Consider the following 72089-nt stretch of genomic DNA (forward strand, 5'->3'; position numbering starts at 1 on the left):
AATTCTTCTTTTTATTGATGCTATTAGTAACTCCAGCTGTGCAGTCTGCAGATAAAATGGTGAACTCTAAGGGAATTTTTCATGGAAAGAGGACTGGAAGATTGGACCTGAAACATGGTTTGTAGGAAGGGAAATACAGAAAGCACTTCCCATTTGTCACCTGGCATTGTTCTGCCTTCAAGACACATAGACCACAAAATTAATCATGCTGATGTTCCAGTCTTGTAACATGTGACCCCAGAGGTACCTTCCTGAGTTTGCAGCCTATTGTAAAATTCATGTGTGCCAAGCTTAATCATGAGACAAAATAAGAAAATACTTAATCTGAATGTTTGGTCTAAGAACTACTGGCTGCTTCTACGCTGACATTAAGCCCCATTCTTACATACAATTTTTTATTTAAAGAGAAAAGCCATGAGTTTAAATCCTGGAATATAAATGCTGTTAAATAAATAATTATTTTTAATACTTAGATTTCCCCTCCAAATTCTATGATATTTTTAGTCAGAGCAATGAATTTAAATTAATACAATTTTGCACAATACTTTGGCAAATTTTTTTTCAGTCAGGAGAATTCATGCAATTCTTCAGTGTCATCCTTATAATGCCTACTTTTCTTCAAAATTTGTTTCAGATATTTGTTTAGTTTGTATTAACTTAAGCCCTTATTCTTTCTTGATTCTCTTATGATGCAGTTATAATGAGCTCATTGACTGAAACCTGCCAGTGGTAATGTTTTTAACTGCCTTGACTGCACTTATGCCATTTCACAGGATCACAGAATAGGTCAAGTTGGAAGGGACTCACAAGCGTCATCTAGTCCAGCCCTTAGCCCTGCACCCATCCCCACGGGTCACACCATGTGGCCCAGAGTATCACCCAAACACTTCTTGAACTCTCTCAGGCTTGGGACTGTGACCACTTCCCTGGGGAGCCTGTTCCAGTGCTCAACCACCCTCTGGGTGAAGAACCTCTTTCTAAAATCCAACCTAAACCTCCCTTGACACAACTTGAGGCCATTCCCTCAGGTTCTGTCACTGGTCACCATAGAAGAGATCAGTGTTCCCTCACAAGGAAGTTGTAACTGCAATGAGGTCTCCCCTCAATCTCTCCTTCTCCAGGCTGAACAGACCAAGTGACCTCAGCCACTCCTCACATGGCATCCCCTCGAGGCCCTTCACGATCTTTGTTGTCCTCCTTTGGATACTCTCTAAGAGCTGAGTATCTTTCTTACATTGCAGTGACGAAAACTGCACACAATATTCAAGGTGAGGGTGTCCCAGTGCAGAGAGATAATAATTTGCAAGTGCCTATTTATCTTATAATTAGATACATAAAATGGCATTTAATTACCTTTTCTTTAGAAATTCTGCTGCATCCCATAGAATCTCAAGGTACACTTAAAGATGTTTAAGGTCACAAGGCATGGACTAAGCAGCTTAGCAGCTTCACTGAGTTGTTCAAACATGAGGATTTTAGTCCTTCACTCTGAAGGACTTGTACAGAAATAACTGTGCTGAACACACCAAGGTAGGTTGTTCACTTTGGAACTGTAACCACAGAGAAAATGATTTTCTTAGGGCATTACCATGATTTTCCTTCAAACATACACGAATTTTTTCATGGAAAGTTCCATCTGTTAACTCAGTTTGCAAATTGTTAAGCCCTACAACTTGTTCTTTTTCTTTCCCTTTTTTTTTTCTTTCTTCCAAGTAGTGGTTACATATTGGAGTGTAAAAGTGCTCAGTACTGTATTCCCCATCAAGCAAACTTCTTAATGTTAATCATGCACTGAAAAATGCTGCCAGATTGGGGTTAAATCTCTGCACATCTCCTGTATTTTTTTTAGCTTTTTAATTCTTCTGAAAGGGTGGATGTGCTGCTGTGACACTGAGCATGGGCTGGAGCAATATGAAGACCAGTTTTGTTATGCTACAGCCTCATTTAATCGTGGCGTAATTTTAAGAATGGAGATGATAAATATTTTGTCTTTTTGATTCTGAACTCTCAGGATGGCATTTATTTCTTGGCTACATAAGACCATTAAGACCTTACTTCCAGATCTTACGGTGGGTTGTAAATAACAGCTATCACTTATGGGGCAGACATTGAACCCCTGGGATGACTCTGATTAGGGCATCTATTACCCAGCTTTGGAGTAGAAATGCCCTCTTGAGAGGGCTTCTGCTTACCAGTTCCATGCAGCACTGTGAAATTGCATAGCAAAAAGTATTGATATTTTGGATAAGACTTTATTCAAAGCTTTGTACTTCCAGATATGCAAAAGAATGGATTGTCTTTATATACCTTCATTTCAAGAAATGCAATGTTTTAGATATTTTGAAAGATGAACTCAAATAATGAATGTTCATTGTGTCTACATTTTAGAGTGCCAGTTTCCAGCATCTGTTTCAGTGAAAGTATATCTTACTTTTTCTCTATTTTTGTTAGTAATTGTTGTAATTGCAGGGTACCATTTCATTTTTTTGCAATTTCATATATTAGCTCTGTACAACTCTACTCAAGTGAGCTCCATATTGCCCCTTTCTCTTTCATTTCATTAAACACTAAATCAATGAACTTTAAGCACACCAAGTTTAGTAATGTGGTATTAAGTATTAATCCATTAAACACCCAGACACTAAATCTACTACCTAGCTCTTCTGAAAAGGTTATAGTATGCCATACAATTAATTATCTGGAACTTGAATAAACTTAGTTTCTGTGAACTGCAAAATGGAACCATTAGTAGAAAACATTATACTTCCGTTATAAGAATAAATGCATCAGATTTTTAAGGTCTAAAACCTTTTAGCAGTCTGTTATGTAGCTTGCCTACACAGCACCTTCTGTGAAATATTTGTGCTCACATCAACTGTTCTGGTAACAGTCATTTACACTGGCTGTGTGGCCTGTCTCTTAGTGTATCTACATCTGAGTTAGTCTGTTCTATTAGGTTTTTCACAAAGTCTTCTTCGTCTTTCAATACATGAGGCAGAAATACCCTAAGCATCATATGAAGTAGCATACTGCTAAACTGATGATGGATGAATGAAGGGTAGAAGGCATAACTGAATTACCTTTCTGTTGGTTGCCATTTCTGGAGGCTTTTCTTCCACAGCAGCAGAAGTCAGTGGTAAGAGGTCAAAAGACACCTCTGTGGTGTGCTAATACACCTGGTAGCATGCACATTAGTGCAAAAAAACTCAACATGTATCTGTGTAAAGAACTCTGCTAATTTAAAGAGATCTGTTTAAATCACATCCTATTCTGCAGCTGCATGTGGTACTGTTGGTCATGCTTAAGCTCTTGTCCTCTCCGTGCTACACACAGTTGCCCTTAGTATGATTGAATAAAAAGGGAAAAAACAGATCCCAGAAGTAGGCATTCATCTTGACTAGCTGACAAAGCTAGTCACAAAGTTCTGCAGTATCTCCAAGAGGGAAGGGTGTAACATTTTGTGGGTAATATGTAAAAATATAAATAACCATTAGAAGAGGTAGGACAAAGCTTATGGGTGATATTCTTGTTTTAAAAGAGCTCCACTTGTTCTTCTTGGCTGTTTTTCTGTTCTTAGTTCATTCACAGAAATTATTAGATGTATATGTAATATACATAATGTAGATATCCATGAATATATGATAGAGCAAGGTCATTAAAATTATAAAATAATTTACTTTAAAACACATAAATTAATACTATTGAGGATGAAAACTGAAAAGACTCTTCATTCTCACTTTTCCTGCCATATACTGTAGTTCCTGTAAATGTTCCATTGGAAAAAAAATGCCTTCTTTTGTGTTGAAGATGCTAGTATAGACTTTTTGAGAGGGTTTTGCAAAACTGAAGAAATAATACTGATGTATTGTTAACCTGTTTTCATGTATATCTGAGATTTGCTATTATTTAAGTTTTCGGTAAACCTCTCCTCATTTTTTGTCAAGGAGGTGTCTATAAATCATTTGAAAATCACATAATGAAGGGCAATGTTGCCCGTGACATCTCTCACATGTACCCAGCTGTTCTGTTGTCTTTGCTTGCTATCAACCATCACCAGGTGATAACAGAATAATTCTGAGGATACCAAATGTTTAATTCATTGGAGTGGGAGCAGGGACTGTTGCTTTTCTAAGGTCTTGGTTTATGGTAGCAATTACAAGAAGGGCTAGTAAAATATATTTTTATGGTCTTGATGATGCGGGCTTTTCTTTGCCACACACAATTAAAATTCATGAGGTAGTGGGTTAGTGGATATTAGAAGAAGGTCCCTGTGCAGAAATGTTACATAGTGCAATAGAATTAATAGAACAGCAAGTCTTTAAAGTTAACTCCTGTATTTGATTTGGCCATTTAATGATAACTTTCAAATAGAAGTGCAGAGAGCTGAGAGCAGTCTTATGTTAAAACAAAAGCATCCCTTTAAAGAAACTAATCTTAAATAGTTATATTTATTGATAACAATAATTAACTTTGGTAAAGCATCATAAATCTATAAGTGTCTTGTGCTGAACCTGCTGTGATAATACTTTAAAGAAACAAAGTTACATGAATTGTGTGAACTCTTGATTTTCCCAAACCTTGTTTTTCCCCTAAACAATGAAGATTTTAATAACATGGAATATAGCGAATATTGAAAAATTCGCTGGATCTTGCCCACGTTCTAAAAAGATGTATTTACTAAAATGGGGTTGGACACTTATTAGTGTAAGTTCAACACTAAGATTGAAGTCAGATCCCTTCAACCTTCTCTTTCAGTGTACTTGAATAAGTTTCCACTATGACTATTTGCCAGTACCAAAAGCCAGTCAAATGTGAGGCATGGTGCTACTAAAGACAGTTTGCTGTGATGGAATAACAAGATTAAAAGAACATAATGTTTTAAAAGAAATGATAGTGCATCTCCCCTGTAGGGAAAAATCAAAATAAACCCAAACTACATCTGTCAACAGATGAGATTTGTGCCTGGAAATACGTTTTATCCTCCCACAGAGATCTCTCTGAATTATTTCTGAAGAGTAATAGATTTAAGTTGATCAACACAACTTTACTAATGATATAATCAAACTTGCATCTGTAAGCTGCATTTTACAGCTGAACTAATCGGAATGCAAAATAGGAATCAAACAAGTGACCACTGTGCATTGGAGGTGTTTTGAGCTATAGATTTAAGTGATCAACAATCTATATTTGGCTCAGGGCACAATGACGTATTATATGAGATGTGTCATGAGTCAGATTTTTCTGCTGTAATTTCTAACCTCAGCTTTAAACAGTCAGCATCATCTAGAATTTAGAAAAAAAGAGCAACTCATCACCATGCCATTTGAACAAAAACTGCTGTATGATTTAAATACCTATAGCTTCATCATTTACCCAGTTGTATGCTTTCAATTTGCTAAGTATGAGGCTGGTGATTAAACTGATGCATAATTATTAGCAACAGAGAGACTGTTGTCAGATCTTGCAGATCTGACCAGGTGCAGGCTTCTCAGATTCAGTCAGAGCCTGCCTGTCAGTTTTATGAACAATCCAGCAAAATAAGTGACTGATTTTCTGCTATCATCACAGAGGCAGTTTTCAGCAGATTGTCACAGTAAAACTCCATTTCTGAATAGTGTAATGAACATTCTGATGTTTGCAAAAGCCATTTTTTATATATAGACAAGAGTGACTGTAAAAGCATTAACAATCTGTTCCCAGTAGCTGTCTCTTTGGCTCCTCATCTGTATCCTTTAATTAATATCTATCTATTTCACTCTAATGTCAAAGTCAGTGTAACACTTTGTGGTAATGCAAACAGAATGGAAGTGTGTCCTGCTAAATTAATCTGATGTGATGACAACTTCAGAAGATTATATTTCCTTGCTCTGTTTCTTCTGCACACTTTCATGTTCAAAACCTAGATGGATGCTTTGTGAAGTGTTTGTCCAAATCTCAGATTCAGGCAGGATAATGTAGGCTGTGCATTGAAAGAGCAAGGAGTCTTTGCATCAGCTCCCTGTGAGGACAAACCCATAATGGATTCCAAGAGTCTTTGTGAGGCTTGGATCTCATGTCTCCTCTGGTGCTCGCTGAGATGGTGGCTCACTTGCTGAGCTGGTAGATGCCGGAGCTTACCCTGTAGAGCAGTGAGAGACCTGGCCAATGCTTTGTCATTCCAAGAGGCATACTTATCCTCGTCTCTTCTAAGTACACCCACTCTTTAGTTTTTCATGCTTGCTGCTGCTTCAATAATTTACCATAGGTGTAGGAACACAAATCAAGGGCAGGAGCCCTGCAGCCAGACGGGCAGAGTGGTGGCTGGGCACATAGATGGGCTCAAGGTCTCTGAGCAGTGCCCATGCTCCACCTCAGCTTGGGGCTGGAGAAGCCAAACTCTCTGGGTGCAGCACTGTGCCCAAGTAATATGCAGCGTCATGACTGAAACAAAGCAGGTACGCATAGTTATCCATATAGTCTGGAGCTGCTTCATGTCCTGCCAGGTCAGAGCCAACTGTCCTTGCTCTGGACAGTGGCAGCCAACATGGAGAACAGCACAGAGCTGAGTAACCAGACAGCTAAGAGAGGACTCAAGCTGATAACCTTGTTTTGGAAATAGTGTATTTGGAAGATGAGACTACATGTTCTACAGTGTGCCCTCATTTTTTCACCCTTTCTCACTGTAATTTGTGGTGTAGTTTTGCTAGATCAATCTAAATACATGTATATAATAAGCATCCAATATAAAAATACAGACTGTTCAGTGAGAAGAGAAACATTTTGTCAATGTGCTTTTAAAATGTTATTCTGCAGGATAAACAGTACCACGTTGAAGAAAGCAATCCATAAACACTGTTTTTCTGTTTCACCATATTGTAGTGTAAATTTGTTCCTGGACTTGACATTTCTACCCCTCCCTTGAAAGTATTCATCTGCTGTACCAGTACTGGAGCTGAATAGATGTTGGAGCTTTCAAGTGCTTCCTATTTGCTTGTGAAATAGAAACAGCCAACCAGAAACTCATGCACAATAATTATACACTAATAAACCTATTTATTCCTCATCTTCTTTCAAAAGACGTGCCCTGTTACTCACAATTTTATAAACACAACAGTAAATAATTTTGAATGCTTTAAAAATAGGTCATAAAAGCAGTCTAATTTCACTTAATGGATATATACAACAGTATGAAGAAGTAGGCTGCATTCTCCCTTAGTGGAGGGAAGAACAGACCTGGCAAAGATGAGTAAGACCCTACACTAGAGCCGTGCCCTACAGTTGTTGGGGGAGAACATGTCTGGACTGAAAAAAAATGGAGTGAGCTGTAAAGACAACTTCAAGTATCGATGAAAAGGGAGGAAAAAGTTTTAAAAAAAATTATTTATGAAATACATTAATCTTTAATTAACAGTGACATAGATTCTGATGCAACTAATTTTGAAAGTCAAATCAGACTAACTTTTTGCTTGGAAAACAATGTCACATTATTAGTTTTGTAGTACTGTGTTAAGATCACAGTGTTTTAACTGCCAGTACTATTGAAAATGAATATTTGCATTGAAATAAGGCTTCCTTCCCTGGTAGAAACAGGAAATCTTTCCACTAAAAGTAGTTTTGCAGAGCCATGACTCTTTGAAAGTCCTGAGTGTCTTCGTAAACACAAAAGAAATTCAGTCACAAAAATAGGCCTTGCACATGGAGCTGAAGCTGGGAGCTTGGAAATGCTTTTTGTGAAGGAATCATTATTCTGAAAGAAATGGCTTTAGCACCTCGTTAAGGGAAATATATGTCAGCTACAATTTCTACTTCAACTCATCAGCAACAAAAAGATGAAGGAGCAGGCTAGTCTGGGAGCATGTAGAGATTTATAACTTCCGATGTTCTCCTAAATACTCATGTTTGCAGTGCTTCACAATTTTTCATGTAATATCCTTGCAACATCCCTCTGAAGTGGAGAAGAGCCATGACTATGATTTTACCAATGGGAATCTGAAAACAGGGAAGCTAAACTCCTTTAATTTTGATCAAGCAGTTTGTTTGTAGTCACAGGGGAGATTTGTGGTGAAATGGAGAGGGAAGATGTTCTTAACCCCAGGCTAAAGCCCAGGTAACAGGGCCATATTGTCTCCCTGAGAAACTGTTGGATCTGCTCTTTGGCTCTAACTCATCCATATTACAGCCAATAATATCCATTTCCAATGCAGCAACTTCTCCTGGCCCACACTGAGAAAACAGGCTTTGAAGAAACCAAAACATTTGAAAAGCACTGGAAGAGGGTGCCGTGGCAGAAAAGGTCTTGTGTCCTGTTCATAGGTGGATAATCCTCAACATATCCCAAGGAGGAGTGTGAAGGAGGAAGTATTGGTTTATTAGAACAATTAACTCTGTGGTCCAGTTTTCCTAAATTCTGCCTGAAGCTGGAAGATCACAACCTCAAGGCTAACTTCTCCATAGAGTCAGTGGAGAAACGTGAACTTTTAGTTTAGACAACCCTGACTCCTGCAGAGGTGTGACTTTCTTTTTCTGTGGGGCCTTTCTTGATCACTGCATGGTTGGGACAAGGCTTCTGGGAACACAGACACTGCACTGTGCCACAAATGCCTGAATTAGTGATCCTGAAGTGGGAGAAAGTGAAGGGAATACCTTGCATGTGCCTGAGCTGGGAGAGCAAAACCTTGACTTGGGTGTTCCCAGACTTCTGATTGCTCACTAACATAATTTTCCACATACTATGGCATTTTATTTCCAAGGATTACTTGATAATGCTTTAAAAAAATCTGTAAATAATTTAAATCGAGTATTGAAAAAAAACCCCATATCAGGTGCTTGAGGAAAAATAGCTGATTCTTAATACATGTTTACTTCTTTTATTTCAATGTTAGCATTATAAAGAGAAGGTTTTGGTCATTTCTTGCCTAACAAATATCTGCCTTATCATAATTTCTTCTCCAGTTATTCACTGAGAGAGGAAATGAGGGGAAAGTGGAAAAAGGGAGGGAAGGAGTGTATTTGCAGTTGACTTGACAAACATTTTATCAGAGCCTTTTACAATAGGACAGTTTTTAGTAATATTTTTAAACCGAAAAAAAGTGATTTAGATTAGATATAAGGAAGACACATTTTACACTGAGAATGGTAAAACACTCCTTGCAACTCAGAGGTTGCTCAGGGAGATAATAGTGCATCTCTGGAAACATTCAAGGTCAGGCTGGATCGGGCTCTGAGCAACCTGATGTAGTTGAAGATGTTCCTGATCACTGCAGGGCAGTTGTACAAGATGACCTTTAAAGGTTCCTTCCAATATGGACTATTTTTTGATTCTATGACTTCACTTGAACTGTTTTAAAGGATGTTTTAATTTACTCTGTTTAACTGCTCACAGGAAGAGTTGAGGCATAAGCAATCCACTTACTTTTACTGACTTGAGCCAAAATACCAGGATAATTGTACCTGAAAGGGTAAGTGGTGACTTCACACACTTTTGCAGGCAGACACGCCTGCTCCAAGCCAGAATCTATTCCTGATGTATTTCACCCACCACCACATTTTAAATAGATGATTAGAGCAATACTATATTTCAAATATGTCAGTTAGTCAAGGCTGTTTGCCATCTCTAGTGGTAAATTTTTAAAAGGTAGGGTGATACTCACAGGCATTATCAGAGGTGTATCTTCTTCTCACTTTAAGCCAAAAAAGAAAAAAGGAAAAAGGAAAAAACCCAAACCTTTTCCAAAAAAAAAGACAGGTGGCAATTTTTTTAAAAGACACCATCAAACAAACAAGAAATTCAATTCAGTTTTTATCTCTCAGTGCCAGAAAGCAAGGAAGGTTCCATTTGGGTCAAATATATGAATTTCGTGACTGGCACAACAAACAGAAATATTCAGAGGATTTGTTATTTACCCTAGAAACAGACTGGTCTGATTAAAAATAATGATGCCTGACTGTGCAGGGCCAGTGAGTTGGCCTTTGTTAATGCACAGCTAACCAAGATCTACCATGCACAGATGCTGGAAAACCAATTAACTATTCTAAGAAGCATTGGCAGATAAAATGCCCTGATTAATCACACAAAATATGTGTATCCCCTTATTTCTTTAACTCCTGTTTGAAAATGACCACTAACAGTTCTGAATGACCTCATTTAGTTGCTGGATATCCCAGCAGGGTTATTCTGGAGCCAGATACAATTTGAATATCATTTGATGTATGAATCCTTAGGAAAGAACATAGCTGTGTATATAAAGTGATGTCAAATGTATTTATACGTATAAAATGTATATGTGTCAGCAACAAATGAGGCTTCCTTACTCTGCTGTATATCATAAAAAGCTGAAGTTTGTTAAATTATAATTATTATATCATGTTAATTTATTTTTTATTAGCAGCTTATCAGAACAGTTTACTGCTGAAAGTACTATTTTCTTCCTATGTTATTAATGCAGATATACTAGTATAGTAATGCAGTAGTTTTCAAATCATTTAAACAATAGAGTTTTACCCAGCCTTTAGATGACTTGTTCGACTAAAATTATAGTTGTAAAAAGAATTCAGTTACTCTTTCAGTGCATGGATACTAAATAATATAGAGTCTCTTCTTTTACTCCACAGAATCAATAGGAAGCAGAGGAGAAATATTTCCCTGATGTGAAATCACAGTCAGTATTTGGCAAAACATGTTTGTTTATGCAGCTAAAGGTGAGAGAGATCAAGAAGAATAGGTAGAAGAGAGTCTGAAAACCAGCCAAGATAGTTCAGGAAGATGAACACAGTGCACATCTAGTTATGGTGTCTGACGATCCCTTTTAAATAATCATCTTCTACAGTAAAGACACTCAATACAAACCAGATAAGCAACTGTCCCTCCTAGGGAGGGAAGGTGTCTATCTGCCATTCATCCAGGTACAAACACTACCCATTTTGTTTCAGACTTTTCTCTCAGGCCCAGGTCCTCCTTTCTTTCAGCAGGAAGGAAAAACAAGGTATGCAGCACTTGTGAGAGTGAACTTAACTTTCCTCTGCTATTCACGAGTTCGTGACTAGTGACTGGAGGGAAACAGCATCTGAACTTTCCTGGTTTTTGCCTGCACCTCTTTGCTGTCTCTCAGAAAGGGCAACCCAGAGATCAGGGGCTGTCCTTGGTGTCAGGCTTGGACAAAGCTTCACCGTGACTTTGTTCAGGCTGAAGGTTTTTGATCTCTAACCACTTGATTGGGGTCAAAGTAGGTAGGTGACAGCAGACAATGATGCAGAGCTCCCCATGGAAACATGCTTATTAAGACCAAATGCCTGTGTTTTCTTCTCTTTTCCCATGCTAAGGATTTGGCCATTCGTGCATGTTTCTGTTGACACTGCTAAAGCACCCCATTTCTCTCTTTTATTTGAGCTGAACCTGGAGGCATGCTGGGCTGCCATCCAGCAAACAGCTCATGAACACTCAGTAAAAACATATTCTGGTATGTTTATTTCCAAAAACATCTGTCCTGCAGATACTGTTGCACAACAGAAAGAGTTTGCAGGCTGCCAGTTGCAAACTTGGAACCCAACTGTTGTCATGAAGAAGTTGATTAAAAGGGTAACATTCAGTCCAGGAATGAAAGCACATGAGGAGCCTGTGTCTTCTACCATAACCTCTCACTTGACAGGTCTCTTGGAAAGAACATGGAGACCCTGTAGGCCCAGATAGGGAACAAGCATCTTTAAAAAATTTAATCCTGTCTCTCCTCTGTTCTTGTAGGTTGCCTTTGAAACTCAGCCACTGAGGATACATTGAGGGGGACACCCAACATGCAAAGGGAAGAGTGAAAGAGGGTTCCAGCAGCACCAGGGCCACAGCCTTGTTTTCATGCATCTTGCAGGTAGATGGCAGGATACCACCGATTGTGCACTGCATGTCTTAATGAAGTGTCAGAGTACCTAGTTTGGGTAAACATTGCTATGTTGTAAACAGCTCTCTGTCCTGGAAGAGATGTTTTGCAAGCATAGCTGTTTTTCAAGCCATCTTTTCAAGTGGGTGTCCAAGCTATGATGAGAAAAACAAAATACACAAAAGAAAAAACCAAGAGAGAATTTGGGCAGGTGCATTTCTGCCTCCATTCTTGGTAATTGCTTTAAGATGCTAATGAACTGATCTTTGTATTTCAAGGAAAACACGTTCTTCCTATTTTTACTATATAAAACAATGCACAACAGGAGAGAAAATGTATTCAATTATGTTTCACTCTGCCTTAACAAAAAATTGCTTAGTGTTGTCTCTAATAATCCTAAAAATCAGGAATGGAAGTACAGATTGCTCTGTGCAAGGTCTATTTTTTGTGTGTGCATTATATTAACTATCTCTGCCCAATTTTGTGATAATAAGGCACATAAGGAAAAAGCCTCAGTTGAAAACCCGAACATATAATCAGCAATTACAAGTGGATAGTGCTTCATTGTAGGGGTTTTTATGGTCATTATGGACGGTAAGAGTCTTATTTAAATATTTGAATATAATTTCCCAGAATCAGTTAGCTCCCTTCTTTGTAATGACTATTGATGGAGCTGGCCGTGCACTCACTACTCTGTTTTTTGAAACTGTGGCCTCTGAAATTTGCAGTGTTAGCTTATCCTTTGCCTTGGTACAGGGCCACTTTCAGCCACGGGTGGATAATGAGGCCACAAGGTGATATCACTACTGGGAAGCTCTGTAGAGTTATAGGCACAAGGATGTTTCTCCTTTAGGGAGACTACACTTTATCTGCATCTCCCCAGCCTTTGGTTTAGCAAGAGACCTGAAAGATGTGACTTTCTCAAAATTACTCTGTTCTTAAAAAATCTGGGAGACTGAAATGAGGAGATTCATATGCTGAAAAAATAGATCTTCCCATCTCTGCTGTACATTCATAATTACTAAGAGTTAACAGACCACAGAGAGGATGAGAGACACTTTTAGCCTAGTAAAGGACTAATAAAGAAATTTTCCAAAGTTTGAATGGAATAAATGTACTTTTGACAACCATGTATATTCTGTAGTATGCAAAGTGAAAGACTCTCAGAGCAAAAACAAACTCTCCAGAATACAAAGAAGCTGAACCACACCTTTAAATGACCAGTTAATATTGTGGAAATCAATGACTTCCTTAAAAATCATAGCCCTTCTAACTCCTGCCTTAAGCATTTAAAAGGCAATGCTATTAGTCAAAAAATAATTATTTTTTAATTGATTTTATAAAATTCTCATCCAGGAGGTAATTTATATGCTGGACTGGGCTAGGAAAAAACCCCAATGTAGTTTCTTTCTACCAAATGCATTAAGTGCCTCAAAGGGAAAAAAAATGTTTGTTTTCTTCTTGGTCAAAGAAAAAGAGTAAAGATGTCAAAAAAGAGCTGAAAAACTTTAAAGAACTAACTTGTGCACAGGAGATAATCATGATACTTTCATGCATCCAGCAGGAATTTTATAGTGTTTGTGCTAGAGAGTGCATATATAAGCCCACTCTCATGCAATGTGCAAGTCTAGAAAAGGTGTAGGCATATACAAGTTGGCTAAATTTGGAGATGCCTTTTTATAATTGACAGAGGCTCATTGATTTTACCCTAGGTGCACTTTGTATCTTTGTATCTTGGATGTATTTCTGGTTTGCACCCTTCATTTGCAACACCAAACATCCTGAATTGAAGCTGAAAAATGTCACGTGCCATGGTGATTACACTTCTCGGCTGGAGGACATCTCTGGCTCATCGCAATCCTCTGTTTGCTTCTGGAGTTGGTACAGCTTTGGAAATGTCCCTTTCTGAGGGTTTCTACCAACTGCTTTTGAATCAAATTGTTCCAGGTAAATGCCATTTCAGTGATCATTTTGCACACATTAGCCATTCCACTAAGTACTGCTGGAGCAAGAATAAGGGAGGTTTTCCCTGTGGTGGAGCTGCAAAAAAAATAGTTCACAAAGCAGAACCAAAGGAAAGAAGTAAAATTATAACTGGACTGTGTCCTTGCACTGAATCATTTAGTACAAAAGACAAAAATACCCCCTATGCATTGGCTGAAAAAAGTCATACCTGCAGTGTATTTAGAACTGACGAAAATTTCCAGCTGCTCCTCATAAAATGCTTTTGACGATGGTTTATAAGCTGTGCATTTGCTTCCTGCATGACAAAATCAGAGACATGCACATGAGAAACACACAGGCATTAAGCTGTCTGGGTTAAAGTCATCCTTTGAGTAATTCCAGCAACATTTCTCTGTTGGATTTGGACCCTCAACATTTACAGAAAAATCTGGATTGAGTTGAACTTGCATGAACCAAGCCAAATTTGTAATTACAAGGCCTGGCAAGGCATATATCTCTTTCCTGCTTGTTTTGTGTTTGCCATTGTTAACAGTAAGTAATTGGCTCTGCTATTCACATGCCAGCCTCGAATCTATGGAGAAATCAGGGAGAAGAGGAGCTTGATCTGAAAGAAATTGAAAACATAAGGTTCAAATTAAAGCACTCTGCAAGTAAAGTGAAGGGTTTTAACTATCTAAATGCAGGAAGCAGTGGGTGGCAGATAATATTTCCCCTCCATTTAATTTGACAGTTTAGAGTATCACCTATTGTTTTGTGAGATAAATTGATACATTTAGATTAAATCTGAAACCATATACCAAACAACCCAGGCTTTTCCCTTTTTTACAAACTGCTGTGAAGAATTACTCCTCTTACTGCTTCTTTTTCTCTATCGTCACATGATTCCTCTTTTCACACCTTTTCTACAAACATAATTCTACGTATTTCAGTGTGTGTAACTTTATAAAAAATGTTTTAATTCATAGACTGTGCTTGTTTTCTTCCTTTTTCTCTGTCTGCAGCATGTTATTCTCACAAAGCTAATTGCGTTTTCCCTTCCTTAAGTACCTGTGCTATAAGATTATTGTTGACAGAAAGGAGATAGGATTTAGCATCCAACATTCACAGTTCCTGTAAGGGAATTTTTAAGGCAAGTGCCTCATGATAGCATAACTTTCCAGGGAGAGCCAAACTATCTTGCAATCTTAGGAATCACTGAATCCCATCCTACAGCTTTACTGCTTTACCCAGTACCAGTACACCTTGCTGGAGTGGTAAGTCACTGATGTGTGGCAGCTCCCTGCTACAACAGCCAACTGCAGCACACCTGCAGGAGCACGGTTTCCACTTCACTTTCCTGCTATGGGATTTAAAACCTCCTGCTGATGTCGCACTGGGCACTCCAGCTCAGCAAGCCTTGGCACATTGACACTACTGAGCCTGGTGGCAGTGTTGATCTCTCTGATAGCTTATTTCAGGCTCTTTGAAGACTCAGACAGACATCTCTATGCCAGTTATACTGTTTTACCCCATAAATATGTAGTAAGGGCAGAAGTAGTCCCTATGGTCTGACTTGTTTTGTGTTGCGGGCTGTAGGACTCTCCTATAATAATTTGTGTTTGATCTAGACTACTGGCTTTTGAACAACATTCAGTCTTTGTTTAAAAATTGTCATTGCCAGAAATGTGCTTCAAAGACTGTTTCTGCTAAAACTAGCTTTTGCATCACATTTCCATTCTAAGTATCTCCAGCCTTAACTTTCATCTACTTGCTTTACTTTGTCTGCTGAACTGAATAACCCATTAACAAAGTTGTGTTTCCTTGTAAGTACTTACAAACTCATCAAATTACCTTTTAACCTTTTCTTTCATTAACTAAATAGATCGAGTTCCTGCAGTGTTACTAAGAGATACTTCCTCTTGTTCTTTAATCTTTCAGTGCTGCCTTGATCGCTTTCAGTTATCAATGTCCTTTCCAGAACATGAAATTCCGGTTGTAATTCCATCAATGTTCAGTGCAAAAGCAGGATCAGCTTTGCATCTTTTTAAGAGATCTGGGGCTCCTTTTTTGGCCACAGAACTGAACTGAAGACACATTTTCCTTCCTAAGAGTTATGTTTCTGCTTAGATTAGAACTCATATTCATAAGGGACATTGTTTCTCCAAATTGAGTCCCCAGAGATACCCTACTTCCTTCATTTCTGGACATATGACCACCAGCTGGTCTTAATACTGTGTTTTTTATTTATGTCCACCTCACCCATGTGGTAAAATTTGGCTAAGCGTTAGATAATTGATCTTAAAATTCCCATTTTATGTGTCTTTCTCCTAGTCTACGTATATGTGAGAGAAAGTGTGCAATTTTTGATGTGCAGTAATATCATACATCACTTCTGATGCATCATAAAGCACTATAAATCCCTCTGCATAAGCCATCTATTATCTTAATTATATATTTCTCACCCAGTCTTTGTGTTATCTACAGTTCTCATCAGTGATGACTTTATGCTTCTTTCCACATCTCAGGCAGAAAAGTTAACTGGTGTAGGACTGGATCCCCGCTGAATCTCACTAAAAGCACACATCTTTACAGTGACATTCTGGTATGTAACTGCTTGCCAGTTTTAATCCATTTAATATGTGCAATGTTGATTCATTGCATTCTTAATCAACTTTTTTGCAATATATGGTACTGACTGCAAAAGATGTCTTGTAGAAACCCAAATATAGTGACATCATTAGCTCTATCAGCCCATTTGTAATCTCATTTGACAAAGATATCAAGTTATTCTGATGGATCTATTAGTCAGAAAAGCCCACCGAGTGGTAATAATTATACTGCCTCCCTTTTATATCATATTAATAGGTTCCTGTATCAACCATTCCTTTATTTCATCTGGAATGGATGATAGTCAGTCTAAAAATCTTGTAATTACCTGAGTTGTATTGTTTATTCTCTCTTAATTTTTTTAAAATTTTTTTAATACTGGTGTTACTTCTCTTTTTCTCGTCTTCTCGAACTTCCCTGGTACTACAAGATCTATTGAAAAAATCAACACCAATGGTCTGGAGGGACTTACATGTAGCACTTTTTGAACTCCCATATATTAATTTTGAGACTTAACCCTATAGATATGTCTAAAATCAGTAGCTCTTATTTGACATCTCATGCATTGTTGGAGTGAAAATTGCTTCATGATTTTCTTGTGAAGTGATCACACCATCTGATCCCTAGCCAAAGATACATCAGTTATTTATTGAACACTTCTGTCATTTCTGGATTATTTTTGGCAATTTTATACTTTCCAGTCACACTGTTAGGATTCCTTTTGCTCCTTTTATGTCCAAAATATCTTTCTGACTATTGTTAACCCTATTTACCACAGATTTGCATACTTTTGCTTCACTTACTTGTTTTCCTATGTTAAAAGTCCTAGCTTATAATCTCTACTCAAATGAACATAATCATAAATTTTCCTTTTTTTAGTTCCTTTTTTTTTTTAAATCATGACCTTTACTTTTATAACATGCAAGGTTTGTTTTGTAGCTGGTGTGGTCTTGAGCATCTCCCAGCGGTCATTCACCCATTGATTTGGATTCATGAGGACTCCCAGCTTCCTTAAAAAGTAATCCCAATGAAGAAAGGAAACAATAAATTAAATATAAGCCAAGAGTTCTGCAAATGGTAAGCTTCCATGGGGTGTCACCTGTCAGAGATGACAAGGCTATTTATCAAAGACTGTTCAGACAATACTACCCTATATTAGGGATGAGAAAACAGTCTAGCTGTGTTGACAAAAACTGTGCTGCTACCTTGCCTTCATGGCCAGAGAACTGCCCTGGCTCATTGCAGTTGCTAATGCAGATTTCCTGCATGCTTACAACTATCTGATTGGGTTTTGGGAGACTGTTTAACTTTTGTTTTGACTTTTGCCCGCATATTGCTGCTACATGTACTTAAAAAAAATAAAATTAAACCTGGGAATATGAGCTTAGTAGTAATACCATCACTGCAATGCAAAAGTAATGTCGTATTAATTTTGCACTGCAAAGTCAGTATATTAAAAGCGGATGTGTTCTATCGTCATAGTGGTGAAACTGCCACGACTCAACAGCACTGCTGAGTGTGAGAAAGCTACAGTAGGGATTGGTTGGATCTACCACCCCTAAATAATGATTTGTCTTTTGAATGTGATTTTCTTCTGCTTGATTAAAAAAATAATTGCCTGGAAACTTCTGAGAAATGGGAGACTTCTCCGAACAATTGAGACCATGAGAAAAATATAGACCAGGTATTCAAGTCAATGCCAGAAAATCTTTGCAATAGGTTTTGTGATCTTGTGAGTTCTTGTAACTGTAGAAATTTTAGCTGATTTTACAAATCTCTATCAAGTTTTTTATAAAACAAATAAACAAGATTTGGGGAACTGCATTGTGCAGTTGAGATTTTGCTTCTTGAGAACATTTTTTTTATTCCACTGGAACACACTGAATTTTGCAAATGATCACAGTTTTGACAAGTTCTTATACGCCCAGAAACAGATGTACAACTAATTTAAAAGGTTTATATGGTTGTAGACAAATAGTGTGGGGGTGGGTAACATGAAAATCAGATTTGTGGGCATCTTGAAAGTCTTTCCTCCTCCTCAATGAAATATACTGCTCTGCACTGATTTCTGATTATATTTATTTGACTAATTGTACCTTGATCCATGTGTAAAAAACACATGGATGAGTTTTATGCCAAGAGTGCTGACTCTTTAGCAACGAGGTGACAGACACATTATCAGGTGGCCAAAAAATTGTTGGGGAGCTTTTACAAAGTGCTGGCAGATGACAGCTTAATCACATGACTTTCTTCAAACAGACATGGACAACAAACTGGGATGAAAGTATCAAGCCTTTATAAACACCAACAGTGCTATCTCACACCCAGATCTTTGAAGATTCAAGGGATGGCCACGCTGTGGAGCAAATCTGTGCTTTGCCAGGTGCATTTTGCAGAGTAAAGGCCAAAAGCTGTACCAATATGTTCTCCTGTGCAGCTGTTCCTTGAAGCTTTTGAAAATCTGAGCAGGTGAACACCTGATTTGCTCTCTTCTCTGTAGACCATCTCTCCAGATATCAGCAGAGCCGTGTTATTGTACATGTAGCGCAGCTGCCATCATCCCACCTTTGCCTTCCAGCCTACAGCTTGTCCCTTCATCCAATGCACACTAATGCTTCCCAAAATTTCATTCCCATTTTGACATTACAGCTCTCCTAAGGCCCTTTGTCTTTTCCTGCTTTGGGTGGAGGTTAGTATAATGCTTCAAGTATTTTGGTCTGTTCCCTCTTGCATGGGACAGTGTAGAAAGAAAGACATTTCCTCAAGACCTGAAGCCCAAACATAAGCATGATGATTACAAAGTGGGTAACTCCTTATTTTCTTATACAATCTCTCAGCAGGCCACAATCTCTCAATGAGGTCACTGATATCACAGCAGCACCATATCACATTTTGCTCAATGGCTTTGATTTGCATACATATCATTGCTAATTTTAATAAAATAATGTATGCTACTAGCAAGAACAAAATACAAGCAAAGGAGAGAACCATAAAGGTACTTCAATCAGGCAGAATCAATTTTCAGTTATGTTTTTTGAAGATGTGTTTTAATTTACTTTACCAGGAACTTAGTGCCTGACAGAAAGTTTTGTGAGTGGATTAAGAGTAGAACTAAAATATGAGATAGATGATTAATTTTAAATAAGTAATTAGTTTTAACAGCTTAAGAACTTCAGAAGGTATGCATCAATGCTGGAGTTTGTGATCCATATTCTTGTTATGCTTGCCATATCCAAAATAAACCTGCCCTTACTTTACAGCTCTCACAATCTCCAAACTGTGCCAGTGCACAGTGAAAATACTCCACAGAATAATGGATAAACATTCCTTTCATAATTATTCAATTAATGGCTGAACATGCAGCTTGTTTGGTGGAACACATCCAGTTAGCAGGAGTGGAAAGCCATTAGCTAAGACACACTTAAAGAGCATAAGGCCAGTGCACAGCTAAGGCCATTTGGACATGGTTTCAGGATGTTTCAAGACATTTCCATGTGTCCTTGCTCTGTCAGACCAATACAGTCATTGTGCCACTACCTTAATTGTATGATCCTTTCTTAAATCCCATTCCTATCATTTCAAATGAGCCTGTCAGCTTACAAAAGAAGAATGATCTCTAGTGTGGACAACTGTTGTGGTTCAGTATCCAATCCTTTGCAATGGAGAAGCATTTCTTGTCACCACTGTGAGGTTTGTTCTTCAGTTTCTTTGGCTGTGTGTAATTTTGTAGTCTATGATCTCTGTTTTAATATGACAGGGAGAGAGGAGAATCCCTTGGAGAGTTCCCAGTTCTGATGGACATTTATCTTAGGTGAATTGCTCTACAGCCACTTTCTTTTTTCTTTGATTATAAGGTAAGCCTGGACAAATGCTTAAACCAAGAGCCTATTTTTTGAATAGCCAAAGCTAGCCGAGGCAAATCCCACTTTGTACTAACCTGAAATTAACCAATCTATCATTCCTGTCTCCAAGTTTAGATCTGCTTTTAAAAAGTGCTTCAACTTTGGCACTTAAGGTTTCCTGGTGCTGCGTGCCATGACAAGCAATAAAGTATTCAACACACAGAAAATTATGAAACCATACACGAGAAAGTTAACTCTCAGCTGTTTCAGTGTTGCAGTACAGGAAATAAAAGTGATCCTGGCTGTGCATGGACTGTGAATCTGTTAGGAGAGATTTTTCTGGCATGTGTATAATATCCACATTATAAGCAGAAGGTCGTTTTTCAGCTCCCGAGCCTTGGATGTAGATGAATTCCCTTCTGTAAGCCTATCAGTAAGTGGTAATGAATACACATAGGTTTTTCAGAAGCTTCTGCAGATGTCTTTCTTATGTCTGACTCTCTGATTTACTCCCTTCAGGTAAGAAGTGTGCCAGTTTTCCTTGCAAGTGTGATTGGATTCTTCAGTCCTTGGCACAATCCCATCAACCTCTGATATCTCTTATATTTCAGGCAAATCTTTATTGTTTCAGTTTCAGGCAGAGTCACTCAGCACAATGCTACAATGTAGCCTGTCTGGATTTTCTCACTTTTCTTCCTATTTCCCTCTTTAATATGATTGAATTCAAGACGTACACTGAAGCAGAGAAGGGTTCATTCTAGTAATTCTGATTGTCTTTAAGTCATGGAAGCTTTGCCAAGTTCCTCATCTTATATTGCATGAAAAATCACTCTCAGTGTGCAGAATTTTTTTATTTCTGCTCTAAATGCTTGATTCACTTGCTTTAAATGACTATCTTCGCATAAACTGCTCCTTACTGACATTGGTCTCAGCACCGCTTGTGTTGCCAGAGGTAGCAATTTGAACTCCATCCTACTAATCTGTCTTTGTTTTTCTGTTGTCCTGAGGGAGCAGAAAAGGGAGGAAGGTATAGCAAAACAAGTGTCATTATAGCACAGATACTGGGTTTGTTTTGGTTTGGTTTGGTTACTTATTTGAGTATTGTGCTCCTGTCAAAACTGTGCATTGCACCTTGTGTCCTCAGGACAATTGCTCACGCTCCTCTGACCTGTTGCAGCATTTCAGAAGTCTCTTCAGCTGTGTTTTCTAGAAAAGAAAAACAACAACTTTCATTATAAGGTTTTACTTTTCTCATTTCCAGTCATATGCTGATTGTGAGTCAAATGCTTCCAAGGCCTTTGCTCTGAAGCTGTGAACAGCATTGCTTTAAATAGCAAAGAATTTATATGTATTATGACTTGGGTCTGCAGCTCACAGTCAGGTAGTTTTACAGGCACCGTTTGTGCATCACCAGAAGCAGTTTAAGTCAAGAGTTGCCTTTGCTTTCCCTGGACAGGGCAGGAAGTGTCATGCAGGTGGCAGTTTGGTGCCTGTGCTTGGTGCCATACCACCATGGCATGTGACGGCACTCACTGCCTCAGTGTGTGAATTAGAGACATAGAACTCTGTTTGGTTTGTGGTGGAAGGGATTTTAAAGGTCATCTAGTTCCACCTCCTTGCCATGAGTAGGGACATATTTCACTAGACCACATTGCTCAGAACCCCAACCAACCTGGCCTTGAACACTTCCAGGAATGGGGGATCCACAACTTCTCTGGAGAACCTGTGCAAGTGTCTTGCCACCCTCATAGGGAAGAATTTCACCATAATATCTAATCTAAATCTACCCTCTGTCACTTCAAAACCATTACTGCCTTGTCCTGTTACCCATCTCCCTGGCCAGTCCTGGTGCTATGGACAAAGGAGACATACAGGCACAGGTAGTCACGTCAAAGTGGCAAATGGTGCCAGTTGATGAATTCACTCCTGCCCTGTAATCCACAGCAGGAATGCTGTGGGACTGATGCAGGAGACTGGTGATCCTCAAAATTTTCTCATATATATATAAAATCTTGACTATTGCTTAGGATGTCCTCAAACCAGTTTTATAGATGTTGGGAAAAGATACTTGGAAAATAGCATAACATGCTTTTCCTTTTCTGACAATCCTAGAAATGAGCTTTTAGATGTCATACAGGGCAGGATAGATAAGCCCTTGGTTTGATCCCATATTTTTTTTTCTTTTCTCTTGTATTTTCACATTGTCCTTAGCCAGAGCCCTACTTTTTGGTGGTATACAACAAACATGCTTAGTGTTTGCTGGATGCCTCTTGAAAACAGTACTACTGCTGAGCAGACAGGAATGCAGGTCCCTTTAGGATTAGGGGGTGCTCTGTTTAACTCTTACCAGTAGATATATGTGGAGGCAAATAAAAGTCCTGAAAGGGGCACATAGAAGTTTGGAAATGTGGATACTGATGTGATGTATCAAAGAACAGTGAGAAGCTTTTCTGAAACTATTGCTAAGCAGACTGAAATCAGCAATACTGTAAAGTTTGTGAGAGCCTGATTTTGTGATATTAACAGCCCCACTTCCTGTGTGAATAGGTTCAGATAAATTCATGTGACTACTGAATAACTATGCACTGCTTATCTGATTGAACTTCCAGTCATAAAGATTCAGCATTTCTTGAAGGTTTGCTCAGCTATGGAAATCTTTAGTGAGACATTTTAACTATGAGATCACAGGCAACATCAGCTGGTGAAATCTCCTATTTCTATGTCTCTAGTATCATATAAATATTTTCTTCTTTGGGCTCCTGTTTGTAACACTTTCTCTCTCCTAGGAGTCTGATCTTATATTTAAAACAAGGACTATTAATGAGGTGTTATGGAATGTTAGTTTAGGATCACTGATGCACACAACCTTACTCGGCTGCAGTGAAAAAAAATACATTATGCATATTTGTAATAATAAAGAACAGCTTTAATTCCATGCCTACCACAGAAAGTGTGCTGTAAATAATACACTGTCCAAAGTTAATCGGATTAAGTTTTGTTTTAATTAAGGCAAATATCATGCCCCTGTTTAGTTCAATTGAATATATTGCCATTAATAAATTACTTGAATTTTCTTTCACATTATGTGGTTTGTAGAAGAGTATTATCTTTTAATATGTTGATATCTTGGAAGTCTTTCCATTCTTAGTACAGTCTCAAACTTGTAGGCTAAAATGTTGTGTATTGAATGTTTAAATGTCACGACACTAAAATGTTGGCAAAATTTAACTGTCATGTTCTTTTTTACCTTTTTCCCATCAGTTCTGTACCTGGAATTGATACCTGCTCAGAGCTTTTAAACACCCTTTTCTCTCTGTATGTAGTTAAATACTCTTCTAGCTCATGATTCTTTAGCTAGAGTGTAGCTAGAATTAATACATTTGCAAGCCCATAATATCAGGCAAAGGGAAAATGTGGATATCTAGGAGTTGCTACACCTGAGCTGTGCCTGAGTCTCTTCTCACTCTCCTAGGCTGGGTTCTTTAACTCCATTCGGTTCTTATCAGCTTTCTTTATCACCACTTCTGAGTCTTACTCATTGCCACCTTTCTTCTTCGCTTTTATAGCCCATCCTAAAGCTGCTTGTGGAAAGTGCAGCTCTGCCATGCAACAGAATACAAATATCTGCGTGTTTCATGCAAGGACAGCAATACTGGGCAAGCATCCATGGGGAGGAATCATCAACAGGTGAAATGAATGTGCAGGAGGCCTTGACCGGAAACCAGTAGTAAAACCACCATTAAGATAACTGAGGCCCAGGGACACTCGGTCTTACTGGTAGTACACCAGAGCCTATAGTAGTTTTAGGTATAGAGTTTGTTTCATCAATTTAAAAATGCCAGTATGTTTTCCATTGAGGTTATACTGATGATTATATTATGCATCCAAAGTATGTATTATCCTTGTTATTTAAGATTAATATATGTATTAGGGTAGGAACTGGATGACCCTGTATGGATTTAAATACCTAAAAACAGAAGAGAGGAATTGTTTGTAAGAACTTGTAGGATGGCTCCAAACATAAAAATTCCCAAGCTAAAGAAAGCTCTAAGGTGTATGCTTCATCCTAAATGATGAAATGGGGCATAGGCATACACCTGGAGCTGAGCAGGGCCTCAATACTGTCACAGAAATAGGCACTGTGGAAAGCAAGGTATTCAAAATTTTGGCTTCAGTGTTTTGGTTTTCCAAATTAAATGCTGGAACTGTACGGAAAGAAGTGTTCTCCTGGAGGTGCAGTGAGAGTGGTAAGGTTTGACATGTCATGAACCTTTAGGCCACTCAGAGTGGAGGTGTGAGTCCGAACTTGGCACAAGCTGGAGGATGCTACTTCATCAAAAGGTAAGACACAACAGGTGAGTTGGTGGGGTCATGGTGCTCCAGAGAAGAAAATATCTTCTGAACTCTGCCAAGCAGTCTGTAATTACAGAAGGTGCTGTCTTGTATGGGAGGCAAATTTGATTCCTCCTGCATAAGAAAGAGGGCTTCCCTGACCCATGCTGTGACACAAACCGACTGTTAGAGTGGACCACATCTTATTTTGGGGGGAAGTTGCTGCTCCAGAACCAGTATTTTGTAGAGGGACTTAGCAGGTATGATTCCTTAATCACTTTCTTGGAGGGAACAGCTTACTGCTTGTACCTCAACACTAGGAAAAGAAGAGGGATCTGCCCACCTTTTCTGGAGATGTCAGAAGCCAACTGTCCAGGTGGTGTCCTGAGCCAAGATGTGACCGTGTGACATGCTGCGGTGTCAAGGAATACGGACATACCAGAGATGAGGGAAAATGTCATTGCCTCCTTATAGCACAAGTAAGCGAGTAGATGCCAGACTTCATCTTTATCTTGCTAGTCGCTTGGCTTATTCCTCATTGGACTGCCTTGGAGATTGATAGAGCAAAACCAGTGGTGCTAGTGGGAGGGAAGCAGCCTCAGTTACAATGACGAGAAAGTTACTCCCAGTTCTGTGAGCTGGTGGGAGATGGTTGTGCCAGAATCATTCTGAAGCTGGTGAGAGCTGTTGTGGTACACCCTCCCAGATGCTTCAGTTTCCAGTGCTGTCACCACTCGTCCCCTGCACCTCACAAAAGCTCATAAACTGGATTAAGGCAAGCTTTGGATTAGACATCTTATTGGATTCAGCATAGGAATAGTGATGGAGCCAGAGCACAGTTGCTCTTTAGGACATTTGTAGTGTCACAGGCTGTCACATGACCTGCATCTGTTGAGCTGATGTGAGGACAGTATGAACACAGAATATGCAGGAGTGTGCTGTGGGAGGACAGAGAGTGTCAGGCCACTTTGTGAGAAACACTGTCACTCTATGCGCAGACCTGCTGAAATTAGGAACTAGAGTTGTTGGCTGTGGCATGGAAGATTATTCACACACATTAAAATTCTTCACTCAGAATGTGATATAAGGCAGCTTGTAATGTTGCTGTAAGGTCTGTGGCTAGTGCACTATGCAGTTATGAAGATTTCAAAATATCTCTTGACAGTAAGAGTTCTGGAATTTTCTTTGCTTCCATGGTTTGAAATGGACAAAGTCCCATGAGCTTAGTTGCACACCACAAGAGCCATTTATTTGCTTGGCTTTGCGTTTTCTTTTCCTTAGATAATGTTGAGATTCTGTTACTGGAGTGATGAAAACTATTTCTGGCTTTGCTCTTTCAAACTGAATATTGTTTTTCAGGATCTGCTGGATTGTTATTAAGCCAATAACTGCATATGATAACAGTGAATGAGGGATGATGATGGCTATGCTTCATGAACGAAGATTTGGGAAGGGCTCTACCCACGTCGGTATGTCCTTTGAGCCTGCACGGTGGATTTTTCAGGTGAGGCACAGCATGCACAGAACTGGCCCCACCCTTTAACTCCTCAGGTTCATCTGCCATGGCCAAGAGACCTTGGATGGTGACAGTGAAGTCCTCAGGACTAGAACCTACAGCCTTCGGTATTCCCAGGAGGTCTCCCAACCAAGTACTGACCGGGGCTGACCCTGCTTAGCTTCCGAGATCTGATGGGTTGGGTGTCAGGGTGGCATTGAACTGCCTCATATGATAACAACTACAGAAATTAATAACAATAGCATATGAATGGTATAATATTTCTTGAAGTTTTCTGTCAGTATGTCTAATTTTCTTACTTGGGTGATTGCTATTTTGCCTTCAAATAAAAGTAAAAAATAAGATATGGTGAGAGTCATGATTTGTCATCCCAACTGGAATTAGTCATTGGTCATCAAGATGCTAATGAAATTATCTGTTTCTAAAGCATTAACCTTATTTTACTAACATGTAAGGATAATTCCCAACATAGCCAAATTATTTGACAAATTCTGAAACCTTATTTGAGTTGGATTCATCTTGCCTGACTTCGGGCACTCTGGTAATCAGGTGTCTATCCTAGTCCAGTCACCCTGGCTATTTCTGTCATCAGTAGAGAAGGGTATGTTGTCTGAAGATGGCACCCTGCTTATCTCAGATTCTCTGTTGTGGGATGGGTCAGATCACAGTCAAGGTGCTGACTTCTGTCCACTGACTCAGGTCTGGACAAGTTTAGGGTGACATGTGAGCCTGACACCTTAGCTGGATCAGTCCCTGTAGTCCCACGTTACTGGGAGAAGCCACTGTGTCCCAGATTCAGCAGGGCTTCCCCTGGATCAGAACAGTTACTGAAAAGGCTGTTGTGTACCCATTGTGTTGTTGAGTTGTTTTCTGTGACATGTGGCTCAGGCACAGAAATGAAACAGAACAAGGTAATTTAGAACAGACACTCAGAAGGTAGCCCTGAGCAGGGAGGCAGAGTGGGCATGGAGGGAGGCATGATTTGTAGCTCTGCTGCCAGTCCCTTGGGGAGTTAAGCCTCAAAAGTTGTAGATGTTCCATCCCTGGAAGTGCTCACGACCAGGCTCGATGAGTATCTGAGCAGCCTGGTCTAGTGGAAGTCGTACCCGTCCATGGCAGAGGGATTGAAACTAGATGATCTTTAAGGTCTCCTCCAACACAAACCATTCAGTGATTCTGTGATTTATTCGTTTAGTGGGTATGATGTCTGAGCCTGTGGCTCTGATTCAGTATTTTTGGTTGTCCCAGACTGGCTTGCTTTCTTGGCTTTACGTCTGGCAGCACTGCAGCTAAAAAGCTCAGGTCTGGGGCATCCTCGGTGCCCTGGGAGGGGGCCAGCTTATTCCCCGGAGTTCCCCTTTTGCCGCCGGCTTCGGGCACTGGGCAGCACGGCGGCTCAACAGGTACAGGCAGCCGGGCTCCCACAGCCGGACCGCGAAACGTAGGGCCGGGGGCAGAGCCCGGGGGCAGCCCGAGGGTGGGATTAGCCCGGGCGGCGGGGGCCGTGCGGGGGCTACGGCGGGGGCCAAGGCAGCGCGCCCGCCCCCTCCGAGCCGCCCGGCCCCACCCGGCCGCGGCCGCGGTGCCCCTCCCGGGGCAGGGGCAGGCGGAGCGGGGCGTGGGGGACCGGAGCGGGCGAGGCGTGATCGCTCGAGGCCCCTCCTGCCTGTCGGAGAAGCCTTAAAACACCTCGGCGAGGCGCGGAGCCTCACACTCGAGAGCCCCGACGCACGGGCAGACGCGCTTCGCCGAGCCGGGAGCCCCTCCGCTTCAGCCGCCGCCGTGAGTGCCGCGACGCGGCGCGCATGGGGACGAGCATGGGGACGGGAATGGGAACGGGCATGGGGACTGGAGCGGGAGCCGGGAGTGCGGAGCGGTCCGGGCCGGTCAGGGAGTGCACTGGGCCGGCCGCGCTGCACCTGCCGTCGGGGCAGGTGCTGACGGCATCTCTCCTCCATCCCGCCCCGCCGTGCAGATGCAGGGTACCGTGAGGCTGTGGGTGTCGGTGCTGACTTTCGCCCTGTCGCTGCTGGTCTGCCTGGGCACGCTGGCAGAGGCGTACCCTTCCAAACCGGACAGCCCTGGCGAGGACGCCCCCGCAGAGGACATGGCCAGATACTACTCTGCGCTGAGGCACTACATCAACCTCATCACCAGGCAGAGGTAGGCAGTGCGGGACGGCAGACATCCCCTTTTCCATCTCCCCGGGCAGATTTTTGCTTGGTGAGGCTCAGGGGAGGAAGGTGGGGTGCCCCTTCACGCTGGGTGTCTATCCTTGTTTTCCCCACCTACGTGGAGAAAGATGTGGTGCACAGACTCCCTTTAGGGAGTTGCCTCTGGATCCAGAGCTGAATTTCCACCACCCAAGCTGGCAGAAGGGGAAGGGGTGTCAATGGTGCATCTACTTTCACAGACCTTTCTAGCTCAGACAGACTGGCAGTCAGGAGCCTGAACCACATGGCTTGCATGGAGAGAGCCCCCCAAAAGGGAAAGAAAACATAACCAACCTGGGAGCTGGAGGAAGCTAGACAGGGCTGTAGAAGCAGTTTCCCTCATCTGTCGCTGCCACCCACTCTAGTGAAGATTTTGATGGGAAAAAGTGCCTGCTGAGGAGATGTAATAGTCCACATGCTTTGTGGTTTGCCAGCTATCTCATGCAGCTGTGCGTGCAAAGAACCCACTAGTCCTAACAAAAACCTTTCTCAAGATCACAAGCAAAAGCTCAAGCCCAATATGAAAGAGAAAAGAGTGTGAACCTAAGCCTGGCTCTAAACTGTGCTTGTTAAAGTAGAGGTAAAGGCTCAGTCTGAAAAAAACCCCTAGCAAATTATTATAAAACATCATCTTCTTTGAGAACATCTGTCCAGTTAGACTGTGTGATTGAGAGAAGTTTCCCCTGAGGTACCACAACATTGTGTGACCCAAAAGAGTTTTGACATCTGTTAATATCAAAACCAGATGAGAAATCTAAAATTAGGCTTTTGTTTGTCCCTCTAGAACTCTGAAGAATTAAATTAAAAAGGAGGGTATCATGTAGCTGAGAGCTTTCCCAGCAAGCCCATAACAGAGTCTGCCAGTGCACTAATAGCATGAGATAGATGAAGAAGCTGATAGAAATACTGTTCTTCAGTCCTGAACTTTTAAAGCAATATTCATGACTTGTTCACGTGTATGGCATGCTTCTGGATGACTGTCTGTGCTGAGATACTTTTTGTCTAGATTGCTGCTAAAATAATCTGATCCTCAAGTTCTGCCTCTGCTGCCCTTTTGCCTTGCATATGGTGGGATCTCCAGGCTGGTCTCTCATCCCTTCTTTTCTTCTTTCATCTCCCATTTCAAACGTGGCTCCTATCCAAAGCCAAGTCCTATTTAAAAACAAAAAAATACAAATCCAAATACAACCAGACAAACCCTTCTTTCTCTATTTAACCTCCATTTCTGGTGTGTGCCTTGTATGCTTACTTTAATGTTGACTGTATAGCTTTTTTTCTCCATTTTCTGGGTTGAACCTGTAAAAATTAGAGATTTAGACTGCTTTCATTCTTTTGTGTGGATTTGGGGTCTGAAATGAACTGAAATAGTTATTGTTGCTGATGGATAAAATTTAAATTTTGTTCTTTAGATTTTACCCAGATTTCCTACTCACCTTCATATTTAAAGGAATGGAATTGACCTTAGAAGTACAACCACGTTCGCAGAAAAAAGCACTACAATGACTACTTTGTGATACACATTTAAAACTTGAGTACATAGGTTAACTAAGAAAACCAAAAATGTGCACTCTTTCCACTGAGTGGTGAATTAACAGTCCAGAAATAAAGCACTTTGGTAGAACCTCCTCGAGGTTCCCGGTTTGACAATGACACAGACACTTACAAAATGAATTAATAACTTTTGAAGCACTTTGGATTGGTCTGTTTCAGCAGATGTGCTCTAAGTTTTCTCTCTTTTTACAGCTTTTTACCTCTGCTTTTTGTGTATAGTACTGTGACAGGGGGAAGCTAAGGTGTCCAGACACTCTCCTGCTCCTCCTGAGGGTGAATGAGCAAGCTGTGCTCAGCTTCTCACCAGAACTGCTGCCAGTAAGATGAAGCAGTGAGCACATGTTGGCAAAGGAGGAGAAGAGGAGATCCCTGCTTTTTTCATTTCATGTTCACCTGTCCCGCCTTGTTTGATGTTCCTGTGATGTGATTATGAATAACCTCCTGTCTCATCCTCCTGCCTTCTGCTTCTGGTTTGACCAAAGCATTTGAGTCCTGTTTCCCTCTGAGCTACTACAACCCACAGGGTCTTCACTCCAGCTCCCATGAAGTTTCTTCCTTCCAGGTTATCTTTCTCTTCTTGTCTTTAGAGCATGTCTGGCTGTCTGCTTTGCTCTCTCTCTTCTTTAAAATCCCTCCTTCAGATCCATTTTACTTAGCTTTAGACATCAGTGCCTGTCAGCTTTATACCCCTTTAAGTTCAGCTGAGGGAAATGGTGGTACATGGTACAGGTCACCAGGCCTGTTTCAGGATTCTTTTTTCTGATGAGATCCTTTGTTCCTTATATGCCAGCTCTTTATGACTTAAAAGAGAACCCAAGGTGATCAGCACAGATGCAAAGTCCTGCTCTGTAGTGTCTGTTTTGATTAGTTCCACCTCTGTCTCCCAAACCACCCTGTAGACTTGCCTCATATTTCTCTACCACACTGTTCAGGAAGCTTTTTCCAGAGCTCATATTTACTTGAATGACTCCTCCTTCTGCTGCTTGCTACTACCTGTATTCCCTCTTGCCAACATGCCGTCTTCTTTCCTTCTAACTTGTAGTTTGTTCATCAATCTGTGGCTCTTCTGTGCTGTTGCAAAACAGTAAGGCCATTTCTGCTGGAGGTGGCTCGAACTATAGATAGGGCAGAGAGTGTCTAAACTGTGTCTGACCTGGACAGTGCTGATGCTCCTGCTTTATGCCAATACCTTTTAATGGGGAAGAGGGCAGTTCTCAAGAGCTTTGGTTTCTTGGCAGTTTTCTGAAACAGACCCACATGTTTCTGAGATTCCTCAGCTCCTGTTGCGAGCCTTGGACATTGATGGAGTTTGACTCCCAAGACCCAGGTTTGTTGTAGGAAGCTTTGAGATTTTGCTGAATCTGTGATACTATGCTCCTAATCAGAACAAGTGTGTTTACTCCTCAAATCCCGTTGGCTTCAGCTGGATCTGTGAGTTATCAGCATGCCCCAAAATAGGCCTTGCTGTCTCAAACTGAGAATAAAAAGTGACCAGGTATTTCCACCTGGCTTGGAGCCTTGTCCTTTTAAAACAGCCATGATATTTGATAAAAGTGTTTCCCAAACAGAAAATAGAGGCCTGGCTTTCTGTGTTCTTGTTATCTCAGAACTGGAAAGGGTAGACAAGGAACAAAACATGAAGCAGCTGGAGCAAAGATCTCTCAAGGCATTTGCATCAGAAAGAGATTGACTTTGTCAAGAGAGAACCTGCTTCTATTTAGTATGTCTGTAGCATGGTTGTTTCCCAGGCACAAAATTACAGGGCAGACAGGAGACTCAGGCATCTTCCTGACACAGAAAGAACAGCCGTTCTTTGGCCAGCCCAGCTGGTTGCAGTCAGTGAGGACAAGGTGGATCCATCCAGCAGAGGTAGCAGCAGTAGTCTAGCCAAGACACTGAAGGGACTCATGAAATATATCTCCCCAACACTTCCCCCAATCTTCATTATTTGAGTGAATCTCTGCATTCAGGGTGGCTGCTACCTATTTCTTACTCAAACAAAACTTTCTGAGAGATTCGTGGCAGTTTTGTGCAAGCATGAGCTGGTAGAGCAAGTTGTTGATCTGTTAAATCAATTTCTTTAACATAATGGAAAATTAGATTCCTCCTCAATTGAAGTCCAGGTCACATCCATATTAATCAGAGTAGTCAACTAGAAAGAAAGAAATCCCTTTGTGGTGCTGAAGTGCAAGGTATTTGATTCAACATCATGCCTGATTGCATTATTGTAATAGCATTTTACTGTGTTCTTTTTAAATACCTACTTTCAGTCGGGTTAGATTAAGAAATTAACTTTCTGAAACTGCTGGTTTGTCTTTCTGGAGCACAGGTGATGTAATAAAGTGATTAAGGCAAAGCAAAATATGAAGAGTTGAATAAAATGATTGAAAAGTGAGGTATGTTTCCCCTTTTCAGGAAGTTATGGAATCAACAGTTAAAACTGCTAGCTTTTTATATGTAGTTTGAGGAGGTTTGGGAGGTTTTTGCCACCAAAACTAAGTCAGTGGTATGGCTGGGGTCACTGAAGAAACATCTTGGTAGTAATGTAAGTTTTTAATTACACTTTTGATTTTTCTGAAATCAGAATTTCACTCAAGCAATATTGACGAAGCTATTCTTATACTTTGTGATTCAGACTAATTGCATATACAATGATCTTAATTCTTTCCAACCAAGGGATTGTTTGCTCATAGGTATCACTCTTCGGCTAATGAATCCATATAGTGATGAAACGTCTGTCAAGCACGCTGCTCCTTGTCACTTCTGTTTTCTCAGGAAAAGAGATCAAATTTCATCCCAAGAAACAGAAATTGCAATACTTGTAACTGTTGAATCATGCACAATGTCCAGAATTAAAAAAAAAAGGCAAATAAAAGGCCCACTGCTGTGTAAGTATAGGATAAAGGTAGCCTATGACATTCCATTTAACTGGAGAAGAACTCTGAATGAGCAAGTTTTCATTCCCATAGCCACATGGTTCAGGATGATTACCGTGAGATGGCTCAGCTTTTGCAACCTAATGTGTTGCGTGCTGGACAGCCTCAAATGTATTTGCTATCTTAAAAAATCTCGGCTGATTCCTTGGCTAGTCTGGCACACTGAGTTTGATTTTCTATTCCTAATGGATAAATTCTACTCCTGACTTTAATTTTTTCTGATGAAAGAAACAGTATCATCCAAACCAATGAGAAAGTTAATGAGATGATGGAGCCATTTGTGGGCAAGAATGACATGCTTGGAAGGTCACGTCACAACTAAGTGAATTAAAATTAAAATACTTGCTGGAAAGTGGTATTTATGTCTGCTTTACTATTTTTTCTGAAGAAAAAATGACTAATTGTTCCATGCTTAGTCCTCCTTTGTAAAAACTGACATAAACAAAAATATAACTTTCTTTAATTTTTCCTTAGGTATGGAAAGAGATCAAGCCCAGATACACTCATCTCAGACCTCTTGTTGAGGGAAAGCACAGAAAACATTCCTAGATCCAGGTGTGTATGAAGAGGTTTTGTGGTGGCTTTCAGTTATAGTTTTAACAGTCTCATTTGTTATCAGTGAACACATTTCACAGAGAGAAAACATATGGCACCGACTGCTGTTAAACTTGTCCTTTAAAAAGTGTTTTTCATTCCTCTTTTTTTAAGAGATAGCACTGTCTATGATTGCAAGAAATGCCTTACCAAATATAATACAGTCCATACTCCTTATTTCCTGATTTTGGGAATCATACCTGTTACTTGGAGGAAGGGAAGCATTCCTAAGGCAATTGCCCCATTCTGGACTTTATTACACAGAATTGTATGCCGATGCTTGATGATGATTTCTTATGTAATAGAGCTCCAAAGATGGCATATTTGTGCTCATTTGATACTCACACAGGTGGTAAATATGCACTCACATTAACTCTTACACAAATGCACTTCTATGACTTGTCTTTAAAATACATTTGGTTTGTACCTAATATTTTACAAAGGGAAAAAAAGGCCTTTATATTTCAATTTGCACTTGGTTTAGAGTAAGAGTGGTGTTTCAAACAAAGCTCAAATATACATAATGTATTTATCTAGTTAGGTAATGACACTTTAGCGATAATGTAAAATACAGTAGTAGTGACTGCAATTTACATAGCTGAAAAGTAAGTATGTTGAAAAGGTAAGATATGGGGGGGTTCTGGCTCATGAAGGAAAATACTGGTTTTAATTTTACTCACAATCAAGCATGGATGAACTCAGTTTAAGCCTTTACTGATATTCTGAAGTTTTCTGGTAATACTTCTACTGCAGAAGTAACTGTTTCATGCAGTTGTCATCTCAGGAGCCTACAAGCAAGTGCTCTGCACTCTCATCTGCTCTGCAAAGGCTCAGTTAGACTAGTTAAGTACTTAAACATAATAGTCTGTAGCACTGAATTTAGTGCGTGATCATGACACTGAAAGGTGGCCAAAATGTCTCCTGCCATCAAGGGAGATTGTTCATGAGACTTGTGGTTCTGTGCATAGTGAGACCATTGAATTATGTTTTGATGACTAACTGCAGCTGTGGGGATGCAGTTTCCTCTGCAGATGCTTATCTAAGAAACTGCATGGAGTGTAGTGAAATGTATTAGACTATTTTGTGTTTGGTAATGACAAGGCAGAGCCATCACATAATGGGAAATTTCCACTGCCATGAATTTGAGGCAACACACAGGGTAGTACAAAGTCTAATATTCTCTGTAATTTTCACCCTTTCATAACAAAACTTTATGATTATTATTATTATTATTGTTTCAGTAATGCTATTTATAACACACCGGGGAGCAAAAATTCATCAGCAAAATAAACAACTAGTCTGCATTTAAGATAAAGAATTGATGAGAAGAAGATTTTTATTTCATACCCCCTGTAACAGCACTTTAAACTGAGTATGGTATTTGTCATTCATCAGTGACAGTTACAGGAGTCCTGGGAACAAGGAGTCTAGTTTCCCATGGATATGTTTTCTAGGATAAAACCCTGTATGGTTTCTGAACCCCACTCCAGCTCCATGTGAGGGTATAATTAAATCTTCTTTCTATCTAGTCCTATGTTCCATGGCACATCAGGAGATTAATATCTCTGAAATCTGTGTACCTCTTGCTGACTTGGTTCAAATTGTCCAGAAGGTGTGAAACCTGGAGGGGAAGTTAGTGGAAACACACAGGGGTGAAGAGCTGGACACATAACAATATGCCCAGGTACAGCTTGGCTGCCTGAGCCTTCCTCCTGGAGGAAACGAGGCTGAATGAATGACAGGCAGGCTGCTATTACTCCGAACTTAAATTAAGTAAATGTTTTAGAAATAGTTACCTATGAAGCCAGTTGTGGAGCAGGTGTAATTTGCCCTCAGTGAATCACTGACAGAGAGAGATACCATGTGAATTCTCAGGAACTGAACTTTGTAACTAAATATTGGATATTAATAAATGACTTAATTGTATTCAGCTTGACTGACCTGATTTGACATTCTACTTCTGCTGACTAAAATATGCCCAGAAGTGTTTTGTAGTCTAGGTGCATGTGTCACCATATGAGAAATTTCAGAGAGATTCTTATAGAAACAACTTACAAAATAGGAAGATAAAGATTAAAAATAAAAAATTATGTGCCTTGACCTGAGTACAGGTAAGTTCTTATGACAGAAACACATGATGTGGCATATTTCTGATCTTGTCCATCTTGTGGAGTGATGAGAAAATGTTTAGTATGCAATAGCAGGATGTATCTCTCCTAATGCTGCCTCTTAGATGTCTAGTGTGAAGTACTTGTCTAGGTTGCCTTTGCAGTCAATTAGTGTGGTGGGTATCTCCAGAATGAGCTTTCCATGTGTTTAATGGGTTTTATTATTATTATTATTATTATTACTGTATGTTGCAGGTTTGAAGATCCTTCGATGTGGTGATGGGATATTCAGCACATCTTCAAAACTTTTCCTAGTTTTCAATTCATACTTCATGCCTATGAAGAAATCATAGCATCATCCCCAGTGCATGCAGCCATTGTACTGAAGTCTGAAGAGTATTTCCTTCATCATCTTTGTATATACCTTTATTTAAATAAATTATTTGTGCATTCCAAAATATAACATACTAAATGAAAAGAACCAGCCATGTCACTGGTATAAAAATGCATTGTTTAAACTATTAAAACTGAATTATAATCTCCCTGTAGTCTGAATTAGTGTGGACAACAATAGCGTCACAGTTATTACAGTAATTACTGTGCAAAGTAAGATAAAGACATTATTTATTGTGACTTCAGACTCAGCTTGGATGCTTGATGTATGCAAAACTGTTAAAAAATAATTTATCACAGACTGCATAACTTGGGAAAATAGTGTTTTGAGAGGCAATTTTTCAGAATGAACATACCAAAATCTTACTCAGTCCTTGCACTGACAAATATAATAAAGTTAATGGCATTTTCAAAATACAAAGGAGTAAGTCACTGCTTAACTCTGCTAACTCCTCAAAACTGGTTTGAAGCTTGGTTGTAAGCCTGACTTAGTAATTATAAATGAAACAGATGTAACATCTTTGTTTTGGAGCTATGCAAAGTAGCCGGAAGTACTATCTTAAGTAACTCAGAAACCAAGACAAAACTTTATTTATGCCTGATAAGAGACATCTAACATTGACTAAGGCCTTGTAAAGTGGTACTCTGAACTTCTCTCATGTGGAGGCATTCATGGATTCTGTTTTCCATGAGAATGTACACAGAATAGGAACAAGGCAAACTATCTCCACATTTTAATTTTCTTATTTTTAAATTTTATAGGTTTATTCACTACCCAGATGGGGGACTTGGACACACTCAAAACTTTTACTCAAAGTAACATGATATAATGGCAGCATGCTACCCTTGTTATTAAGTGGTTTTAGTTCACAGATACATGTTTTGCAGTATGGTTGTGCATGACAAAAATGCTGGTCTGTGATTCCTGATACACAACTTCTTTTCTTTAGACACTGTGACTAAACACTGCATAAAGCAGCACATAAAAAAGTTCCAAACTGGAAAAGAATTAGCGTGAAGGTTTAATGTATTTACATCTCCTTCCCACTTCTCAAATGTTTCCACAGGGCTATTGCCCCCAGGAGTGATGTGTCAGTGCAATTCCAAGTTTCTATAAATGCGTTTGCAAAGTGTTACTATCTTACCGAGTCTGGCCAGCTTTTGTGATCACACTGTCTACAGTGAAGCATAACATAGTTTTCCTTTTCATAAAACACTTGGGTGTCATTGGAATGAGCAAATTTGGGTTTCAGCAGCAATACTTTGACTTACAGACTTGGTGATGGGTTCCACAGTGGTATATGTGAAACTTAAGAGCAGTATAGATTCACAAAAATGTTTGTGAACCCCAATGGCACAAACCATTGTCACCCACGGCAATAGCCAATGATATTCAGAGTTACTGCTCCAGGATGGCCACTAGTTGCTGCAGCTAGCAGAAGTCCATCAACCAGGACCTGCTAGAGTAGAGTACACAGAAAGTTTGCTGTAAGCAATTATTAAAATGAAAATTGGAAATTATTAAGCTATATGATATACAATATCTTTTATTCCTACTAATTCTTAGTATCTCTATATATATACTAATGACCATATAAATTATTATACCAGTAATTATAGAAATGATAAATTAAACTTATGTTGCTTGTACCATTTTTACAAATGTGCCTCAGTGGAGAAAGAAGGAGTTAAAGGAGAATTAGTGCCGGCTAAATGCTTGTGCTGAGCTGTTCTACTCAATTACCTGAGTTTTCCTGAACTTCAAGAACACTCATGTGTATAGAAAAGCCAGGAAAATCTAAAAATTGCCAGTTTTATTACCTCATGAGCTGACAAAGACAGAAGCAAGGCAAAGCCCTCACACAATATTTATCTATACACTTTGTGCTATTATTTTCTTTCTAAAATCTTCCTATGTTCTCTAGGGTAGGCACAATATTGCCATAGAAGTCCAATGTGCTTAGTACTTCCTTGTGTACTTCATATACAACTCTTGACAGGCCAGGACATTGAAATTATTTTATCAGCTCTCCAAATCACAGGATAGACTTAAAAAATGAGCTGTGAAATGAAGATAAATACTGGATTTGTTTGGCGTGGCTTCTGCATTTTGACCCCAGGGCTAACCTTTTCATCTTTTCTGTCCAACCATGAGAAAGAGAGCTTTGTTTTTAAACAAAGGCTAAAATTTATGTTAGACTCTGAGGGAGAATCAGGAAGAACAAGAAATAAGAAACATAAAAGTAGGCAATAGTATTTTTTCCTTTATTTATTGTGGGTTTGAAATGAGAAATGTACATAGGTGTAAAACATTTAAAAGACAGTCCACCTTTACCTTTGGGAATTTCTGTAACATATATCACTGTTATGCCCAACTTTGATTTAACCAAGGAAGAGATCTACATGATCCCACACATCTTCTCTTCTAGGATAGGAAATTCTCTCTTTCCTTTTCTGTCTCCATCTCTACAAACCTAGCCCACTGCAATGCTTTCAGCTCTGATTTTTTTCTGTGCCAAACACCCCTCCATCCCAGTACCCCAGGGTGGGCAGCACTGCTCAAACCCATTGCAGCATGTTGGTGTATGGTGGGATTTAATTGGTAGCTGGCAAATAAATACCAAGTTTCAGCTGCAGCATCAGGTGTTTTCCACAGTGGTTTGTGCTACCTCCCAATGCTCTGCTGCCCCCCCATCCTGGTGCTTAGGGTGAGGTGCCCAGCAGCACTCAGCACATGACAGAGGGGTATTCTTAAGCTCAACTGTCCATTCCTCTGTGTTTCCCATGGGATTGCACCTGTGCTTGCATGGCCACGTAACCTTCGGGAGCGCCTGTGTAAATCCAACAAGGTATCTTGTTTCCCATGCCACCCTTGTGTTATCACATGATGATGAATAGCCACTAAAAGTCAACAAACCTTTAAAACCAAAATTCAGCTTAATCAATCACAGAATCATAGAATAATGGGGTTGAGAGGAAACCTTGAGGATCACCTGGTCCAATGTTTCTTGGCAAAAGCGTGGTATAGACAAGACAGTCCAACAAACTGTTCAGCTGAATCTCATGTGTGTCCCACATTGAGAAATCGCCCACTTCCCTGGAGACGCTCTACTCCTTGTGAAAAATGAGTGGCCGATTGTTATTCTGAAAATTCTTCCTCGTGTCCAAGTTGAATCTCCCCAACAGTAACTATTACCCATTATCCCTTGTCTTTTCCTTGTGACTCCTTGCAAAAGGGGACACTCCGCCTTCTCAGTAGCCACACTTTAAATATTAGAAAACAATTATGAGGTCCAAAGCCTTCTTTTCTAAAGGCTGAACTAACCCTGATGTCTCAGCCTTTCCTTATACAGCAGGCTGCCCAGTCCTTCGATCATCTTTGTGGCCCTTCTCTGGACCCTCTCCAGCCTGTCCACATCTTTTCTTGTGTACTGCAGACCAAAACTGAACACAGTATTCCAGGTGTAGCCTGACAAGGACTGCGTTGAGTAAAGAAAAGAAAAAAGAGTTTCTGTATGTTTTTTTGTGAAGTTGGAAAACTAAACGCTAATGTGTCACTTGGGGACAGCTTATGAGCCTGGGATACATTTCAAGAGCCCCAGGTTTATAAATCAGTGTCTGGCTTCCAGTTAAGGACTCACAATTTCTGGGTTATCACATCGCAATTTGAAATCATGTCAGATTGGGCTGTTTATTACCTAATAATCGTTTTCTGTTAAAAATTATCAAAGATTAATTTAACACACAGTAATGAAAACTTAAAAATACTCTTGCTTTCTTTTGATGGGTCAATACCCTGAGTAAGAAAGTGCTACTGAGTGGAAGTTGCCTAGGTAATGCAGCAATTCATATCAGGTCAGTGTATTTCATTTATCTGGCTGTATTTTTTTAGTCATTTATTTATCTGTATTACAGCAGCACCTGGAGATTCCAGATATGGGGCTCATTGTGCTTCAGTCTGTAAGACCATAATAAAAAAATAAGCCTAGACCACAGAGATATTCCATCCATGTGCAAAGAAAGAAAATGGGAGGAAACTCAGCCTTATAAATAAAATGATAAGTAGGTTATAGTCCTACAGCACCTACAGCCTTGCCCTAATAGACTCTTCAATTACAGCAATTAAGGATGTGCTATAAAAGAGGTAGTGCAACATTATCTTGTTTCCAGTTAATATGAGTGCTTGCTAAGCTATCCCTTATCTAAGTTATTTACTTTTCTCTAATAACCCAGTCTTTGCCAGGCCCAGAGATCTTCCAAGCTATATTTAGCCCAGATCGACAAGCACCTCCCACCTGCCTGTAATGAACACCCAGATCAGCCTTGCACTTGCTGCAGAACTTGAACTCCCTCTAAACTCCAATTGAATTCAAGATTTTAAGCATACCGCTAGGCCAATCTGATTCTGAAGGTACAGAGTGAGCCCACCACTCACTTTAAACTCAGCCTAGGGCCAGGCTATTGATGCTGATTACAGAAGGCATTACTACCAGGCTGTGGTGGTAACTGGGTGTGCTCTGAATGGGAGGAACTGGCTGGAGATAACTTGTCCATGATTTTAGCCTGTTCTGAGATTATTATAGCTAGTTGTTTACATCTAGGGCCCTTTTTTTTAGAGTTTGGTTAAAGGTAGTGTTGGACCTACATTTTAGAAAGGTCAGTGTATAGTGTGTGATGGCAGACATTTCTTGTCCTGGATTTGTTGGATGCTCTGCTGTGCACATGAAAGGCTCTTCACAAGGGCACTCTGGGGGAGGGGGAAGAGCAGGGACTGCAGCTGGTACCTCTGCCTGGAGCTCTGTGTGGTAGATCAGACAATCACGAGGATGAGAATAGCAAAACTCCAGAATTATTCCATAGGAGAACCTGGACCAGACAGCCAAAAACACTTACGCACCCAGACATGCAGTTGGAGGACCATTGGGATTTTTAAAACACAGCATCTAACTCCTGATGATCCCTAACAGCTTAAATGCATGGGAAAATACCATGGGCTACCTTGAGCCATATGATTGCACCTAAATTCACAATAAGTTTTGTGGATTTAAGATCCATGTTACAAACTCTCACACAGACACTGGTGATTAACTCAGACCATTTAAGACTTTCTTGTTTATCTTATTTTCTCGTGTATTGGACAGAAGATCCTGGCCTGTGGGCTGCAAAGGATGTCAATGTCTCTGCCTTACAGGTGTGAGTCTCAAGGTGTTTAAGTTCTATGGCAATGTGTCTGGAGCCATTCCACCTTCGAAGAAGTAGTACTGGCGGGAGCAGGAGAGCCATGAGGTGCCCTTGCAGACAGAGTTGACAATGACTAATACTGAACACAGCCATAACAGCCTTCCCACAGCAGCTTTCCTGGTAAGCTGTAAATCAGCAGCCTCTCCTAGAGGTACAGGAGTGTGAAATGCTCTATGTCAAATAAATATGTTTACATCAATTAAGAATGAGGGTTTGGGAGACTCTGTGCTAAGTAAGTGACTGGCTCTTCAATTGAGCTTTTTTATTTGTTTGGGTTTTTTTCCCACAAGTTCCTGTGTTCTATTTTCTTAGAGTCATAGAAAACTTTGGGATGGAAGAGACCTTAAAGATCATCTTGTTCCAACCTCCCTGCCATGGGCAGAGACACCTTTCACTAGACAAGGTTGCTCGGGACCCCATACAACCTGGTCTTGAACACTTCCAGGGATGAAGCATCCACCACTCCTCAGGGAAACCTGTTCCAGTGTCTCACTACCTTCACAGTAAAGAATTTGTTCCCATTTTTAAGCTTTTTTTTCTTTGAAAAGGATCTTTTTACTCTCTGTTCTTGTTTTGCTTTCTTCTATATGGAAGAAAAGAAGGGCTGCAATTTGATGTTATTCTGCATTTATGATCCAAACTATTCTGCCAGGGATGATTTTCTGGACTATATGCATTCATTCACTCTACTGTGTTTCTGATGATTACTCTGGTTCAGTTATCTTCCCACCGAAGTCAGCTGGAAATACTGTCTTTTCACACACCTTTTACAAATTCTAGTCCATCAGTAGAGGCAAAGATTTTATTTTTTAAACAATTGCTACAGTACTTGTTTCACTGCACTATAAACTTTCAAGATGAATTCTAGTAAAGTCATCTAAACCAGGAAATAAACTTTATTAATTGAATATTATTAGTCCAGAGGTTTGGACACTTTTTGGTATGGTCAGCTTTTTGTAAGGAGGAAGACTTAAATAATCTGATCAATCAGAAATGTTAACTTGCTTTTGATGCATTAATTTGAAATATTTAAACTTCGACATCAGTTGTTTGCTGCTTTCAGATCAGCAATCAGAAATGGCAGAAAATCATTGACTTTTGATGTGATGTTTTGCATTGCTACACCAGGGCCTTAACTTAAATCTGCTTTTAAAAGATGAAATGAATTTAGAGCTGCTTAAAACCACATCTTAAGTCGGCTGCCACATCTGTCTTAGCCAGCAGTACATTTTACATTTCTCCACAGGCGAACGAAGTGTGGTACCCAGGTCCACCGCAGCTCAGCACACGTCAGAGTGCCTGTGCTTCAGTGCTCATCGTGACTGTCACAATACCCTGAGAGGATTAAAATATATTTCCTGTACTGTGAGTCAGACCTGGGTATTAATAATAAGATAAGCTTAAGTGGGAAGAAATAATATTTTATTTCATTTATCAGTTTGGTCTTACTGGCTTCTTTTAAAAAAACAACCAAACTCTACCCTCCTGAAAATCATCTGCAACAAAAGAGAGGTGCAACCTAATGTTCAGTCAAGGAAATGGGCTGAGACAATGTTATGCTATATTTAAATTTTATTAAGCATGTTTCTTTCTGTTACTCCAAGCAGCCAGTTAGTGTCACCCCTCTACATGTCACCCTTCTACTTTCCTTAGACTGTTAACACTCTTTTTGGCCTTTATATCATTTCACACAGAACCTACTCCAAACTTCAAAGCTTTCAAAGGAGTATTGGCCGTCCACAGGCCAAGTTGCACAGAGAAATGTCTGCTACCCCACAGCACAACAACCAAATGTACAAAAATACAAGCACTTCTTCCTGAAGTGTACCTGAGGGTCTATGGGTATATTTCTGCTTTAAAATGTAGTTAAGGTACCTTAGATTGATGTTTCTCATTTCTTCACCAGCTGGATAGCTATTATCCAAGTGACTGGCTTACAGGCATTGATTGCATTTGCCAGCACTCTGCCTTCCCTGTTCATCGTCATACGGCTGCCAATGAAGAAAGCAGGTTTTATATAGTAAATATGTATTTTTATTGCACTTTTTAACCTTTTTTAATGTTACCTAGAAGTCAGAAGGGTTGATTTTTCCAGCCATGCAAGTTTCTCTGCTAAAGTTGTGTTCTTTTAAACTTGAAGTACCTTACTCCACATACAATGCAATAGGGTGAGTTTTCCCTGGTACTGTGATCCTCTCCAAGCTGTACCTCTCCTTTGAGAGCTCTGCTCAGACATCTCTGTTAAACTTGTAATGTAATGACAATTTCCATATGATTATCTAATTAGGTAATGTGAGGCAAAGCTAAATCAGATAGAAAAAAATTGTCATTTGAAAATATCAGAAATTACTTAATTGACAGAATTTGATTTTTTTTAAAGCAATTGTAGATTTTAACATAAATCTTGGGTGAATGGAACTCTGTGTGGTGTATCAAGGAGCAATTAGGAACCTGTGTTTTCCTCTTTTTAGTGTGGGGAGAAACGATTCATAAGGTAAATGCTGAGTTGTGATGGTTGCCAGAGGTAACAGAGAATCAGCTCACTGTTGTACTGGATAAGGTGACTACCTTACTGTCTTAGCAAGATTTTGGTTTAGTTTCCCTGTGGGAATTGCACATTTCAGGCAGCTGGCTCTGGAAAGGTACAGGGATAATTTTGATTAATGCAGGTTGTTAGCAACCATTTCACATTCAGAATGAAGACTGTGGCAGGGGCTTGGAAAGGTCATCTGAGCTTTAATATAACGCATGGCCATGGAAACTTTTTGGGCAAAACCACACTGGAGCTTAGGGAGATGTACAAAATTGTTCCAAGAACCATTATGTCTCATGATTTTTGAGGAACAGACATCTTTTTGGCAGTGTAAACTCAAAAGGGGAACATTTTATTGAAAGAGAGTCAGGAAATATCAAAAATGAAATCAGACTAAACATGAACTTGGGTTTCATCCTCAGGCGCCCACTGAGCCACTGGGAAGTCTGAAGGACAGCAACAGATATCAGCCCCTTCCCTGTCCTTTCCCCCCATATAAGTCTTCCTCCCATGCACTTGGATTGGGCCACCAGTGCCCAGGTAATACTAGTATCTGTATTCATGTGGATTTATGAAAAACATGGGAACAGAGGCATATCAGCAGCCAATTAGTAATTTCATTTTCCTTTCTCAGCAAGGATATTTCTAGTTGCATGTGAAGGAAACTGAAATGCACACCTAGATGCTCAGGCAGGAGAGGCTTGTATAAAGACCTGGCCTGCTACTTGCTAAAATACCTTGGATTTTAATTCCATATAGTGAATGGGGAAAGAGAGAAATAGGAGCTGATTCCTGGGTTTTGGGTGCTAAGCGGGAAGAATGATGTTTCTATTCTGCCTTCTTTCCCTTCTCTGTTTATGCTTTTGGTCAGCTGAAAGGGCTCCAGAGTTCTTTCTGTATCCAATCCATGGTAGCACAAGAGAAAGTTATACACAGCTTTCACCTCACCAAGACAGCTTAGCTGACCAAGACCAGATATTTGGCATCCAGACTGGGGCTGCAGCTGAATCCATGTAGTTTGTCAGTTAATGGTAATACCAACTTCTGTTCTCACACCTTGGGTCCCTGGATTTTTTGAACTATCCAAGGAAGAAGTAAATATCACCAGAAAAGCTGTATTGAAAAGCACAAGAGCAAAAGCTACAGCACCACAGATAATGTGTCCACTGAAAATAGTATTTCTTTCTTCTGTGGATCCCATACAGCTGAGTTGTATGCTAAGAAGATGGTATGAAAAATAAAGGGATTTTTGTGCTATTTTTTCTTGTTTACATTACTGTTTGCTAATTAAAATAATTACATACAATAAAATAAAGAATAAAATCCAAGTGGGATCATTCAATTAATTGACTAGAGGAAAACATACTGGCACATCTCAGGGGTTTTATGCCTCTTTCTTAATCCATCTAGAATAGACCACTATTAGAGATATAGAACTAAATTCAGCTGACCATTTGTAAGTGTCATTGTGGCAATTCCTGTCTCTGTCTAGGTAAGCAGTTTCATTAGTACTGTGTATGCTGTGTGCAAATGGCCCAGCTTCCTTCCCATCTTTGCTTTAGTAAGTGCTGATTCAAAAAGTACTGATCAAGAGAAGAATGTAAAGCGTAAAACTGATTTCTCTTCAGGCTGTAATATAAATGGCTTTGGGAACACTTCCATGATGAAGAAGACATGCTTCTAGAAAGCCAAGTGTAATGGCATATAAAAGCCACTTTATGATAACTTTACATGCTCTCAAATATTTATCATTCTGCTCGACTCTAATGGGTGTGAAACTGCATCTCCTACTGTGAAGAACTCCTTTGCAACCTAAAGGCTTCAATAACAGGATACCTGAGACTTGTACTTATAAAGCTCCCATTCTCCTCACCTCAACATGTAGTGAATTAAGTTTTCTTGGAAAGAAGCTCTTAGGACTCCCACTCTTAGAAACTATGGACTTGGATTTCTCTTACACATCAACATTTTCTCCTTTTATATTTTTACCATGGCAGCTGATCACCCATTTCTTTTCTGCTTTGACCAAAGACTGGACCTGCTCTTCTCAGTGCCCTAAAACTGCTCCTTGCTCAGTAGAGGCAAAGCTCCGCTGCCCTGCGGAGTCCCGAGTGCAAGTGTAAGGAGTAGAAGCACAGGGAAGAGTGTTTGTGGAGAGGGGTGGAAATTTCTGTTTCACTCCTCAGTCCATAGTTAACCTGAGTCCCTCAGGGGACGCAGAAGGAAGGGGATTTCAGAAGAGCATGGTGACAAGTGGCATTCCTCAAGGATTGGTATTGGGACAAGCACTGTTTAATGACTTTGTCAGCAACATGGACTGTGGGTTTGAGGGCACTCTCAGCAAGTTTGCCAATGACCACTGAGTTGTGTAGTACAGTTGACACACTGGAGGGAAAGGATGCCATCCAGAGAGACCTCAACAGGCTTTAGAGGTGCAAAAGAAAACACATGAAGTTCAACAAAGCCAAGTGCAATGTCCTGCACCTAGGTCAGGGAAATCCCAAGCACAAGTAGAAGGCTGGGAGGAGAATGGTTTGAGATTAGCTCTGGGGAGAATGATGTGAGAGATGTTGGTGGAGGAGAAGCTCAACATGAGCCAGAAATGTGCACTTGCAACCCAGAAAGCCAACTGTATACTGGGTTACATCAAAAGCAGAGTGGTCAGCAGGTCAAGGAAGGTCATTCTCCCCCTCTACTCCACTGTCATGAGACCCCAGCCAGAGTACTGTGTCCTGCTCTGGGATCTCCACCATAAGAAAGATATGGATCTGCTGGAGCAAGTCCAGAGGAGGTGTATTGGGTTTGAATGACCAGGTTTTGGTAGCACAGGGGCTAGAGCAGTGGCTTCTGTGAGGAACTGCCAAAGGGTTCCTCCATGGCCAGCAGAGCCAATGCCAGCAGGCTCCAGGATGGACCTGCTGCTGGCCAAGGCCGGTCCAATCAGAAATGGTGGTAATGTCTCTGTGACACCATGTTTAAGAAGGAAACCCAAACCCAAACCATTCTATGATTCTATTAAACAAGGGGATGATGCCACATTTCCTGGAGTGAGAATTGTTTCAAGGCAGACCACAGTCCTGTGCCTTGCTTGCCAGGGAACCGTCAAAGCCAGTACACCTCCCAGCCTAGCAGTGAAATGGTGAAAGGCAGCCTAGTAGGGAGCTGAAAGTAAATTTTACACAACTTCAGCGTGGATATAATAGATGCAGCCTATCAGTGCCAGTTCAGCTGGCACAGCACCACTAGTCAACATTGTACTGGGCAGCCGCAGGTGATCCTCAAGAGAAGCACTCCCCCCTTTCTGGGCACAATGTGGTGAATCTACTGCCACCGAGATAATTAGATCTAATAGACTTTATGCTTGCATGTAGTAGTGTTTTTGCAAATCCCCCCACTACCTGCTGCCTGCCTGTAAAAATCAGTCAGTTCACAAACCTGAATATTTTGGTGGTAATATTACTGTAAGTGAAGTTAACAGGATCTGGATGTTACACCTCACTGACCAGTGAGTGGACAGCATATACTGGCAGATTACTCACTTTGTTTATGCCCCTTAATGAAGGGAATGTTATCAGACCTTTTTCTGTATTGTTTAGGGTAAAGCTTGAAGGGAAACACTTGGAGAGTGCAATGACCTATTAAGTTGCCTGATTTGTGGCTGCAGCTGTTTCCTTTGTGAGAGCACTGGCAGGACTGGTGATTCATGGACAGGAAAAGATCACTTTTTCATTTGGTTTGCTGCAAGCTACTCTTTTGTACCCTCCTCACTGCTCATGGCACAGGCAGGATTGGGGTACTCAGCCGGAGCATCTCAGTGCTGCAGGAGAAGGCACAGTCATCCTTGGGCTTTTGAAGAGCTGTTTTGATGCTGCAAAGAACCTGTCAATGATGGGGAAAAAAGCAGCAAGATCAGGTTAAGCCAAAGGCCAGAAACATGACTCTTCAAGGAATACCAAGAAAGTTCCTGTGTTTTTAAACAGGATTTTTGAAATTTACTCCCAGAAAGACATGGTGAGCACCAGCCCATGCAGCCTGAGCATCACTGCTTCTGCATGGCTCCCACAGAGATGAAAGCATGGGTGCAGGTGAGAGGCACTGATAAACCCAATGCAGATTTTGGCTCTGAGGTTTGCAGAGTACTGGACTGATACTTACTCACCTCTGATATGCTTTTTTATGCAAAACAATGAACATCATGTACTAAGCACTGTCATTGCTGGAAGCACTGTGCAAATCATGAGGCTGTGCAATCCCATACTGAATGGCAGAGGATGTAGGTGACTTATGAGGACATTGGTAGAATGGCAATCTTTAGTCGATTTCTGGAACATAACCTAAAAACTGCTAAAGTACTTCAGGGAAATTATGACACCCACCTTAGATTTTAATGCCACCTTAAGCTGTATTCTGCATCAGTCAGCTGTGGGAGGAGATGACATAAACAGACAATTAATGTTTCTTTTCACTTGCCAGTTAAGATTGAAAAATGTGGTCACTGAGCTGTCTTTTTCTGACATTTTCTTAACAGCTTTACACTTTGCAGAGAAGTTGCTGTCAGTCCCAGAGCTAGAGCTGTATCACAAGCACATGAGGAGCCCCTCTACTGCACTGGGTGGACCATCAGCATTCATGACCACCACACGTATTTCCACTGACCGCAAAACTGTCTGCTTCTTGTCTGGGGCCACGTGTTTTGCCAGGTGTGGTGGGATAAGGGTTTCAGAGGGATGGAGAAGGGTTTGCTCTTCCCTGGTTGGCCCCAGACAGGGCTCTTTTGAGGCAGCCCCACACTCAGGTTCACCCAGAACTGGACGGGAAGGGAAGAAGACTTCTTCTGCATCAGAAAGCTATGATGGCTGATAGTTGCACCACTTTGACATACCTTTTTGTCTATTTAAGCTGTGTTTGTACTTGAAGTATTCTGTAAGTACAATTAGCAATCTGTGATTGAATACTTGGTTTGCAATGTTTTCTGGAACAAACCCCACCTTCCCTCTGGTGCATAGCACATCATGGATTCAGCTACCTGGAAACTTTGGGTTGTCTTCTATTCACCACTGTATGTCAGGCACCTAGTAGTGACTTGCACCAGCAATTTTAGTTCTTTGTGTGAAATTCTTTAAAACAGTTTTGGATTTCACAGCTGTAATCTGCACTGTCAGCAGTGATTCTGTGGGTACTGACAAGCTGAGCTCAAGATATGCTATCTTACAGGAGGTGTGAGGTGGAGAACAAAAGATCTGTCTTTTACAAATGTATTTGGATAATTACATTTACCCAAATCACCTTCATCTCCTTTCCCACTCCCTTCTGAAGAAGAGAGTGTTAACAAAAGCAAGTCTGCCATTTTATTGTTATTGGGATAACCAGATTCCTGACTTTTCAATCATAATTCAGATTTTTTTAAAATGTCATACATACTGAGTGTGATTGAATTTCTGCCAGAATTTTATTAGATAATTGACACAGCACTTCTCCCACCAATGAGCCACAGAGGGGAAAATGTTGCAAAGGAAGGAAAAAATAGGAAGATGGAAGAAACAAATAGGAAGAAAAGAGAACTGAAGTAGTAGCAAACTAAAAGGCAAATTTTTTTTGATGAAAGGAGTGTGAATCACAGTCCAGTGTCAGTTTTGCAGCTCAGTTTCACTCAGTTAAAAAGGTCACCATGTGTGATTTGGGTCTGATTTAGTTACCCTGCTACAGTCTCCTCTGTAGAGAATCTCTGCTTTGTCTAAGGCACTCTTATTTTCAGCTATGAATATCTGACCCAAACCTAAATCAGCACAATTTCAGTCAAATCTATCCACATATCATTAATTATATCTACTAAAATCTGGGTGTGTGCTGACAGCACGATCAAGATACTTCATGGTCTCTATAAAGTGGGTTCTCCAGTGTCCTTGGTAGAACTGGGGCAACTCTGCTTCCCAGAGTTATGCTGTCTAAGCTGATCTCATGGTAAGGGAGGGATAGACAACCACACTGCAGTGAGGTAAAGCTGGGTAAAGGTCTGGACTCGCAGTGTTTCAGACCTGCTGCAGCAATGGCCCTACTGAATGTTTGTGCCTGTAGCCTGCAGAAAACACATGGCAGCAGCCCAGATACTTGGTGTGGGTCTGAACGTGCCCAAAGGTGGTTACCAGGGATCCACTGCTGTACTTAGGGTGCAGCAATTGTTCAGCAGCTTGTAACCAAAGGCACTCCTTTCTAACTGCAACAGAAGCACTCTGAAAGTATTTGTTCTCAATAACCTGTACAAATTTTCCACAAAAAATCTCCCAAACAGCAAACAAACAAACCACCCTTTCCTCCCCACAAAAAACCAAACCAAAAAACAGAGAGGGATTTGCAGCAGCCCAGGTTGTCAGAGGTATAGTAGTCTGAGGAGAAATGAATGAATCTAAATAAATAACCTTGATAACCACCTTTACCATTGCTGTAAACAGGTATGAAAACCCCCTAGTGAAGAAGGGACTATATGCACATATTCTTATATGTCCCTTCCACTGGTGTGAACAAACATAAGATAGAACCAGGCCAGAAGGCTGCAAATAGAGATGACCACATGTTGATCTGAGCATAATAAAAAGAAATCAAGGCTTATTTCTGCTAATGAGTGGTAAGGAAAACCATGAGCCTTATGGTGATCACATAACTTGACCATATATAGAACTGTATATTAGCAAGCTGTGACATCAGAACTGTACCTCCAATAACAATCATTTAGTTGTGCTCTGCGTGTGCATATGCACAGGTGTGCAAATGTACAGGTGTGCAAGTGTGTGTTGTATAGATACCTATATCTGTATATACACACACACTTGCATGCATGTAAATATTATTTTATTGGCATTTAAGAGGCATATACTTTGTCTTCTGTTTGGTCTTGTAATCTTGCTTCTTCTCTTGCTTCCTTTAGGATTAGCAGCCGACTGCTCCCATTTCTCTCCCCCAGGTGCAAGAGAGGAGGTTTTGTCTGGCAGCAGAAAGCAATGGAAGGAATAGTCAGCAGTTCTGGAGAAAAGCTAGAAGAGATGGTGTGTTTTCAGTAGTTCCTTCCTTCCTTCCTTCCTTCCTTCCTTCCTTCCTTCCTTCCTTCCTTCCTTCCTTCCTTCCTTCCTTCCTTCCTTCCTTCCTTCCTTCCTTCCTTCCTTCCTTCCTTCCTTCCTTCCTTCCTTCCTTCCTTCCTTCCTTCCTTCCTTCCTTCCTTCCTTCCTTCCTTCCTTCCTTCCTTCCTTCCTTCCTTCCTTCCTTCCTTCCTTCCTTCCTTCCTTCCTTCCTTCCTTCCTTCCTTCCTTCCTTCCTTCCTTCCTTCCTTCCTTCCTTCCTTCCTTCCTTCCTTCCTTCCTTCCTTCCTTCCTTCCTTCCTTCCTTCCTTCCTTCCTTCCTTCCTTCCTTCCTTCCTTCCTTCCTTCCTTCCTTCCTTCCTTCCTTCCTTCCTTCCTTCCTTCCTTCCTTCCTTCCTTCCTTCCTTCCTTCCTTCCTTCCTTCCTTCCTTCCTTCCTTCCTTCCTTCCTTCCTTCCTTCCTTCCTTCCTTCCTTCCTTCCTTCCTTCCTTCCTTCCTTCCTTCCTTCCTTCCGCCCTTCCTTCCTTCCTTCCTTCCTTCCTTCCTTCCGCCCTTCCTTCCTTCCTTCCTTCCTTCCTTCCTTCCGCCCTTCCTTCCTTCCTTCCTTCCGCCCTTCCTTCCTTCCGCCCTTCCTTCCTTCCTTCCGCCCTTCCTTCCTTCCTTCCTTCCGCCCTTCCTTCCTTCCTTCCTTCCGCCCTTCCTTCCTTCCGCCCTTCCTTCCTTCCGCCCTTCCTTCCGCCCTTCCTTCCGCCCTTCCTTCCGCCCTTCCTTCCTCCCTTCCTTCCTTCCGCCCTTCCTTCCTTCCGCCCTTCCTTCCGCCCTTCCTTCCTTCCTTCCTTCCTTCCGCCCTTCCTTCCGCCCTTCCTTCCGCCCTTCCTTCCGTCCTTCCTTCCGCCCTTCCTTCCGCCCTTCCTTCCGCCCTTCCGCCCTTCCGCCCTTCCGCCCTTCCGCCCTTCCTTCCTTCCGCCCTTCCTTCCTTCCTTCCGCCCTTCCTTCCTTCCTTCCTTCCGCCCTTCCTTCCTCTCCCTCTGTCCTTCCTACCTTTCCCCTTAGGTGTATCCTCTTAACTTCCGTTTTGTATTCTTCAGCTTTAAATAATTGAGTACCTATTTTGGGTAGGGGTATTAATAATAAATAATAAATAGGGAAAAGTTTTAATCACATTATTCTTAGGAAGTCAGACCATAGATCTTAATATTTTCAAAGGTCATTTAACCATTTTGTTCCCTTCTCCCTGAAGGGAATCAGATTACTAACCACTTTGCTGCACCTTAGGGCTGTACAACTTTTTGTCAGTCTCCATACGGTTAACTTCTTTGTCATAATATTGACTTTTAACAAAAACATCTTTTCTGCCTTACTTAACTTTGATATGTTACAGAACCATGTAACTATAGCTATCTTTAGATCACTGTCTAATCTTAGTATTTGAAATTGAGTTACTATGTCTAATCACTTCTTCCCAGAAGTGCCTTAATAAAGCCATGCAAGAGTTCATTAAGAAACCCATCTGACTTCAGATTTGCCTCCAGTGGGCTCCAGACCAGTGATGACAGCTCCCCTTCCTTTCCTTCTCCCCATTCCTCTCTGAAGAGAAAGGCAGAGCCTGCGATGTGGCAGACTTGTGCAAACGAGGTGTGGGGGGGTTCTGTGTGAAGTGTCTGCTGGGAACAAGGAGTGCTGCTGAGCTCCTGGAGCCCAGGAAAGGAGCAGGTGGCAACATCAGGGACCTATGGTGTCGATGTGATGGCTGTCAGGGACAGTCAATGCCATTGTGCAGGCTTTAGCACCAAATTCCTGGGATCTTGCTTGGATGCAAACATGTTAGCAGAGTCTGTCTCTGGCAGCCATGCTCCCAGTATTGCAGCTGAACCCAAACACCTTTGAAGCATCTCAGCACAGATTGTCAGAGCCAATCCCATGGGCTGGGTGCCTTCTCTGATCTTAGCATCCACTGGTTGCTGTGGCTTGCTCTCTCTGCTCTCATCTGCCCCTTGAGGATCACACCCCTCAATTGTCGATCTGGGCCCTTGCCACACCACAGTGGTGTGGCACTGCCATCTGTGCTCTGTAACCATCCAGCAAGGACTCAATGTGTGCTCCAAGGATGGAGACTGCTGTCCATGCAACATGGTGCATCCTCTGCAAGGGACAGTTCACCTTTGCCATGGCCTGGAGGACTAGGCAAAGGTGTCCTGTTGAGAGAAAGATCTGGAGGAGAGACTGGAGTCCTCCAGGAGATGGTGAGGAGTCTGGAGCAGAAAGAAACTCCCCTTGGGCTCACATAGCTTCCTGTGAATACAGTAGTTGCCTGCTGCTTTGTACCTCTGGGAAGCTCTGGTAAAGGCAGATGACCACGGTGCCCAGGTCCTGTCTGAACCAGCTCAGGCACTATAGGTGAGGTCTTGGTTGAGTTCAATATGCTGACCAGGGCACCAAAGATACTTCAGGACAGCCCGCTCCAGCCTCTGTGCCACGACCTTTCATGGACCTACTACATCCTCCCTTTCCATTTCTTGCCTTCATGCACACACATATTCTGGCCTGTCAGGAACAGCTGACCTGAGTCTAACCTGGATCGTGCATCAGTGTTTCCTCATATGATGGTGGATTGTAGTCATAAAGGCTTGCAAATGAGACCCATGCCCATCACAGGCTGAATGTGGTGTGTGTCCAGAGATGGCCATGAGCCTCAGGCCCTGCAGGAGATATATCAGTGACACCATGACCTGTTTGGCTTTGGGTGTTTGTGTCCCCTTAGTGGTCACTTCTGGCTCAGGTCCAACCTTTGACTTTTCCCTTTGGTGACCTCCTAGAACAACACTGCACCCATGTGCTGCAGTTTCTGCAGCTCTGTGATGTTTTTGGTGCGGACCTGGTGTTCTGCAGTACATGTGGTCTTGCACACACACACGTGGGCATGTGATCATGTTTTGCCCCCATCTGAACATCTGATAGAACATTTGCCTTGCACGTGCTGGCTCCAAAGGAGTAGAAAATGGCACATTGCTCTGTCATTCGGGTTTTATAGAGGCAATTATGTCAATCCTTGTGAGTGCCCGCAGTGCCATTACAATCCTAAGCTTTGTTTTGGCATTCTTCTTCAAGGGACACCTAATTAGGAGTAACAAACTTGTATACCAGACGAGGGTTGATCAGTTAATCAATTTGTAAACATTTATGATCCAAGTACATAGTACTTTATGAAATGCTGGTAATTAAGTCCAGATAATAATCCCTCCAGCCTTTCAGAACAATCAAGCAAAATGTTAATTAAACAATCAGTGTCCTCCATGTAGAAAAAAAAAGTAGTTCAGGTCATGATAATTAATTATCTTTTTCTCTCTTCCCCAAGGAGCTTTTATGACTGTGGTCCATGAATATTAGAAATAATCTGGTGATGGGAGACCAGATGGCTAAGAAGGTTGAAAATGACATGTGTTGCTTCTAATTTGAGGATTATGTGCTTCATTCAGATGTTGCTTTTGAGGGCTGTTGAATTGCCTAAATGAAATGAGTTGGTGAAGCGCAAAATTCCTCCAAAACAGGCCATAATTTGCACTAGTGAGGAAGAATTCCTAACAAATCTGAGGAGGATTTAAAGAAGGTTATGGCTGGTTACATTTGGCTGTAATTAATTGTGTTCAGTTGAGCTGGCAAAATGCCAACTACTGAAACACAGAGAGCAAGAGTACCCAGCGCCCTGCTGAGAAAAGGAAAAAACCTTGGAAAATTTAAAACAGGTTTATATGTTTATTCAGAAAAGAGAAAATGAAAAGTAAACTACAATATAACACACACCTACACAAGTTAGATATAACAACAATCCTCTACCTCCCACTGAAAACAGATCCCATCACTCCAGATCCATAAAGCACACCAAAAGACACCTCCCAAGAGAGCTCAACCTCCCCAGGGACAGACCCAAGTAGAGAGAAAACTAATAATAAACATTTCATTTCCCTAAGATAACATGGTGATAAGCCGGCGCTGGGCCTAGTCCTCCCATCCCTCCCAGGATGGCACAGTGTGTCCTGCCAGGACCACAGCCATGAAGGAACTGAGACAACTCCTCCTACTCTACTGTTTTTATACTTGAGGTGACGTTGGAATATGGTATGGAATTCCATTGGCCAGTAGGAATCAGTTTCAGCTACCTGACCAGATTGAGTCAGCTGATAATCTAAGGCCTGCTCTGGAAACTAAAGCCTAAATTTAGGCCTAGCTAAACCCATAACATTAATGATTCCAGATATCACCTTGATTAGGGAATATTTTATATATATATTTACTATGTTTTAGGAAATCTATTACCTTAGGAATAATTACACTATTAATAAGATAATATAATAATTGGAATATTTATATTATGCCTAATTTTTCTAATGATTTCAAAATTATTCATAATAGGTTTAGTTATTTCAAATTATTCCTGTTATTTTAGGAATAATAACATTCAGTCTTCATTTCAACTTGGAATAATTTGGCAGAAAGACTGCTGACGTGTGCAGAGTTTGGATCAATCCTTTTGAAATCAGTTTGATTTACACAGATTATGAATGCTTGTTTGTTTCTTAACCCACAAAACATATAAAATCTCTTGCCTGTTACAGAAGTTAGATGTATTTTTGGAGGTATTACTCTGTGATCTCCTTGTTTTCTGGGAATTTCAGTTTCTAATGCATAGTTCTCGACCCTTCATAATAAAAAGTGGTAGAAAAAAAGTGGAAGAAGCTACATTCATGCATACAGTATCAAAGCAAAAAAGCTGGGTTTTGTAAAAGGGGGAATGGGGCAGTGCAGCACAATTTCATGCCGTTGCTTAGGCCCTTCATTGTTGAAGAGAATAAGGTAATTCCAATTCCATTTTACCTCCCTGTTGCACTCCTAGCTTTGTAAGCATCCCTGCAACTAAGGCATTTTGTGTTTTATTGCAAATTTCTGGAAGGCTCTTTTGTACTGCAAATTAACTTTAATGCTCCTTTCATGATTTTTTTTTTGTAAGGCTTAAAGCCTATGTTCTGAATGGGAATTTAGGTAGAACTTGAAGTTCCTGCTTCTGTACTCCCACTACAATTACTCCTAATAGAAGAAGAAGGGGAACCAAATTGCTCCAGGGCAATTCCTTGCCAACAGTGAAAAACACTCATCCAGAAGCCCTTTACTCTCTGGTTGCACCAGTGAGTGGTTCATACCACATCTAAAGGGACATGGGGTAGGGCCCTCTCCTGCCATTACAGGATGCCTTTCCAAAGAGCTATGCAAGGAAGAGCCTTTGAGAAGCATCACTCTTCCTTGTCCCTTCCAACATGAATTGTTCTATTATATTATAAAACACTTTCAAGATGCTGAAGATGGCATGTGCATGTTTCAGGGACGTTTGAAAAGAGGCTTCATTGTCACTGCAGGGGATCCTGCTGTGCTTGAAGACATGTTTCCTCCTCCATTACATCAATAGCTGTACCCACACATAGCATGTATGGTCTTCTTGTTAGAAGAAGCAGAAATGCATTGATTGCATGTCTGAAATGCAGGTTTGAGAACCCAAGTGCACTGGAGGTAGGTCCCAGTTCATTACTGCTTCCAAGACAACACCTTGAAGAAGCTGACTTTAGAGCTGGCAGCTGAAAACAGAACACCATTTCTGGTGTTTTCCGTGTATGTTTTCTGAGAAGACAGTGGCAAATCCTTCATAGCAAATACTTTGTGAAAATGTCAAAGACTAATAAGAGCAAATGTTTAAATCATTTTTCTACTTTCACACGAGTACTTCCAACTGTTAGGTAGTCTGTACAGTAATAATAGAGGAGAACTAAATAGTAAATCTATTTGTCTGCTTTGTATTTGGATAAGAAGCATAAGAGAAAAAAAAGAGAGGAAAACTAAAGAAAGCTAGTTTTTCTAGAAAGAAATAAAAATAAATGAAGTATTAGATTGGGAAAACTGTTTTCCTGTTTGTAAGTCCACCATGCTCCCATCACTTTGAAAAGCCCTTCAGGTTGAGATTCATAAGATGTAATTAAGAACCTAAATGAATTGCTTAAATGAAGCACATCATCACTGGAAGTTCCTTTTACTTAAAGACCAACTCTTATTTTGGAGGGACCTGTCTCTGCATTGGTCAAATTGTGGTCAAATCGTCAGGAAGGTGATTCCTGGCCCCTGACTTTGGAAACTTCAGTTTTTCCCCCATAAAAGGAAGGTGAGGATGTTTTTCTCCATGTCACAGAGTTTTTGTCAGAGCTGACATTTCTGAGGTGTATGTGAATGCCTCAGGTCATTCTGTATTGATTATATGATTTTCTACTTAAGCCATGACATTTATATATAAGTTTATAGACATAGTACTACCTCTTTTTTCCCAGGGCTCATATTTAAAATCATAGAATCCTAGTATGATTTGGGCTGGAAGTATTCTTAAAGATCATCTAGTTCCAACCCTCCCTGTCATGGGCAGGGTTGCCACCCACTAAACCAGGTTGCTCAAATTCAGTACATTTAAAATAGCAACACTTCATACAAAATTAGTACATCTATAAATTCTGTGATTCTGCTTTGACTGTTTTGTTTCTTCTTCCTTTACACCCACAGGGACAGCAATGCATAGTACATTTGTGATTTTATGTTGAGATGTTTTACCTGCTGCTAGATTACAAGAAGGTCACATTTTCTTCTGGAAAAATGTCCTTCTGGAAAAATGTCCAGTCAACAGAAATGCTAATTTTCTCAACAGGATTTAAAATGCATATACAATTTTGCAACTTCATATATTATATAAAGCCTGTCATTTCTCAAGCTGTGCCACTGATGATGTTTGATTAACACTGAGCACTTACCTCTTATATGGTAGTCGGGCTAGTCAGCACTGACAGCTAATCAAATAGTTGCTATAAAAGGTTCACCTTCTCTTGGGTAGACCAGCCTCCAGGATGAAAAAACTTTGGGTGCCAATTTGTCAGGGATATTTCTGCCGTCTACTAGGTACCCAGCGCTCAAAGACTGTCCATGATCGTGTACTGCAGCCTGTTTTATTCCCCCAGCTGTGAGAAATGATGGGAGATATGAACACTCTATATAAGAGAACCATGTTCATGTTTAGTCATATGTGGTCTTTGTTCCTGGCAATTATAGCTGTTAATCCTAGTATGACATCAAATATTTGGATGCCTCTAGTGAATGGATTTTGGTCTTCTTACAGTGCCCCATAATGATCTATCTTTTTCCTACTGATAAGGACACAGCATGTGTAAGGTTTCCTTCCCAAACCTTCTGTCATGTTTTCCTGCAGGCTACACTTCTGCTTCCAGGACCTTAAGCTATGCAGTGGACTCTCTGGCAGGTTTCATGGCTAGCACTGCTGGGAAATTTCTATTCCAGCTTGTAATGGTGGAAATGCCTCTTTATCCACCCCTGAGTTCACTAGAACATTTGCACCTCCCTTTCCTGAACCAGGTATGCAGGTCTTTGTTGAATGGCGGCCACTTAGCCAGCACTAAAGCAAAGTCCTTTCTGGGTCGCGAAATGCCAAACTGAGCACCTGTATGACAATCCACTCTAGATGACTTTGTCTGGTCAACTGCTAAATTATCTGGAAGTGGCTATCACTGATCTGCTAAACTGACTACAACTTACCTAGTAGTTCATTAATGGGTGTAAAAATTACATGGTAATTGCCAAAAAAAAATGTTCTTGGAAAGACTCATCACTCTAACAGATGTACCTTCACATTTGTATCCACAAACATCTATACTGTTGAGTCTGGAAAATGACACCAGGAAGGTCATTAAGGCTCTGTTACATAAAAATAACAGCAGCAGCTGAAGTTACAAAATGTTGCTGATACTTCCACATCTGTCTGAGGTATTTCAATGTGAGAAATCTTTTCCCTCTTTGTCATTTAATCTTGTATTTCTAGAAGTGATCACAGTTCAATTGCATTCAATAGTATTACTGTATTCTTAAGCAAGTAGAGCACACTGTTCCCTTACTTGTAAGGCAAAAGTATTAATCTTTTCCAATTACCCACCACCAAAACACCATGGAATGTAAGTGTTCAGTTTCTTTCCCAAAACTAGAATCATCCCAGCTTTGAAAGCAAGTTAGAATTCTTCTTCATGACAGAAATACAGTCTGTACTGTACTCTCTTTAAGCTCTTATTGTTATTTTCTTGGGAGATGAGATTTGAAACAAAATTAGGTTGTGAGATATTGCAAAATTGAACAATAGCACCTTTCTCAAAAAAAAAAAAAAGAGACAGTTTTTACTTTTCTCTGTGAACAGCTAGAAAACCTAACAGCCTGGTTTTTCAGTTTTTACTGTGCTACAAAGTTTTTTTCCTGGTGGGTGCATTGAAAATAAAACATACCACATTTCTGAATCATTATTTTCAGAGTTGCATATAGTTAGCAATGAAGCAGTCGGTGCTAACTCTGCCAGCAATAAATGCCAGTTTGAAATTATTATGTGAGCTGGAGAGGCTGGAATTAGGTGCTTTGCTTCAGCTACCTTTCTCCAGAAATGCTGCCTTATGCATATAGATAAAATGTGCTTAGATTTTGCCTGATACAGCACTTTCTCTGCAGGGGGAAGCACACTTGTTCATCCCTTCCCGGGGTGCTAGATGGCACCAAGCAAGGCAAAATAAGAGCCCTACTTTATGCTGCATATTTTGGGGGTCAGAGAGCATTGTCAAAAGCAGTTGAAGCTTCAAAATTAATTTTTTATTTCAGGTTTATGCCCAGGTAATGTAGAGTACCCTGGTACCACTAAAATGTTGCAGTTCTTAATCTGGAATCTGGATGGCCACAAAGCACCAGGTAAAAAAAGAAATTAATTTCCACTGAGTCAGTATAACCTATATTTTAATGCCCAATACCAAATTTTAAAGTACTTTGCTAAATCAGTCACATGCTAGGAGGCAACACGGCATAGAGAAGAAGAGGAAAATCCATTTAGAAAGCACATAATGAGTTAAGATTTCTGATGGTGTACATTGCTGAGGAACAGAAAATTGGCAACCTATAAAATGTTCACAAGAAATGTGAATGATAAGGCTCTTGTTCAAAACTGTAAAATCAGTGCTTCTGTTCTGGACACTTTTTTTAAGAATTATTCCTTGTTTCAGGAAAATTGCTTTGTGCTTGAATGCAGCAAGATGGTAGTCCTGGAGAAAGGTTACCTTATTCTTCTGGGTTTGGTTCCTGTTAGAGAAAGGGAAGAATTTATTAGTTGAAGATCCATTCTAATGCTTTTGGCCAAATAATAAGTGCTCGGTTTCTGATTAGATCAGTACATTACCCAACCACAGGAACTCATGTCTGGGAAGAAATATGTCTAACAGTGTCACTCATCATATACAGTGGTCAATGGCAGTCTCCATCATGAAATTACCATCCCCAAAAGTGTTGGAAAAACAAGTGTGTGTGGTGGCACTTCTCAGTGCAGTTTGTGAGCATGGTGGTATTTGTTTGAAGGCTGGACTTGATGATCTTGAAGGTCTTTTTCAACCTTAATGCTTCAATGATTCTTCTCTGTGGCTTCAGTTTTAGAAACCAGATGCCATTTGAGTCTCAATAGCACCTGGCTTGGTCCACCCTGCAGCTGGGGCTTGGACATCAATGGCACTTCACAGCAATTAGTTGTTTGGAGGATATCGGTGACACTCCATGGTTATTCTTGGGGCAAGCCAGTTGGAAGGAGATTACTCTCTGCAGGCTGGTGGACAGAGTCTGTAGGGCCTTCATCAATTCTGAAAATGAGGAAAAGCTTCCTAAAGTCATTTAGGACCAGATTCTTTTTCCCTAAAGCATCTAGGTGTCTTAATGTTGGAAATTAAACTCAAACACTCTCATGATAAGCTTGCCAGATGCCTGTCTGCAACAGGAGTTTGTGTAGTGCCTGTTAAATCAGGCCTCTTGGCAGAACTGAACAAAGCCTAAACAAGTTCCTGATTTGGGACATAAATATTGTGACAAGAGCCAGGTGTGTCTGGCGCTTGTGCTCCTCTCTGAGTCAGCACCACCATTAGCATCAAGAGAACGTTTGGCCTTACTAACAAGTGCATGGCCTGACCCTCAAAATTTCCTTCTACTTTTTGAATTGCAGAGAAGTATGTTGCTAACACAAGAAAACTTCAGAGCATGTGTCAGCCCCATCCTGGTGGCAAGGAGCTGGCAGAGCAGCCATGATGAATAAAGATGTCTCACAGAGCTGATGCAAGTGAAGATCTAAGGGTAAGTCTGATGCAGTGTGGTTCCTGAGGCTGTCCCAGTGGCAACATAGAAGAAATCTGTGTACATTCTTTACCTTGTTGGATCACTTACATTTATTCTTATAAAAGTCTGTTGCGCAGATATTAATATCTGTAGCTTCCCTTAATTTCTGTTGCCATGATGCACTTTTATTACATTAGAGTGACCTGAAACTGTGTCCTAGTCTCACAGATCCCATTTGCACAGCTTGCAGTGTAGGTTTAATTTCACAGTTTTTAGTTTCCCAGCTTAAAAATATGAACAACTTATGGTGCAAAATTAACATCTTATTAGAAATATCACTCACTGCAAAAGTCTTAAGGGTAATTCACAGCTCTATAAAAGGTCATGATATAAATAATTGCTTGATGAATATGGACCATGTCTGTTTGTCATTAAACACCAGCAGAGAGTTAATGCACTTTAGTAGTCCTGGTAACTGCTATCTGATAGGCATAGAAATCACAACTAGGTTGAACAATGGCTTCTTACCATTTTTTTTTCATTACACAAAAGGTAAAATAAAGATGTATGTTGGTTTCTTCACATTTCAGTAGTGGTAACAACTTCTATAAAATACTGTAACCAATAGTTTAAATATTACAATGCTGTTGCAGTGTTTGTCAAACAAAATGTGCATTAATTCCACTCTTTTAAATGTTGAAAGGCTGCACTCACAATGTGTAACAGTGAAATCTGTTAATCCCCTTCCTATTTGTAGGAAACATGTTGAAGGTCCCTGGTGTAATCACTGTATTCACTAGGATCTTGTGATCTACACATACTTGTGCAGTTCCGCCTTATGATTGGGCTACATAGATTTAAGTCTTATTCAAAACAAAGAAGCTTTTTAGTGAGGTTCCTCTAATAAATGTAATTATGATTAGGATATTTAGTTGTGACAGAATCTAATTACAGCATACTTAGTCCTGCCAGTGAGTATGAGGCCACAGTCTGCTGTGTTTGAGAAGGGATGCAGCAGTGATAAAGGATGTTGATAGAGATGGATTCCCCCTTCAAATATGTCTGGGTCACTTCCAGATGAATTCCTGCTGTACTTGGCTAATGAGCCTAAAAGATACTCCCCTCTCTTACTCCCACTTGCCTTATATCATCTGTTTCAAACTCCGGGGATAATCAATCTGCCTTCTCCCAGCTGCACTTGGTGAGGTTTTTCTACATACCACAGATCCCTTTAGGGCTGCTCCAAGCACCCATGAATTCCATGACCTCCTGCCCTACTAATTCTGAGAGGTCTGTGTAAAGTCCCTTTCAGTTCTCTCCATTAATAGGTCTCTGGTAAAGTTGCTCTATCATACTTGATGGAGCTGCTTTACATTAAGAATTTGCCACAGATAAGCTGGATACTTTCACTGACCTGAATTAGAAAGTAATCTACTTGTCTAAGGAATTATTTAGGCCAAGAGAAATTATGTGGTGCTGTGGCTCAGCCAATAAGAAATAAGTCTTTAATGTGGTCATTTCATCAGCCACAGTCAGCCCCTCAGACTACTAGACACCTAAATGTGATGGTGAATTGAACCCTAAGGCATTAAGAGGAAGCACTCATAGAAAATCCATGAGAAAATTAAATTTTTATCCTGACACACGTGCCAGAGGCCACATACTGATTGAGACAAAATAAAATTGCTCATTAATTGATCTCTGTCCATTCAGGGCAGTAAGTTGTCCAGCAGCACCACAGAAGAAATACTAGATGACCTTGAAGTTAAATGCCATCTCATGTAGAGCATACCACAAGAGCAGGTTGAAATGAAGTAACACCCTTGGTTTTGGAATTCATTAAACTTTGCAATGTTGACAGAGTTTGGCCAGTCTGGTTTCTTGGTTACTGTCAGAGAGACATTTTATGTGAATGTTTTAAAGTAAATCAATTTACTTACTGATTGGAAGTTGGTGAATGTCACCCCAATCCACATAAAGGGATGCAAGCAGGACCCTGGCAACTACAGGCCTGTCAGCCTGACCTCCGTGCCTGGCAGGGTTATGGAGCAGTTCATCCTGAGTGCAATCACACAGCACCTTCAGGGTGGACAAGGGATTAGACCCAGCCAGCATGGGTTTAGGAGGGGCAGGTCCTGTCTGACCAACCTGATCTCTTTTTACGATCAGGTGACCCACCTGGTGGATGAGGGGAAGGCTGTGGATGTGGTCTATCTGGACTTCAGCAAGGCCTTTGACACTGTCTCCCATAATATACTCCTGGAAAAGCTGGTAGCCCATGGCCTGGACAAGTGTACCCTCTCCTGGATTAAGAGCTGGCTGGAGGGTCGGGCCCAGAGAGTGCTGGTGAACGGAGCTGCATCCAGCTGGCGGCCAGTCACCAGTGGTGTTCCCCAGGGGTCTGTGTTGGGTCCAGTCCTGTTTAACATCTTTATTGATGATTTAGATGAGGGGATTGAGTCCATCATCAGCAAATTTGCTGATGACACCAAGTTGGGAGGGAGTGTCGACCTGCTGGAAGGCAGGAGGGCTCTGCAGAGGGATCTGGATAGACTTGAGAGATGGGCTGATTCCAATGGGATGAAGTTCAATAAGGCCAAGTGCCGGGTCCTGCACTTTGGCCACAACAACCCCCTGCAGCGCTACAGGCTGGGCACAGAGTGGCTGCAGAGCAGCCAGGCAGAAAAGAACCTGGGGGTACTAATTGACAGGAAGCTCAACATGAGCCAACAGTGTGCCCAGGTGCCCAAAAAGGCCAATGGGATCCTGTCCTGTATCAAAAATAGCTTGGCCAGCAGGACCAGGGAAGTGATCCTTCCCCTGTACTCTGCATTGGTGAGGCCACACCTTGAGTATTGTGTTGAGTTCTGGGCCCCTCAGTTCAGGAAAGATATTGAGGTGCTGGAGTGGGTCCAGAGAAGAGCAACAAGGCTGGTGAAGGGACTGGAGCACAGTCCTATGAGGAGAGGCTGAGGGAGCTGGGGTTGTTTAGTCTGGAGAAGAGGAGGCTCAGAGGTGACCTCATCACTGTCTAGAACTACCTGAAGGGAAGTTCTGGCCAGGTGGGGGCTGGTCTCTTCTCCCAGGCACTCAGCAATAGGACAAGGGGGCATGGGCTTAAGCTCTGCCAGGAGAAATTTAAGTTGGATATCAGAAAAAAATTCTTTCCAGAGAGAGTAATCAGGCATTGGAATGGGCTGCCCAGAGAGGTGGTGGATTCACCATCCCTGGAGATTTTTAAACAGAGATTGGACATGTTCTAGTAAATGGACTGGAGTTGGACCAAGGGTTGGACTCGATGATCTTGGAGGTCTTTTCCAACCCAATCAATTCTGTAATTCTGTGATTCTGTAATAAAGCAACTACTTATTATATATAGGACCAGTATTGGCAGGGAGTTGATATTTGTTCTGATGAGATGGGATTACATTATGAATCTGAAAGGTAGAACCAGTTCCTGTTTTCAGAGGCAAGACAGGACCTATGTTGCCATGATAAATAAAAATACATTAGAAATTATTACTTGTTTACAGTATCTGATTGCCCCACTGGGTCTGTTCAAATAGGACGAATGATTTAAGGGAGAGAGTTAAGCTTTTCATGAAAGGATTTGACATTTCTTTTCCCTGGACCTACCTGGGGAATTGACACTTGCACAGTGAGAAATGAGCAGCTTCCCAGGAGGAGAGGTGGGTTATGCTTCTTCAGCAGGTTTAGAAGTCCCTGCCCTTCCAGTTACCTTCCTATTTCTTCTTGACTGTGAAAGTTCACCGAGTTGGCAGGATATTTAAAAAAATTGCTCTGACTCTGAACCATAGTGGATTTTGTGTGCATGGCACATGTGTGCCTACCTGCAGCTTAGCCCTGTGCCGTGGTCAGCACAGACTTGCAAAAGGACTCTTGATAAACCTGGTACCAAAAAAGTGCTTCCTGCAAACATGTTTCATGGTACCTGATTTTAGTGACCGGGAGAAACTTTTTCCTATAAGCTCACTGGAGTCTTGCACAGCTGAGAAATACCAGGCTGGCATTTCTAGAGTGGACTATTCATTCTTAACTAAATGGTTTTCAGAAATCTAATTGCTTACATACACAAGCAGTGGAGTTACATAGCTGCCAGGGGATCAAATGGAGGCTGTGGCCCCCAAATGTATTCCCTGAGAAGATTCTTGAAACAGCAAGGAAAGTTTCCAGATGCTGTTGTCTTTGGTGGAGTGTAACAGAGGAAAGAACAAACCTTCAGTTGCACCAAAATCAATCAGAAATGTTAGGTCATGGCAGAATTGCTGGTATAAACAAGATAAATACTTTGATAGACATATATTAAATTCTGAAATGTTTGTGTCCTCAAATAGGCCTAGAATAGACTTTTTATAAACTTATCCCTAAACCATTTCAGAATGCACAACAGAAGAAAATAAACAAACACTTCTTAACCCAAAACTTGTCAAATGAAGAGCAAGTTTTAATGTAGCATTGAGAAAAACATGGCCATATGAAACCTCTGCTTCCCATCCCTGGAAGTGTTCAAGGCCAGCTTGGACGGGGCTCTAAACAACCTGGTCTAGCAGAAGATGTCCCTACCCTTGGCTGGGGAGTTGGAAAAAGATGATGTTTAAGGTCCCTTCCAACCCAAACCACTGTATGATTATATGACATGGTGCAACAGCAAGTGATAGGGTAATGGGGAGGTGTGTAAGGATCACACCATTGCACAGGCTGGAGGACTGAAATGCCAGATGTTCTCAACTTCCAGACCCAACATGTTGGGATACTAGGGCTTTCTTTTTTTTTTCTTTTTTAATATACTTGTGGTGATATAAACAGAACAATGTATCTCCCCTTAAGCTCATGAAGAACATTTTTCATAGAAAGATTTCAAATCAGTTTTATTAGTGCCAAACCTTATTCATTGAAAACTTTCATGCCACCAGTCAAAAGTCTTAGAAAGCTGAGTTTATGATGTTTCCTTCAGAGCAAGAGAGCATTCCCTTGCTCCAGGCAGTGTGACCTAGACTGGTTTTATTCTATTTATAGATGAGTGTTTAAATCATTCTTCAAAACCTCAAAATATAGTCTACAAACTCATTAAACAATCTGTTGAAGACTTTGCTTGCTTTACTATTTTGGCTGGTATCCATTCTAAACTTTTTTATTTCAACTCATTATTGCTTGTCTTTCTTAGGATGGACACGGCAAAGAGCTTACTTATACTCTGGTTTTGTCAGTCTTTTATATATTTGAGAACTACTATCATTTCCCTTCAGCCTTCTCTGGACTAAACAGTCCATTTTCTTCAATCTCTTTTCACAGCATAGGTCCTACTTTTTAGATTTCATTCTCTCTATTCCCCTTTGGTCCCTCTCCAGTTTGCCAGTACTTTTCATGGCTAGTGCTAACAAAAACTGGAGAGGGACCTTATTACTACCAAGTACAGTCAGAATTTCTTCATCTGACTCAGAAACAGAAGTCTAGATCAGGTACAACAGGGTGCTGTTCGCCTGGTTTGCAACTGTGTGATACTTTTGACTCATGATCAGTTTGTCATTCACTGTAAAGCCTGGTGTTTTTCTGCATTACTGCTACATAGCCAGACATTTTCCACTCTGCATTTGGAGAAATAAATGTAGAAATTTGAGTGTCCTTATTGAATTTTTGCCTATTACTTTCAAGATATTTTCCTAATTTATCAAGAATGTTTTAAATTCTAGTTATGTCCTCCTATATGCTCTTAGCCTTTCCACTACTAGAGTTGCTAGAAAATTTAATAAAATATACACTTGTTTATTCTTCATCTAAGTCATTAATGAAAATATTGAATAATACTGGATGGGGGACAGATCCTTGGGGGATCTTGCTTGATGCATCTTTTCATGTTGTTTGTGAATGATGGGTACCTATTACCTAACTATAGATTCTCCTGACAGTTTTATACCACTGATAACAGCTCCAGCTAGTACACATTTCACTCACTTGTTTATGAGTCTGTTGTATAGGCCAGTGAAGACAGGGTAGTGGCAGTGAAGATAATAAAGTGATGACAGTGAGTGCCCCTCTCTAATTCACAGGGTTTTTCCTAGTCATAGGAGGAAATAAGCTTTCAATGATTTATTATTGACAAATCCATGTTTACTGTTATTTATCTCCTTTATATGATTACAAGTTGCTTGATTATTTTCTCCAAATTTGGGAGAGGAAATCAAGATAACCGACTAGCCAATATTTTATCTTTCCTCCAGATTTGGGAGAGGAAATCAAGATAAGTTGACTAGTCAATAGCTTCTTTGTCCCTCTTTCTCCACCTTTCAGAGGTAGAAACAGCATTAATCTTTCTCTGCTGTGAAATCTCTGCTTTTATCTAAGCTCCCTGAAGCTCCATGACAGATCTGAGACTGCTCTGGCTGGCTGCTGAAGGGTTGTATTGCAGTGTCTTCACAGCAGAGGTTGTGGCTGCAGCCGTTGGTCCTTGCCCCATTACCCCATCTCCACTGGGCATGGCCAAGCAGGGACCTGGACCAGGGACGGTGACTTGGCTGAAAAACAGCCTTTTCTTTCATAGGGGCATGGCAGTAGGGGTGCCTGGCTCCAAGCTGGAGGGGGGATGGCAGGGCACCATGAACACCTAACCTGGCTCAAGCAATGCCCACTCAACTGAAATGTGTGACTGGGGCCCAGTACCTGTCAGGGTAAGGTAGATTTGCAGCAGTCAGAGGAGACAGAGACAACTCAGGCTGCATTCTGATCAGAAGGCTTACACTGAAGACAAAGTACTTTATTTTTTAGTTGCAGCTTCACTTTTATCCACTCTTGTATATAACATGCTAGCACACTATTGGTTAATTAGTTGACTAAGCATACATGGAAAGATCTTACTGGTTACAAGGTACAACACATTCTACAAGTGGCTCTCTGGTCCTTAAGAGTGCATTCACTAATTACCTCAGACGTTAGGAGATACACACACACACTGCCACCCGCTACAGTACCCTGCAGAAACTTTCTGAACCACCAGGGCTGAGAAACTCTAGCTTCGAGGAACACTGTCAATTTACACATCCCCTTCTGTAGCCTGACATTTTGTTTTCAGTTGCTGGTGTTAACTACATTAATTACCTGAACCCAAGTGGCCCTTAGTGACAACTGAGGATACTTTTCACAATGCAATCAGTAGATAATTTTCCTGCCCCATTATAAGTTTAAATGACTCTTACTTAAGTAATTTCAATATTATGAAAGTATTAATATACCCTGTTTACGTGCGTCTCTGGGAGCTGTATCTTGTTTTGCTCCTGAGATTTTATAGTTGTGTCCCTGCATAATTATTCTTTATGTCTGTGCCTAATAACATGAGGTTTCTGGGAGATTCCTTCCTCCACTCGAGGCAGCAGAAGAGCTTGTGGCTGGCAGTGCTGGTCTATGACCATGTCTCACAGCCTCCTCTGCCAGGAGATGGAGTTTGCCCCTCATGTACTTTCTTCAAGGAGATGCGAAGTCCTACAAGCTCATTTCCCTTTAAGACATACAGTATGATTTTACTTAGCTGCAATAGATTTTTATGCCTGTGAAACCCACTCTCTTTGTAATATCAGTTTGTCTCTTTCTTTTTGCAGGAATTGTAAACCCCCTCACACTGCACATTGCCCTTTATCTCCCTATTTTCATTCACCTCCTTCTGCCTTGACCCATCACCTGAACATTTAACTGTCTGTTACTTGATGGAGTTCAACAAGGTGCTAACACAGAAGGAAGTGTTTCCAAGAAAAAAAGAGAGACTAGCTGAGATACAGCCAGGGAGTGACATTTTTGTCTGTCTGAAATGAAGTCAGACACTATTTTAGCCTGCCACTAGGCAAATAGATTACCTTCCAGGAGAGACAGATGAAGGCAGATGCACCAGAGAACTTCTCCTAGGTCTCATCTGGATGCATTGAAACTCAGCCATTGGTTATGAACAAAAACAGAAGGTAAGGCTACTACTTCTATTATTCCTTCCACAATGTCTCACACTATTTTCTAAATTTATATATAATTCTGAACAAGTTGTCACAACAGTCTCCAAAAACAATGTTGGTTTTAGATGGCTTCTTCCTGTCAAAGCCAGGACAATCACACGCCGATAGCAGAATGCTTTGCTCGTGGGTCTAAATGACAGGTTTGTAGCTCACAATAAAACTGCCTGCAGGTTTATTACTGTGCTGTCATGCATTTCAAAAGCTACAGTACAGTGAGCCTGAACAATGCCCCAGCCACCACTTGCCATATTTACCTGATGATAAATGTCAGGTCTCTGTTGAATTTCAGCAACAGAGCAGATAATGGCAGGTAAAAGAGCTTGGGTGTAACAGCATCACCAACAACCTCACTCTGTGTGACCAACCACATTTTTTATAACATGAAAAGATTATCCATGACATCTGTAACCACTCCTATGACACAAGCTAAAGGAGAAAATTTCCTTTCCATCCTTGTGTACTCATGATCTTCAGGATGAAGCCTGTTTGTATTTGCCTTCTATGTTTGAAGACTTAAGAGTCACAGCTTAAGCCTGTCTGCCACTGATGGCTCCACAGATGTTCACAAGGCTTTTGCTGATGGTTTCAGAAGGGCTATATTTTCATTAGTTTTTGTGCCAAGGAACATTAACTCTTCTAAGCAAGCCACATGCTGTAAAGGCTGTCCTTTAAAAGCAGTGACAAAAGCAGAACTCCTTAGTATCAGGACACTCACAGTAAAATCAAAAAAGTTAACCCTGCAAATCCCATCAACAGCAACTCTGAACGTAGACTGGTTCTTACCTGTGTTTGTGGAGAGCTGACCCAAGATACCAGGTACCAGCAAACTAAGAAAAAAATACAGTTATCATTTTGCAGGACAGTTGCTATTGAAAGAAATTATAACCCCTAATACTTTTTTTGAGTTTGTGTTGTTTGCCAGTTTATCGTAGATGCACAAATGCAGCATCCTAGATCCATTATTGCAAAGTTTTTCAGAGAGTCTCAAAGAGTTGCTGGTGTTCAATATGCAAAGTAGTTCTGTAGCATGACGTCTATTAAGAAGCATTAAATCAAGCATTTAAGATTTATATTGCTAAAGCACCCTCTAGTGGGGCAGTAACAGAACAGTTGGGTTTAGCATAGATGTAATTGCTCTTCCTATCAGGGAGTAGCCGAGTAAAAGGCTGGATAGTGGTTAGGCGATAGGCAAACACACTGAACCTTTAGTTTATAGAATTCCAGAATCATTTAGGTTGGAAAAGACCTCTAAAGTCATCGAGTCCAACCTTTGACCAATCACCACATTCCCAACTAAACCATGGTATTAAGTGCCACATCCAGTTGTTTTTTGAACACTTGAATTGTGACTCCACCACCTTCCTGGGAAGTCAGTTCCAATGCTTAGCAACTCTTTCCATGAAGAAATTATTCCTGAAGTCCAGGCTGTCCTCCCTTGGCACAGCTTGAGGCTTGTCCTCTTGTCCTGTTAATGTTTAGTCAATGCTTCTGCTGTCGATGCAACACACAGAATTCATAATAATATCTGAACGATAGCTATGTGATTTTATTGCATGTAATCACAGAATAACACTCTCATTTTGGTCAGCGACCTTTGGAGGTCATCTCTTCTAACCTTCCGTTCAAAGAAAGTTCAGAAAGATCAGATGATTTTTGACCATTTTCATATGACTTTGGAGTATCTCCAGAACAGATGTTGACAATGGCTCTTCCCAGCATATTCCAATATGTAACCATGGATGTCATGGTGACAAAATTTTCTTGTATCTAAACAGAATTTCCCTTGTTGCAACTTCTCTCTGTCACCTCTCAGCCTACAGTTGCGCACCTCCAAGCATTTCTCACAGTTTCTTGGGACCTGTACAATACCATCATGTTGAAATATTGGAAAAAGTATTTGCAGTCACTGAAAGAGAGAGAAAACTTTTGGGCCGAGGGCTGGCTGAAAATGAGTGGTGGTTTGTAGCAAAAAACTCCTCCCTGTTCCCCTATTTAGTGAAAGAACTCTTTTAGGTGATGTGTAAAGAAACACAATGGCTTCAAAGAAGATCACACAATTTATTTTATTTTTTAAAGGAAGCAATCGTGTGATTCTGACTGAAGGTAACCACTTGGCTGGAGGCAAGCAGGAGTGTTCACACAGCTTTGTAGGTGAGTGCTCAGCTCAGAGCACCAACTTACCATCAGCAACAATACATAATGCTTTTATGTAATTAATATTGTTTTGAGGGGAAGGAAATGGGTATGATCAAAAGCAGAAAACAGCTGAGCCATGTGAGCTGGTTTTGAAGAATCAAAAGTCATCGAAGATTGTAGTGAACCCCCAGCTGGTGATCTCTTCTTGCTGCCTGGCCCTATATATTCCCTGGCTCCAGCAAACAGGTGAAGAGGAGTCAGGATAATCTGGCCCCTGCATTTGAGGATGTACAATATAGTGCTGTCTATATTTTGGGTAAGAAGGTTGTCCAGCCACCCCATGGCACAATTTTAAGGGCATACCTTTGTATATTTTTAGAAAATCAACAGCATTGAGGTTTGCTGTTTTCTGTTACTTCCCTCAAACCAGGCTTTTAAGCTGCTGAGATCCAGATAGATGTGGATCTCAGGGGAATACCAATGATACTCCTATACGTCCTCCAGACCAACCTGAGGCCATGGTCCATCCCTGAGGATGCAGTATCCCCCCTTTCCCTCTGCAGCTTCATTCTCACACTATCCATGCCTGCTGCCTCCCCTGTGCTGCCCAGAGCCTGCCATTCTGGGGCAGGACGTTTAAAAGGAGGATAAGTCAAAGAATATTCATAGTTCTTTCAGACTGCATGGATAAAATTAGATGTGTATAATCAGTGGTTAGGTGGCTGGAGGAAAGGAGCTTTGTTTATGGGTGGTCAGAACCTGCTGATTTTCAAACTCATGGTCTCAGTACTTGTGTGTTGGCCTTTAGCCACCTCAGCATGAAAACACTCACCAAGGCCAGCCACAGAGGCTGAGCCTCCCCTGGACCTGGAATACCTTCTGTGTTTTCCATTTCTACTTGCCACTGCTTACCCTACCAAGCAGTGCATTTCTGTGAGCTTGTTTGGCAGGAAAACCAGAGTCTCTGCAGGTGGCCAGGTGCCAGGAACATTCATTTTTT

At 40.9% G+C, this 72089-nt stretch overlaps 1 protein-coding gene across 1 annotated transcript; it reads left to right on the top strand.

Moving 5' to 3' along the window:
- Nucleotides 1–27763: 27763 nt before the first annotated feature.
- On the top strand, nucleotides 27764–36037 carry NPY (neuropeptide Y). Its single transcript, XM_071560931.1, has 4 exons — nucleotides 27764–27869; nucleotides 28063–28250; nucleotides 33262–33342; nucleotides 35745–36037. The coding sequence occupies exons 2-4, from the start codon at nucleotides 28063–28065 to the stop codon at nucleotides 35767–35769; spliced, it is 294 nt and encodes a 97-aa protein (XP_071417032.1). The 5' UTR covers nucleotides 27764–27869; the 3' UTR covers nucleotides 35770–36037.
- The last annotated feature ends 36052 nt before the right edge of the window (nucleotides 36038–72089 follow it).

The sequence above is a fragment of the Pithys albifrons genome, chromosome 7 (genome assembly GCF_047495875.1).
Source record: "Pithys albifrons albifrons isolate INPA30051 chromosome 7, PitAlb_v1, whole genome shotgun sequence".
In the NCBI taxonomy this organism is placed as follows: domain Eukaryota; kingdom Metazoa; phylum Chordata; class Aves; order Passeriformes; family Thamnophilidae; genus Pithys; species Pithys albifrons.

What these genes read in the sequence shown, in the direction of transcription:
- NPY (XM_071560931.1), top strand. Translation starts at nt 28,063, where the DNA reads ATGCAGGGTACCGTGAGGCTGTGGGTGTCGGTGCTGACTTTCGCCCTG. An exon ending in AACCTCATCACCAGGCAGAG is followed by an intron (nt 28,251 to 33,261) that starts GTAGGCAGTGCG and finishes ATTTTTCCTTAG; the next exon opens with GTATGGAAAGAGATCAAGCC. An exon ending in GAAAACATTCCTAGATCCAG is followed by an intron (nt 33,343 to 35,744) that starts GTGTGTATGAAG and finishes TGTATGTTGCAG; the next exon opens with GTTTGAAGATCCTTCGATGT.